At 48.3% G+C, this 71,730-nt stretch overlaps 1 protein-coding gene across 1 annotated transcript; it reads left to right on the top strand.

Moving 5' to 3' along the window:
• Positions 1-35,716: 35,716 nt before the first annotated feature.
• On the top strand, positions 35,717-71,247 carry LOC121273990 (urokinase plasminogen activator surface receptor-like; the record flags this gene model as incomplete). The annotated part of the gene is made up of 5 exons (XM_041181120.1): positions 35,717-35,934; positions 42,311-42,427; positions 48,672-48,800; positions 64,243-64,362; positions 71,107-71,247. Coding segments are annotated over exons 1-5 (556 nt in total), but the record flags the coding sequence as incomplete, so codon positions are not given.
• Positions 71,248-71,730: the final 483 nt, after the last annotated feature.

The raw sequence follows: 71,730 nt of genomic DNA, 5'->3' as shown, positions 1-71,730 counted from the left end.
AGACACAGCAGTCTCTGTAGCTTGTGTACCAGTGAGACACAGCAGTCTCTGTAGCTTGTGTACCAGTGAGACACAGCAGTCTCTGTAGCTTGTGTACCAGTGAGACACAGCAGTCTCTGTAGCTTGTGTACCAGTGAGACACAGCAGTCTCTGTAGCTTGTGTACCAGTGAGACACAGCAGTCTCTGTAGCTTGTGTACCAGTGAGACACAGCAGTCTCTCTAGCTTGTGTACCAGTGAGACACAGCAGTCTCTGTAGCTTGTGTACCAGTGAGACACAGCAGTCTCTGTAGCTTGTGTACCAGTGAGACACAGCAGTCTCTGTAGCTTGTGTACCAGTGAGACACAGCAGTCTCTGTAGCTTGTGTACCAGTGAGACACAGCAGTCTCTGTAGCTTGTGTACCAGTGAGACACAGCAGTCTCTGTAGCTTGTGTACCAGTGAGACACAGCAGTCTCTGTAGCTTGTGTACCAGTGAGACACAGCAGTCTCTGTAGCTTGTGTACCAGTGAGACACAGCAGTCTCTGTCGCTTGTGTACCAGTGAGACACAGCATTTTCTGTAGCTTGTGTACCAGTGAGACGCAACAGTCTCTGTAGCTTGTGTACCAGTGAGACACAGCAGTCTCTGTAGCTTGTGTACCAGTGAGACACAGCAGTCTCTGTAGCTTGTGTACCAGTGAGACACAGCAGTCTCTGTAGCTTGTGTACCAGTGAGACACAGCAGTCTCTGTAGCTTGTGTACCAGTGAGACACAGCAGTCTCTGTAGCTTGTGTACCAGTGAGACACAGCAGTCTCTGTAGCTTGTGTACCAGTGAGACACAGCAGTCTCTGTAGCTTGTGTACCAGTGAGACACAGCAGTCTCTGTAGCTTGTGTACCAGTGAGACACAGCAGTCTCTGTAGCTTGTGTACCAGTGAGACACAGCAGTCTCTGTAGCTTGTGTACCAGTGAGACACAGCAGTCTCTGTAGCTTGTGTACCAGTGAGACACAGCAGTCTCTGTAGCTTGTGTACCAGTGAGACACAGCAGTCTCTGTCGCTTGTGTACCAGTGAGACACAGCAGTCTCTGTCGCTTGTGTACCAGTGAGACACAGCAGTCTCTGTAGCTTGTGTACCAGTGAGACACAGCAGTCTCTGTAGCTTGTGTACCAGTGAGACACAGCAGTCTCTGTAGCTTGTGTACCAGTGAGACACAGCAGTCTCTGTCGCTTGTGTACCAGTGAGACACAGCAGTCTCTGTATCTTGGGTACCAGTGAGACACAGCAGTCTCTGTAGATGGTGTACGAGTGTGACTTGCAGTCTCTATAGCTTGTGTACCAGTGAGACACAGCAGTCTCTGTAGCTTGTGTACCAGTGAGACACAGCAGTCTCTGTAGCTTGTGTACCAGTGAGACACAGCAGTCTCTGTAGCTTGTCTAACAGTGAGACACAGCATTCGCTGTAGCTTGTGTGCCAGAAAAGCACAGCAGTCTCTGTAGCTTGTGTACCAGCAAGAGACTGCAGTCTCTGTAGCTTGGGTAAAAGAGAGACACGGCAGTCTCTGTAGGTTGTGTTCCAGTGAGACACAGCAGTCTCTGTAGCTTGTGTACCAGTGAGACACAGCAGTCTCTGTAGCTTGTGTACCAGTGAGACACAGCAGTCTCTGTAGCTTGTGTACCAGTGAGACACAGCAGTCTCTGTAGCTTGTGTACCAGTGAGACACAGCAGTCTCTGTAGCTTGTGTACCAGTGAGACACAGCAGTCTCTGTAGCTTGTGTACCAGTGAGACACAGCAGTCTCTGTAGCTTGTGTACCAGTGAGACACAGCAGTCTCTGTAGCTTGTGTACCAGTGAGACACAGCAGTCTCTGTAGCTTGTCAACCAGTGAGGCACAGCAGTCTCTGTAGCTTGTGTACCAGTGAGACACAGCAGTCTCTGTCGCTTGTGTACCAGTGAGACACAGCAGTCTCTGTAGCTTGTGTACCAGTGAGACACAGCAGTCTCTGTAGCTTGTGTACCAGTGAGACACAGCAGTCTCTGTAGCTTGTGTACCAGTGAGACACAGCAGTCTCTGTAGCTTGTGTACCAGTGAGACACAGCAGTCTCTGTAGCTTGTGTACCAGTGAGACACAGCAGTCTCTGTAGCTTGTGCACCAGTGAGACGCAACAGTCTCTGTAGCTTGTGTACCAGTGAGACACAGCAGTCTCGGTAGCTTGTGTACCAGCGAAACTCAGCAGTCTCTGTAGCTTGTGTACCAGTGTGACACAGCAGTCTCTGTATCTTGTGTACCAGTGAGACACAGCAGTCTCTGTAGCTTGTGTACCAGTGAGACACAGCAGTCTCTGTAGCTTGTGTACCAGTGAGACACAGCAGTCTCTGTAGCTTGTGTACCAGTGAGACACAGCAGTCTCTGTAGCTTGTGTACCAGTGAGACACAGCAGTCTCTGTAGCTTGTGTACCAGTGAGACACAGCAGTCTCTGTAGCTTGTGTACCAGTGAGACACAGCAGTCTCTGTAGCTTGTGTACCAGTGAGACACAGCAGTCTCTGTAGCTTGTGTACCAGTGAGACACAGCAGTCTCTGTAGCTTGTGTACCAGTGAGACACAGCAGTCTCTGTAGCTTGTGTACCAGTGAGACACAGCAGTCTCTGTAGCTTGTGTACCAGTGAGACACAGCAGTCTCTGTAGCTTGTGTACCAGTGAGACACAGCAGTCTCTGTAGCTTGTGTACCAGTGAGACACAGCAGTCTCTGTAGCTTGTGTACCAGTGAGACACAGCAGTCTCTGTAGCTTGTGTACCAGTGAGACACAGCAGTCTCTGTAGCTTGTGTACCAGTGAGACACAGCAGTCTCTGTAGCTTGTGTACCAGTGAGACACAGCAGTCTCTGTAGCTTGTGTACCAGTGAGACACAGCAGTCTCTGTAGCTTGTGTACCAGTGAGACACAGCAGTCTCTGTAGCTTGTGTACCAGTGAGACACAGCAGTCTCTGTAGCTTGTGTACCAGTGAGACACAGCAGTCTCTGTAGCTTGTGTACCAGTGAGACACAGCAGTCTCTGTAGCTTGTGTACCAGTGAGACACAGCAGTCTCTGTAGCTTGTGTACCAGTGAGACACAGCAGTCTCTGTAGCTTGTGTACCAGTGAGACACAGCAGTCTCTGTAGCTTGTGTACCAGTGAGACACAGCAGTCTCTGTAGCTTGTGTACCAGTGAGACACAGCAGACTCTGTAGCTTGTGTACCAGTGAGACACAGCAGTCCCTGTAGCTTGTGTACCAGTGAGACACAGCAGTCTCTGTAGCTTGTGTACCAGTGAGACACAGCAGTCTCTGTAGCTTGTGTACCAGCGAGACACAGCAGTCTCTGTAGCTTGTGTACCAGTGAGACACAGCAGTCTCTGTAGCTTGTGTACCAGTGAGACACAGCAGTCTCTGTAGCTTGTGTACCAGTGAGACACAGCAGTCTCTGTAGCTTGTGTACCAGTGAGACACAGCAGTCTCTGTCGCTTGTGTACCAGTGAGACACAGCAGTCTCTGTAGCTTGTGTACCAGTGAGACACAGCAGTCTCTGTAGCTTGTGTACCAGTGAGACACAGCAGTCTCTGTAGCTTGTGTACCAGTGAGACACAGCAGTCTCTGTAGCTTGTGTACCAGTGAGACACAGCAGTCTCTGTCGCTTGTTTACCAGTGAGACACAGCAGTCTCTGTAGCTTGTGTACCAGTGAGACACAGCAGTCTCTGTAGCTTGTGTACCAGTGAGACACAGCAGTCTCTGTAGCTTGTGTACCAGTGAGACACAGCAGTCTCTGTAGCTTGTGTACCAGTGAGACACAGCAGTCTCTGTCGCTTGTGTACCAGTGAGACACAGCAGTCTCTGTAGCTTGTGTACCAGTGAGACACAGCAGTCTCTGTAGCTTGTGTACCAGTGAGACACAGCAGTCTCTGTAGCTTGTGTACCAGTGAGACACAGCAGTCTCTGTAGCTTGTGTACCAGTGAGACACAGCAGTCTCTGTCTCTTGTGTACCAGTGAGACACAGCAGTCTCTGTAGCTTGTGTACCAGTGAGACACAGCAGTCTCTGTAGCTTGTGTACCAGTGAGACACAGCAGTCTCTGTAGCTTGTGTACCAGTGAGACACAGCAGTCTCTGTAGCTTGTGTACCAGTGAGACACAGCAGTCTCTGTAGCTTGTGTACCAGTGAGACACAGCAGTCTCTGTAGCTTGTGTACCAGTGAGACACAGCAGTCTCTGTAGCTTGTGTACCAGTGAGACACAGCAGTCTCTGTAGCTTGTGTACCAGTGAGACACAGCAGTCTCTGTAGCTTGTGTACCAGTGAGACACAGCAGTCTCTGTAGCTTGTGTACCAGTGAGACACAGCAGTCTCTGTAGCTTGTGTACCAGTGAGACACAGCAGTCTCTGTAGCTTGTGTACCAGTGAGACACAGCAGTCTCTGTAGCTTGTGTACCAGTGAGACACAGCAGTCTCTGTAGCTTGTGTACCAGTGAGACACAGCAGTCTCTGTAGCTTGTGTACCAGTGAGACACAGCAGTCTCTGTAGCTTGTGTACCAGTGAGACACAGCAGTCTCTGTAGCTTGTGTACCAGTGAGACACAGCAGTCTCTGTCGCTTGTGTACCAGTGAGACACAGCAGTCTCTGTAGCTTGTGTACCAGTGAGACACAGCAGTCTCTGTCGCTTGTGTACCAGTGAGACACAGCAGTCTCTGTAGCTTGTGTACCAGTGAGACACAGCAGTCTCTGTAGCTTGTGTACCAGTGAGACACAGCAGTCTCTGTATCTTGGGTACCAGTGAGACACAGCAGTCTCTGTAGCTTGTGTACCAGTGAGACACAGCAGTCTCTGTAGCTTGTGTACCAGTGAGACACAGCAGTCTCTGTAGCTTGTGTACCAGTGAGACACAGCAGTCTCTGTAGCTTGTGTACCAGTGAGACACAGCAGTCTCTGTAGCTTGTGTACCAGTGAGACACAGCAGTCTCTGTAGCTTGTGTACCAGTGAGACACAGCAGTCTCTGTAGCTTGTGTACCAGTGAGACACAGCAGTCTCTGTAGCTTGTGTACCAGTGAGACACAGCAGTCTCTGTAGCTTGTGTACCAGTGAGACACAGCAGTCTCTGTAGCTTGTGTACCAGTGAGACACAGCAGTCTCTGTAGCTTGTGTACCAGTGAGACACAGCAGTCTCTGTAGCTTGTGTACCAGTGAGACACAGCAGTCTCTGTAGCTTGTGTACCAGTGAGACACAGCAGTCTCTGTAGCTTGTGTACCAGTGAGACACAGCAGTCTCTGTAGCTTGTGTACCAGTGAGACACAGCAGTCTCTGTAGCTTGTGTACCAGTGAGACACAGCAGTCTCTGTAGCTTGTGTACCAGTGAGACACAGCAGTCTCTGTAGCTTGTGTACCAGTGAGACACAGCAGTCTCTGTAGCTTGTGTACCAGTGAGACACAGCAGTCTCTGTAGCTTGTGTACCAGTGAGACACAGCAGTCTCTGTAGCTTGTGTACCAGTGAGACACAGCAGTCTCTGTAGCTTGTGTACCAGTGAGACACAGCAGTCTCTGTAGCTTGTGTACCAGTGAGACACAGCAGTCTCTGTAGCTTGTGTACCAGTGAGACACAGCAGTCTCTGTAGCTTGTGTACCAGTGAGACACAGCAGTCTCTGTAGCTTGTGTACCAGTGAGACACAGCAGTCTCTGTAGCTTGTGTACCAGTGAGACACAGCAGTCTCTGTAGCTTGTGTACCAGTGAGACACAGCAGTCTCTGTCGCTTGTGTACCAGTGAGACACAGCAGTCTCTGTAGCTTGTGTACCAGTGAGACACAGCAGTCCCTGTAGCTTGTGTACCAGTGAGACACAGCAGTCTCTGTAGCTTGTGTACCAGTGAGACACAGCAGTCTCTGTAGCTTGTGTACCAGTGAGACACAGCAGTCTCTGTCGCTTGTGTACCAGTGAGACACAGCAGTCTCTGTAGCTTGTGTACCAGTGAGACACAGCAGTCTCTGTAGCTTGTGTACCAGTGAGACACAGCAGTCTCTGTCGCTTGTGTACCAGTGAGACACAGCAGTCTCTGTAGCTTGTGTACCAGTGAGACACAGCAGTCTCTGTAGCTTGTGTACCAGTGAGACACAGCAGTCTCTGTAGCTTGTGTACCAGTGAGACACAGCAGTCTCTGTAGCTTGTGTACCAGTGAGACACAGCAGTCTCTGTAGCTTGTGTACCAGTGAGACACAGCAGTCTCTGTAGCTTGTGTACCAGTGAGACACAGCAGTCTCTGTAGCTTGTGTACCAGTGAGACACAGCAGTCTCTGTAGCTTGTGTACCAGTGAGACACAGCAGTCTCTGTAGCTTGTGTACCAGTGAGACACAGCAGTCTCTGTAGCTTGTGTACCAGTGAGACACAGCAGTCTCTGTAGCTTGTGTACCAGTGAGACACAGCAGTCTCTGTAGCTTGTGTACCAGTGAGACACAGCAGTCTCTGTAGCTTGTGTACCAGTGAGACACAGCAGTCTCTGTAGCTTGTGTACCAGTGAGACACAGCAGTCTCTGTAGCTTGTGTACCAGTGAGACACAGCAGTCTCTGTAGCTTGTGTACCAGTGAGACACAGCAGTCTCTGTAGCTTGTGTACCAGTGAGACACAGCAGTCTCTGTAGCTTGTGTACCAGTGAGACACAGCAGTCTCTGTAGCTTGTGTACCAGTGAGACACAGCAGTCTCTGTAGCTTGTGTACCAGTGAGACACAGCAGTCTCTGTAGCTTGTGTACCAGTGAGACACAGCAGTCTCTGTAGCTTGTGTACCAGTGAGACACAGCAGTCTCTGTAGCTTGTGTACCAGTGAGACACAGCAGTCTCTGTAGCTTGTGTACCAGTGAGACACAGCAGTCTCTGTAGCTTGTGTACCAGTGAGACACAGCAGTCTCTGTAGCTTGTGTACCAGTGAGACACAGCAGTCTCTGTAGCTTGTGTACCAGTGAGACACAGCAGTCTCTGTAGCTTGTGTACCAGTGAGACACAGCAGTCTCTGTAGCTTGTGTACCAGTGAGACACAGCAGTCTCTGTAGCTTGTGTACCAGTGAGACACAGCAGTCTCTGTAGCTTGTGTACCAGTGAGACACAGCAGTCTCTGTAGCTTGTGTACCAGTGAGACACAGCAGTCTCTGTAGCTTGTGTACCAGTGAGACACAGCAGTCTCTGTAGCTTGTGTACCAGTGAGACACAGCAGTCTCTGTAGCTTGTGTACCAGTGAGACACAGCAGTCTCTGTAGCTTGTGTACCAGTGAGACACAGCAGTCTCTGTAGCTTGTGTACCAGTGAGACACAGCAGTCTCTGTAGCTTGTGTACCAGTGAGACACAGCAGTCTCTGTAGCTTGTGTACCAGTGAGACACAGCAGTCTCTGTAGCTTGTGTACCAGTGAGACACAGCAGTCTCTGTAGCTTGTGTACCAGTGAGACACAGCAGTCTCTGTAGCTTGTGTACCAGTGAGACACAGCAGTCTCTGTAGCTTGTGTACCAGTGAGACACAGCAGTCTCTGTAGCTTGTGTACCAGTGAGACACAGCAGTCTCTGTAGCTTGTGTACCAGTGAGACACAGCAGTCTCTGTAGCTTGTGTACCAGTGAGACACAGCAGTCTCTGTAGCTTGTGTACCAGTGAGACACAGCAGTCTCTGTAGCTTGTGTACCAGTGAGACACAGCAGTCTCTGTAGCTTGTGTACCAGTGAGACACAGCAGTCTCTGTAGCTTGTGTACCAGTGAGACACAGCAGTCTCTGTAGCTTGTGTACCAGTGAGACACAGCAGTCTCTGTTCCTTGTGTACCAGTGAGACAGAGCAGTCTCTGTCGCTTGTTTATCAGTGAGACACAGCAGTCTCTGTAGCTTGTGTACCAGTGAGACACAGCTGTCTCTGTAGCTTGTGTACCAGTGAGACACAGCAGTCTCTGTAGCTTGTGTACCAGTGAGACACAGCAGTCTCTGTAGCTTGTGTACCAGTGAGACACAGCAGTCTCTGTAGCTTGTGTACCAGTGAGACACAGCAGTCTCTGTAGCTTGTGTACCAGTGAGACACAGCAGTCCCTGTAGCTTGTGTACCAGTGAGTCACAGCAGTCTCTGTAGCTTGTGTACCAGTGAGACACAGCAGTCTCTGTAGCTTGTGTACCAGTGAGACACAGCAGTCTCTGTCGCTTGTGTACCAGTGAGACACAGCAGTCTCTGTAGCTTGTGTACCAGTGAGACACAGCAGTCTCTGTCGCTTGTGTACCAGTGAGACACAGCAGTCTCTGTAGCTTGTGTACCAGTGAGACACAGCAGTCTCTGTAGCTTGTGTACCAGTGAGACACAGCAGTCTCTGTAGCTTGTGTACCAGTGAGACACAGCAGTCTCTGTAGCTTGTGTACCAGTGAGACACAGCAGTCTCTGTAGCTTGTGTACCAGTGAGACACAGCAGTCTCTGTAGCTTGTGTACCAGTGAGACACAGCAGTCTCTGTAGCTTGTGTACCAGTGAGACACAGCAGTCTCTGTAGCTTGTGTACCAGTGAGACACAGCAGTCTCTGTAGCTTGTGTACCAGTGAGACACAGCAGTCTCTGTAGCTTGTGTACCAGTGAGACACAGCAGTCTCTGTAGCTTGTGTACCAGTGAGACACAGCAGTCTCTGTAGCTTGTGTACCAGTGAGACACAGCAGTCTCTGTCGCTTGTTTACCAGTGAGACACAGCAGTCTCTGTAGCTTGTGTACAAGTGAGACACAGCAGTTTCTTTATCTTGTGTACCATTGAGGCACAGCACTCTCTGTAGCTTATGAACCAGTGAGAAACAGCAGTCTCTGTCACTTGTGTACCAGTGAGACACAGCAGTCTCTGTAGCTTGTGTACCAGTGAGACACAGCAGTCTCTGTAGCTTGTGTACCAGTGAGACACAGCAGTCTCTGTAGCTTGTGTACCAGTGAGACACAGCAGTCTCTGTAGCTTGTGTACCAGTGAGACACAGCAGTCTCTGTAGCTTGTGTACCAGTGAGACACAGCAGTCTCTGTAGCTTGTGTACCAGTGAGACACAGCAGTCTCTGTAGCTTGTGTACCAGTGAGACACAGCAGTCTCTGTAGCTTGTGTACCAGTGAGACACAGCAGTCTCTGTAGCTTGTGTACCAGTGAGACACAGCAGTCTCTGTAGCTTGTGTACCAGTGAGACACAGCAGTCTCTGTAGCTTGTGTACCAGTGAGACACAGCAGTCTCTGTAGCTTGTGTACCAGTGAGACACAGCAGTCTCTGTAGCTTGTGTACCAGTGAGACACAGCAGTCTCTGTATCTTGTGTACCAGTGAGACACAGCAGTCTCTGTAGCTTGTGTACCAGTGAGACACAGCAGTCTCTGTAGCTTGTGTACCAGTGAGACACAGCAGTCTCTGTAGCTTGTGTACCAGTGAGACACAGCAGTCTCTGTAGCTTGTGTACCAGTGAGACACAGCAGTCTCTGTAGCTTGTGTACCAGTGAGACACAGCAGTCTCTGTAGCTTGTGTACCAGTGAGACACAGCAGTCTCTGTAGCTTGTGTACCAGTGAGACACAGCAGTCTCTGTAGCTTGTGTACCAGTGAGACACAGCAGTCTCTGTAGCTTGTGTACCAGTGAGACACAGCAGTCTCTGTAGCTTGTGTACCAGTGAGACACAGCAGTCTCTGTAGCTTGTGTACCAGTGAGACACAGCAGTCTCTGTAGCTTGTGTACCAGTGAGACACAGCAGTCTCTGTAGCTTGTGTACCAGTGAGACACAGCAGTCTCTGTAGCTTGTGTACCAGTGAGACACAGCAGTCTCTGTAGCTTGTGTACCAGTGAGACACAGCAGTCTCTGTAGCTTGTGTACCAGTGAGACACAGCAGTCTCTGTAGCTTGTGTACCAGTGAGACACAGCAGTCTCTGTAGCTTGTGTACCAGTGAGACACAGCAGTCTCTGTAGCTTGTGTACCAGTGAGACACAGCAGTCTCTGTAGCTTGTGTACCAGTGAGACACAGCAGTCTCTGTAGCTTGTGTACCAGTGAGACACAGCAGTCTCTGTAGCTTGTGTACCAGTGAGACACAGCAGTCTCTGTAGCTTGTGTACCAGTGAGACACAGCAGTCTCTGTAGCTTGTGTACCAGTGAGACACAGCAGTCTCTGTAGCTTGTGTACCAGTGAGACACAGCAGTCTCTGTAGCTTGTGTACCAGTGAGACACAGCAGTCTCTGTAGCTTGTGTACCAGTGAGACACAGCAGTCTCTGTAGCTTGTGTACCAGTGAGACACAGCAGTCTCTGTAGCTTGTGTACCAGTGAGACACAGCAGTCTCTGTAGCTTGTGTACCAGTGAGACACAGCAGTCTCTGTAGCTTGTGTACCAGTGAGACACAGCAGTCTCTGTAGCTTGTGTACCAGTGAGACACAGCAGTCTCTGTAGCTTGTGTACCAGTGAGACACAGCAGTCTCTGTCGCTTGTGTACCAGTGAGACACAGCAGTCTCTGTAGCTTGTGTACCAGTGAGACACAGCAGTCTCTGTAGCTTGTGTACCAGTGAGACACAGCAGTCTCTGTAGCTTGTGTACCAGTGAGACACAGCAGTCTCTGTAGCTTGTGTACCAGTGAGACACAGCAGTCTCTGTAGCTTGTGTACCAGTGAGACACAGCAGTCTCTGTAGCTTGTGTACCAGTGAGACACAGCAGTCTCTGTAGCTTGTGTACCAGTGAGACACAGCAGTCTCTGTAGCTTGTGTACCAGTGAGACACAGCAGTCTCTGTAGCTTGTGTACCAGTGAGACACAGCAGTCTCTGTAGCTTGTGTACCAGTGAGACACAGCAGTCTCTGTAGCTTGTGTACCAGTGAGACACAGCAGTCTCTGTAGCTTGTGTACCAGTGAGACACAGCAGTCTCTGTAGCTTGTGTACCAGTGAGACACAGCAGTCTCTGTAGCTTGTGTACCAGTGAGACACAGCAGTCTCTGTAGCTTGTGTACCAGTGAGACACAGCAGTCTCTGTAGCTTGTGTACCAGTGAGACACAGCAGTCTCTGTAGCTTGTGTACCAGTGAGACACAGCAGTCTCTGTAGCTTGTGTACCAGTGAGACACAGCAGTCTCTGTAGCTTGTGTACCAGTGAGACACAGCAGTCTCTGTAGCTTGTGTACCAGTGAGACACAGCAGTCTCTGTAGCTTGTGTACCAGTGAGACACAGCAGTCTCTGTAGCTTGTGTACCAGTGAGACACAGCAGTCTCTGTAGCTTGTGTACCAGTGAGACACAGCAGTCTCTGTAGCTTGTGTACCAGTGAGACACAGCAGTCTCTGTAGCTTGTGTACCAGTGAGACACAGCAGTCTCTGTCGCTTGTGTACCAGTGAGACACAGCAGTCTCTGTATCTTGTGTACCAGTGAGACACAGCAGTCTCTGTCGCTTGTGTACCAGTGAGACACAGCAGTCTCTGTAGCTTGTGTACCAGTGAGACACAGCAGTCTCTGTAGCTTGTGTACCAGTGAGACACAGCAGTCTCTGTAGCTTGTGTACCAGTGAGACACAGCAGTCTCTGTAGCTTGTGTACCAGTGAGACACAGCAGTCTCTGTAGCTTGTGTACCAGTGAGACACAGCAGTCTCTGTAGCTTGTGTACCAGTGAGACACAGCAGTCTCTGTAGCTTGTGTACCAGTGAGACACAGCAGTCTCTGTAGCTTGTGTACCAGTGAGACACAGCAGTCTCTGTAGCTTGTGTACCAGTGAGACACAGCAGTCTCTGTAGCTTGTGTACCAGTGAGACACAGCAGTCTCTGTAGCTTGTGTACCAGTGAGACACAGCAGTCTCTGTAGCTTGTGTACCAGTGAGACACAGCAGTCTCTGTAGCTTGTGTACCAGTGAGACACAGCAGTCTCTGTAGCTTGTGTACCAGTGAGACACAGCAGTCTCTGTAGCTTGTGTACCAGTGAGACACAGCAGTCTCTGTAGCTTGTGTACCAGTGAGACACAGCAGTCTCTGTAGCTTGTGTACCAGTGAGACACAGCAGTCTCTGTAGCTTGTGTACCAGTGAGACACAGCAGTCTCTGTAGCTTGTGTACCAGTGAGACACAGCAGTCTCTGTCGCTTGTGTACCAGTGAGACACAGCAGTCTCTGTAGCTTGTGTACCAGTGAGACACAGCAGTCTCTGTAGCTTGTGTACCAGTGAGACACAGCAGTCTCTGTCGCTTGTGTACCAGTGAGACACAGCAGTCTCTGTAGCTTGTGTACCAGTGAGACACAGCAGTCTCTGTCGCTTGTGTACCAGTGAGACACAGCAGTCTCTGTAGCTTGTGTACCAGTGAGACACAGCAGTCTCTGTAGCTTGTGTACCAGTGAGACACAGCAGTCTCTGTAGCTTGTGTACCAGCGAGACACAGCAGTCTCTGTAGCTTGTGTACCAGTGAGACACAGCAGTCTCTGTAGCTTGTGTACCAGTGAGACACAGCAGTCTCTGTAGCTTGTGTACCAGTGAGACACAGCAGTCTCTGTCGCTTGTGTACCAGTGAGACACAGCAGTCTCTGTAGCTTGTGTACCAGTGAGACACAGCAGTCTCTGTAGCTTGTGTACCAGTGAGACACAGCAGTCTCTGTAGCTTGTGTACCAGTGAGACACAGCAGTCTCTGTAGCTTGTGTACCAGTGAGACACAGCAGTCTCTGTAGCTTGTGTACCAGTGAGACACAGCAGTCTCTGTAGCTTGTGTACCAGTGAGACACAGCAGTCTCTGTAGCTTGTGTACCAGTGAGACACAGCAGTCTCTGTAGCTTGTGTACCAGTGAGACACAGCAGTCTCTGTAGCTTGTGTACCAGTGAGACACAGCAGTCTCTGTAGCTTGTGTACCAGTGAGACACAGCAGTCTCTGTAGCTTGTGTACCAGTGAGACACAGCAGTCTCTGTAGCTTGTGTACCAGTGAGACACAGCAGTCTCTGTAGCTTGTGTACCAGTGAGACACAGCAGTCTCTGTAGCTTGTGTACCAGTGAGACACAGCAGTCTCTGTAGCTTGTGTACCAGTGAGACACAGCAGTCTCTGTAGCTTGTGTACCAGTGAGACACAGCAGTCTCTGTAGCTTGTGTACCAGTGAGACACAGCAGTCTCTGTAGCTTGTGTACCAGTGAGACACAGCAGTCTCTGTCGCTTGTGTACCAGTGAGACACAGCAGTCTCTGTAGCTTGTGTACCAGTGAGACACAGCAGTCTCTGTAGCTTGTGTACCAGTGAGACACAGCAGTCTCTGTAGCTTGTGTACCAGTGAGACACAGCAGTCTCTGTAGCTTGTGTACCAGTGAGACACAGCAGTCTCTGTAGCTTGTGTACCAGTGAGACACAGCAGTCTCTGTAGCTTGTGTACCAGTGAGACACAGCAGTCTCTGTAGCTTGTGTACCAGTGAGACACAGCAGTCTCTGTAGCTTGTGTACCAGTGAGACACAGCAGTCTCTGTAGCTTGTGTACCAGTGAGACACAGCAGTCTCTGTAGCTTGTGTACCAGTGAGACACAGCAGTCTCTGTAGCTTGTGTACCAGTGAGACACAGCAGTCTCTGTAGCTTGTGTACCAGTGAGACACAGCAGTCTCTGTAGCTTGTGTACCAGTGAGACACAGCAGTCTCTGTAGCTTGTGTACCAGTGAGACACAGCAGTCTCTGTAGCTTGTGTACCAGTGAGACACAGCAGTCTCTGTAGCTTGTGTACCAGTGAGACACAGCAGTCTCTGTAGCTTGTGTACCAGTGAGACACAGCAGTCTCTGTAGCTTGTGTACCAGTGAGACACAGCAGTCTCTGTAGCTTGTGTACCAGTGAGACACAGCAGTCTCTGTAGCTTGTGTACCAGTGAGACACAGCAGTCTCTGTAGCTTGTGTACCAGTGAGACACAGCAGTCTCTGTAGCTTGTGTACCAGTGAGACACAGCAGTCTCTGTAGCTTGTGTACCAGTGAGACACAGCAGTCTCTGTAGCTTGTGTACCAGTGAGACACAGCAGTCTCTGTAGCTTGTGTACCAGTGAGACACAGCAGTCTCTGTCGCTTGTGTACCAGTGAGACACAGCAGTCTCTGTCGCTTGTGTACCAGTGAGACACAGCAGTCTCTGTAGCTTGTGTACCAGTGAGACACAGCAGTCTCTGTAGCTTGTGTACCAGTGAGACACAGCAGTCTCTGTAGCTTGTGTACCAGTGAGACACAGCAGTCTCTTTATCTTGTGTACCAGTGAGGCACAGCACTCTCTGTAGCTTGTGTACCAGTGAGACACAGCAGTCTCTGTCGTTTGTGTACCAGTGAGACACAGCAGTCTCTGTAGCTTGTGTACCAGTGAGACACAGCAGTCTCTGTAGCTTGTGTACCAGTGAGACACAGCAGTCTCTGTAGCTTGTGTACCAGTGAGACACAGCAGTCTCTGTAGCTTGTGTACCAGTGAGACACAGCAGTCTCTGTAGCTTGTGTACCAGTGAGACACAGCAGTCTCTGTAGCTTGTGTACCAGTGAGACACAGCAGTCTCTGTAGCTTGTGTACCAGTGAGACACAGCAGTCTCTGTAGCTTGTGTACCAGTGAGACACAGCAGTCTCTGTAGCTTGTGTACCAGTGAGACACAGCAGTCTCTGTAGCTTGTGTACCAGTGAGACACAGCAGTCTCTGTAGCTTGTGTACCAGTGAGACACAGCAGTCTCTGTAGCTTGTGTACCAGTGAGACACAGCAGTCTCTGTAGCTTGTGTACCAGTGAGACACAGCAGTCTCTGTAGCTTGTGTACCAGTGAGACACAGCAGTCTCTGTAGCTTGTGTACCAGTGAGACACAGCAGTCTCTGTAGCTTGTGTACCAGTGAGACACAGCAGTCTCTGTAGCTTGTGTACCAGTGAGACACAGCAGTCTCTGTCGCTTGTGTACCAGTGAGACACAGCAGTCTCTGTAGCTTGTGTACCAGTGAGACACAGCAGTCTCTGTAGCTTGTGTACCAGTGAGACACAGCAGTCTCTGTAGCTTGTGTACCAGTGAGACACAGCAGTCTCTGTAGCTTGTGTACCAGTGAGACACAGCAGTCTCTGTCGCTTGTGTACCAGTGAGACACAGCAGTCTCTGTAGCTTGTGTACCAGTGAGACACAGCAGTCTCTGTAGCTTGTGTACCAGTGAGACACAGCAGTCTCTGTAGCTTGTGTACCAGTGAGACACAGCAGTCTCTGTAGCTTGTGTACCAGTGAGACACAGCAGTCTCTGTAGCTTGTGTACCAGTGAGACACAGCAGTCTCTGTAGCTTGTGTACCAGTGAGACACAGCAGTCTCTGTAGCTTGTGTACCAGTGAGACACAGCAGTCTCTGTAGCTTGTGTACCAGTGAGACACAGCAGTCTCTGTAGCTTGTGTACCAGTGAGACACAGCAGTCTCTGTAGCTTGTGTACCAGTGAGACACAGCAGTCTCTGTAGCTTGTGTACCAGTGAGACACAGCAGTCTCTGTAGCTTGTGTACCAGTGAGACACAGCAGTCTCTGTAGCTTGTGTACCAGTGAGACACAGCAGTCTCTGTAGCTTGTGTACCAGTGAGACACAGCAGTCTCTGTAGCTTGTGTACCAGTGAGACACAGCAGTCTCTGTAGCTTGTGTACCAGTGAGACACAGCAGTCTCTGTAGCTTGTGTACCAGTGAGACACAGCAGTCTCTGTAGCTTGTGTACCAGTGAGACACAGCAGTCTCTGTAGCTTGTGTACCAGTGAGACACAGCAGTCTCTGTCGCTTGTGTACCAGTGAGACACAGCAGTCTCTGTAGCTTGTGTACCAGTGAGACACAGCAGTCTCTGTAGCTTGTGTACCAGTGAGACACAGCAGTCTCTGTAGCTTGTGTACCAGTGAGACACAGCAGTCTCTGTAGCTTGTGTACCAGTGAGACACAGCAGTCTCTGTAGCTTGTGTACCAGTGAGACACAGCAGTCTCTGTAGCTTGTGTACCAGTGAGACACAGCAGTCTCTGTAGCTTGTGTACCAGTGAGACACAGCAGTCTCTGTAGCTTGTGTACCAGTGAGACACAGCAGTCTCTGTCGCTTGTGTACCAGTGAGACACAGCAGTCTCTGTAGCTTGTGTACCAGTGAGACACAGCAGTCTCTGTAGCTTGTGTACCAGTGAGACACAGCAGTCTCTGTAGCTTGTATACCAGTGAGACACAGCAGTCTCTGTAGCTTGTGTACCAGTGAGACACAGCAGTCTCTGTAGCTTGTGTACCAGTGAGACACAGCAGTCTCTGTAGCTTGTGTACCAGTGAGACACAGCAGTCTCTGTAGCTTGTGTACCAGTGAGACACAGCAGTCTCTGTAGCTTGTGTACCAGTGAGACACAGCAGTCTCTGTATCTTGTGTACCAGTGAGACACAGCAGTCTCTGTCGCTTGTGTACCAGTGAGACACAGCAGTCTCTGTAGCTTGTGTACCAGTGAGACACAGCAGTCTCTGTAGCTTGTGTACCAATGAGACACAGCAGTCTCTGTAGCTTGTGTACCAGTGAGACACAGCAGTCTCTGTAGCTTGTGTACCAGTGAGACACAGCAGTCTCTGTAGCTTGTGTACCAGTGAGACACAGCAGTCTCTGTAGCTTGTGTACCAGTGAGACACAGCAGTCTCTGTAGCTTGTGTACCAGTGAGACACAGCAGTCTCTGTAGCTTGTGTACCAGTGAGACACAGCAGTCTCTGTAGCTTGTGTACCAGTGAGACACAGCAGTCTCTGTAGCTTGTGTACCAGTGAGACACAGCAGTCTCTGTAGCTTGTGTACCAGTGAGACACAGCAGTCTCTGTAGCTTGTGTACCAGTGAGACACAGCAGTCTCTGTAGCTTGTGTACCAGTGAGACACAGCAGTCTCTGTAGCTTGTGTACCAGTGAGACACAGCAGTCTCTGTAGCTTGTGTACCAGTGAGACACAGCAGTCTCTGTAGCTTGTGTACCAGTGAGACACAGCAGTCTCTGTAGCTTGTGTACCAGTGAGACACAGCAGTCTCTGTAGCTTGTGTACCAGTGAGACACAGCAGTCTCTGTAGCTTGTGTACCAGTGAGACACAGCAGTCTCTGTAGCTTGTGTACCAGTGAGACACAGCAGTCTCTGTCGCTTGTGTACCAGTGAGACACAGCAGTCTCTGTAGCTTGTGTACCAGTGAGACACAGCAGTCTCTGTAGCTTGTGTACCAGTGAGACACAGCAGTCTCTGTAGCTTGTGTACCAGTGAGACACAGCAGTCTCTGTAGCTTGTGTACCAGTGAGACACAGCAGTCTCTGTAGCTTGTGTACCAGTGAGACACAGCAGTCTCTGTCGCTTGTGTACCAGTGAGACACAGCAGTCTCTGTAGCTTGTGTACCAGTGAGACACAGCAGTCTCTGTAGCTTGTGTACCAGTGAGACACAGCAGTCTCTGTAGCTTGTGTACCAGTGAGACACAGCAGTCTCTGTAGCTTGTGTACCAGTGAGACACAGCAGTCTCTGTAGCTTGTGTACCAGTGAGACACAGCAGTCTCTGTAGCTTGTGTACCAGTGAGACACAGCAGTCTCTGTAGCTTGTGTACCAGTGAGACACAGCAGTCTCTGTAGCTTGTGTACCAGTGAGACACAGCAGTCTCTGTAGCTTGTGTACCAGTGTGAAACAGCAGTCTTTGTAGCTTGTGTACCAGTGAGACACAGCAGTCTCTCTAGCTTGGGTACCAGTGAGACACAGCAGTCTCTGTAGCTTGTGTACCAGTGAGACACAGCAGTCTCTGTAGCTTGTGTACCAGTGAGACACAGCAGTCTCTGTCGCTTGTGTACCAGTGAGACACAGCAGTCTCTGTAGCTTGTGTACCAGTGAGACACAGCAGTCTCTGTCGCTTGTGTACCAGTGAGACACAGCAGTCTCTGTAGCTTGTGTACCAGTGAGACACAGCAGTCTCTGTAGCTTGTGTACCAGTGAGACACAGCAGTCTCTGTAGCTTGTGTACCAGTGAGACACAGCAGTCTCTGTAGCTTGTGTACCAGTGAGACACAGCAGTCTCTGTAGCTTGTGTACCAGTGAGACACAGCAGTCTCTGTAGCTTGTGTACCAGTGAGACACAGCAGTCTCTGTAGCTTGTGTACCAGTGAGACACAGCAGTCTCTGAAGCTTGAGTAACAGTTAGACACAGCAGTCTCTTGAGCTTGTGTACCAGTTAGAAACAGCAGTCTCTGTCGCTTCTGTACCAGTGAGACACAGCAGTCTCTGTAGCTTGTGTACCAGTGAGACACAGCAGTCTCTGTAGCTTGTGTACCAGTGAGACACAGCAGTCTCTGTAGCTTGTGTACCAGTGAGACACAGCAGTCTCTGTAGCTTGTGTACCAGTGAGACACAGCAGTCTCTGTAGCTTGTGTACCAGTGAGACACAGCAGTCTCTGTAGCTTGTGTACCAGTGAGACACAGCAGTCTCTGTAGCTTGTGTACCAGTGAGACACAGCAGTCTCTGTAGCTTGTGTACCAGTGAGACACAGCAGTCTCTGTAGCTTGTGTACCAGTGAGACACAGCAGTCTCTGTAGCTTGTGTACCAGTGAGACACAGCAGTCTCTGTAGCTTGTGTACCAGTGAGACACAGCAGTCTCTGTAGCTTGTGTACCAGTGAGACACAGCAGTCTCTGTAGCTTGGGTACCAGTGAGACACAGCAGTCTCTGTAGCTTGTGTACCAGTGAGACACAGCAGTCTCTGTAGCTTGTGTACCAGTGAGACACAGCAGTCTCTGTAGCTTGTGTACCAGTGAGACACAGCAGTCTCTGTAGCTTGTGTACCAGTGAGACACAGCAGTCTCTGTAGCTTGTGTACCAGTGAGACACAGCAGTCTCTGTAGCTTGTGTACCAGTGAGACACAGCAGTCTCTGTAGCTTGTGTACCAGTGAGACACAGCAAACTCTGTCGCTTGTTTACCAGTGAGACACAGCAGTCTCTGTAGCTTGTGTACCAGTGAGACACAGCTGTCTCTGTAGCTTGTGTACCAGTGAGACACAGCAGTCTCTGTAGCTTGTGTACCAGTGAGACACAGCAGTCTCTGTCGCTTGTGTACCAGTGAGACACAGCAGTCTCTGTAGCTTGTGTACCAGTGAGACACAGCAGTCTCTGTAGCTTGTGTACCAGTGAGACACAGCAGTCTCTGTAGCTTGTGTACCAGTGAGACACAGCAGTCTCTGTAGCTTGTGTACCAGTGAGACACAGTTGTCTCTGTAGCTTGTGTACCAATGAGACACAGCAGTCTCTGTAGCTTGTGTACCAGTGAGACACAGCAGTCTCTGTAGCTTGTGTACCAGTGAGACACAGCAGTCTCTGTCGCTTGTGTACCAGTGAGACACAGCAGTCTCTGTAGCTTGTGTACCAGTGAGACACAGCAGTCTCTGTAGCTTGTGTACCAGTGAGACACAGCAGTCTCTGTAGCTTGTGTACCAGTGAGACACAGCAGTCTCTGTAGCTTGTGTACCAGTGAGACACAGCAGTCTCTGTAGCTTGTGTACCAGTGAGACACAGCAGTCTCTGTAGCTTGTGTACCAGTGAGACACAGCAGTCTCTGTAGCTTGTGTACCAGTGAGACACAGCAGTCTCTGTAGCTTGTGTACCAGTGAGACACAGCAGTCTCTGTAGCTTGTGTACCAGTGAGACACAGCAGTCTCTGTAGCTTGTGTACCAGTGAGACACAGCAGTCTCTGTAGCTTGTGTACCAGTGAGACACAGCAGTCTCTGTAGCTTGTGTACCAGTGAGACACAGCAGTCTCTGTAGCTTGTGTACCAGTGAGACACAGCAGTCTCTGTAGCTTGTGTACCAGTGAGACACAGCAGTCTCTGTAGCTTGTGTACCAGTGAGACACAGCAGTCTCTGTAGCTTGTGTACCAGTGAGGCACAGCAGTCTCTGTCGCTTGTGTTCCAGTGAGACACAGCAGTCTCTGTAGCTTGTGTACCAGTGAGACACAGCAGTCTCTGTAGCTTGTGTACCAGTGAGACACAGCAGTCTCTGTAGCTTGTGTACCAGTGAGACACAGCAGTCTCTGTAGCTTGTGTACCAGTGAGACACAGCAGTCTCTGTCCCTTGTGTACCAGTGAGACACAGCAGTCTCTGTAGCTTGTGTACCAGTGAGACACAGCAGTCTCTGTAGCTTGTGTACCAGTGAGACACAGCAGTCTCTGTAGCTTGTGTACCAGTGAGACACAGCAGTCTCTGTAGCTTGTGTACCAGTGAGACACAGCAGTCTCTGTAGCTTGTGTACCAGTGAGACACAGCAGTCTCTGTAGCTTGTGTACCAGTGAGACACAGCAGTCTCTGTCGCTTGTGTACCAGTGAGACACAGCAGTCTCTGTAGCTTGTGTACCAGTGAGACACAGCAGTCTCTGTAGCTTGTGTACCAGTGAGACACAGCAGTCTCTGTAGCTTGTGTACCAGTGAGACACAGCAGTCTCTGTAGCTTGTGTACCAGTGAGACACAGCAGTCTCTGTAGCTTGTGTACCAGTGAGACACAGCAGTCTCTGTCGCTTGTGTACCAGTGAGACACAGCAGTCTCTGTAGCTTGGGTACCAGTGAGACACAGCAGTCTCTGTAGCTTGTGTACCAGTGAGACACAGCAGTCTCTGTCGCTTGTGTACCAGTGAGACACAGCAGTCTCTGTCGCTTGTGTACCAGTGAGACACAGCAGTCTCTGTAGCTTGTGTACCAGTGAGACACAGCAGTCTCTGTAGCTTGTGTACCAGTGAGACACAGCAGTCTCTGTAGCTTGTGTACCAGTGAGACACAGCAGTCTCTGTAGCTTGTGTACCAGTGAGACACAGCAGTCTCTGTAGCTTGTGTACCAGTGAGACACAGCAGTCTCTGTAGCTTGTGTACCAGTGAGACACAGCAGTCTCTGTAGCTTGTGTACCAGCGAGACACAGCAGTCTCTGTAGCTTGTGTACCAGTGAGACACAGCAGTCTCTGTAGCTTGTGTACCAGTGAGACACAGCAGTCTCTGTAGCTTGTGTACCAGTGAGACACAGCAGTCTCTGTAGCTTGTGTACCAGTGAGACACAGCAGTCTCTGTAGCTTGTGTACCAGTGAGACACAGCAGTCTCTGTAGCTTGTGTACCAGTGAGACACAGCAGTCTCTGTAGCTTGTGTACCAGTGAGACACAGCAGTCTCTGTAGCTTGTGTACCAGTGAGACACAGCAGTCTCTGTAGCTTGTGTACCAGTGAGACACAGCAGTCTCTGTAGCTTGTGTACCAGTGAGACACAGCAGTCTCTGTAGCTTGTGTACCAGTGAGACACAGCAGTCTCTGTCGCTTGTGTACCAGTGAGACACAGCAGTCTCTGTAGCTTGTGTACCAGTGAGACACAGCAGTCTCTGTAGCTTGTGTACCAGTGAGACACAGCAGTCTCTGTAGCTTGTGTACCAGTGAGACACAGCAGTCTCTGTAGCTTGTGTACCAGTGAGACACAGCAGTCTCTGTCGCTTGTGTACCAGTGAGACACAGCAGTCTCTGTCGCTTGTGTACCAGTGAGACACAGCAGTCTCTGTAGCTTGTGTACCAGTGAGACACAGCAGTCTCTGTAGCTTGTGTACCAGTGAGACACAGCAGTCTCTGTAGCTTGTGTACCAGTGAGACACAGCAGTCTCTGTAGCTTGTGTACCAGTGAGACACAGCAGTCTCTGTAGCTTGTGTACCAGTGAGACACAGCAGTCACTGTCGCTTGTGTACCAGTGAGACACAGCAGTCTCTGTAGCTTGTGTACCAGTGAGACACAGCAGTCTCTGTAGCTTGTGTACCAGTGAGACACAGCAGTCTCTGTATCTTGTGTACCAGTGAGACACAGCAGTCTCTGTAGCTTGTGTACCAGTGAGACACAGCAGTCTCTGTAGCTTGTGTACCAGTGAGACACAGCAGTCTCTGTAGCTTGTGTACCAGTGAGACACAGCAGTCTCTGTAGCTTGTGTACCAGTGAGACACAGCAGTCTCTGTAGCTTGTGTACCAGTGAGACACAGCAGTCTCTGTAGCTTGTGTACCAGTGAGACACAGCAGTCTCTGTAGCTTGTGTACCAGCGAGACACAGCAGTCTCTGTAGCTTGTGTACCAGTGAGACACAGCAGTCTCTGTAGCTTGTGTACCAGTGAGACACAGCAGTCTCTGTCGCTTGTGTACCAGTGAGACACAGCAGTCTCTGTAGCTTGTGTACCAGTGAGACACAGCAGTCTCTGTAGCTTGTGTACCAGTGAGACACAGCAGTCTCTGTAGCTTGTGTACCAGTGAGACACAGCAGTCTCTGTCGCTTGTGTACCAGTGAGACACAGCAGTCTCTGTCGCTTGTGTACCAGTGAGACACAGCAGTCTCTGTAGCTTGTGTACCAGTGAGACACAGCAGTCTCTGTCGCTTGTGTACCAGTGAGACACAGCAGTCTCTGTAGCTTGTGTACCAGTGAGACACAGCAGTCTCTGTAGCTTGTGTACCAGTGAGACACAGCAGTCTCTGTAGCTTGTGTACCAGTGAGACACAGCAGTCTCTGTAGCTTGTGTACCAGTGAGACACAGCAGTCTCTGTAGCTTGTGTACCAGTGAGACACAGCAGTCTCTGTCGCTTGTGTACCAGTGAGACACAGCAGTCTCTGTAGCTTGTGTACCAGTGAGACACAGCAGTCTCTGTAGCTTGTGTACCAGTGAGACACAGCAGTCTCTGTATCTTGTGTACCAGTGAGACACAGCAGTCTCTGTAGCTTGTGTACCAGTGAGACACAGCAGTCTCTGTAGCTTGTGTACCAGTGAGACACAGCAGTCTCTGTAGCTTGTGTACCAGTGAGGCACAGCAGTCTCTGTCGCTTGTGTACCAGTGAGACACAGCAGTCTCTGTAGCTTGTGTACCAGTGAGACACAGCAGTCTCTGTAGCTTGTGTACCAGTCAGACACAGCAGTCTCTGTCGCTTGTGTACCAGTGAGACACAGCAGTCTCTGTAGCTTGTGTACCAGTGAGACACAGCAGTCTCTGTAGCTTGTGTACCAGTGAGACACAGCAGTCTCTGTAGCTTGTGTACCAGTGAGACACAGCAGTCTCTGTAGCTTGTGTACCAGTGAGACACAGCAGTCTCTGTAGCTTGTGTACCAGTGAGACACAGCAGTCTCTGTAGCTTGTGTACCAGTGAGACACAGCAGTCTCTGTAGCTTGTGTACCAGTGAGACACAGCAGTCTCTGTAGCTTGTGTACCAGTGAGACACAGCAGTCTCTGTAGCTTGTGTACCAGTGAGACACAGCAGTCTCTGTAGCTTGTGTACCAGTGAGACACAGCAGTCTCTGTAGCTTGTGTACCAGTGAGACACAGCAGTCTCTGTAGCTTGTGTACCAGTGAGACACAGCAGTCTCTGTAGCTTGTGTACCAGTGAGACACAGCAGTCTCTGTAGCTTGTGTACCAGTGAGACACAGCAGTCTCTGTAGCTTGTGTACCAGTGAGACACAGCAGTCTCTGTAGCTTGTGTACCAGTGAGACACAGCAGTCTCTGTAGCTTGTGTACCAGTGAGACACAGCAGTCTCTGTAGCTTGTGTACGAGTGAGACACAGCATTCTCTGTAGCTTGTGTACCAGCGAGACAGAGCAGTCTCTGTAGCTTGTGTACCAGCGTGACACAGCAGTCTCTGTAGCTTGTGTACCAGTGAGACACAGCAGTCTCTGTCGCTTGTGTACCAGTGAGACACAGCAGTCTCTGTAGCTTGTGTACCAGCGAGACACAGCAGTCTCTGTAGCTTGTGTACCAGTGAGACACAGCAGTCTCTGTAGCTTGTGTACCAGTCAGACACAGCAGTCTCTGTCGCTTGTGTACCAGTGAGACACAGCAGTCTCTGTAGCTTGTGTACCAGTGAGACACAGCAGTCTCTGTATCTTGTGTACCAGCGAGACACAGCAGTCTCTGTAGCTTGTGTACCAGCGAGACGCAGCAGTCTCTGTCGCTTGTGTACCAGTGAGACACAGCAGTCTCTGTCGCTTGTGTACAAGTGAGACTCAGCAGTCTCTGTAGCTTGGGTACCAGTGAGACACAGCAGTCTCTGTAGCTTGTGTACCAGTGAGACACAGCAGTCTCTGTAGCTTGTGTACCAGTGAGACACAGCAGTCTCTGCAGCTTGTGTACCAGTGAGACACAGCAGTCTCTGTAGCTTGTGTACCAGTGAGACACAGCAGTCTCTGTCGCTTGTGTACCAGTGAGACACAGCAGTCTCTGTCGCTTGTGTACCAGTGAGACACAGCAGTCTCTGTAGCTTGTGTACCAGTGAGACACAGCAGTCTCTGTAGCTTGTGTACCAGTGAGACACAGCAGTCTCTGTAGCTTGTGTACCAGCGAGACACAGCAGTCTCTGTAGCTTGTGTACCAGTGAGACACAGCAGTCTCTGTAGCTTGTGTACCTCGAGACACAGCAGTCTCTGTAGCTTGTGTACCAGTGAGACACAGCAGTCTCTGTAGCTTGTGTACAGTGAGACTCAGCAGTCTCTGTAGCTTGTGTACCAGTGAGACACAGCAGTCTCTGTCGCTTGTGTACCAGCGTGACACAGCAGTCTCTGTAGCTTGTGTACCAGTGAGACACAGCAGTCTCTGTCGCTTGTGTACCAGCGAGACTAAGCATTCTCTAGAGCTTGTGTAACAGTGAGACACAGCTGTCTCTGTCGCTTGTGTACCAGTGAGACACAGCAGTCTCTGTCGCTTGTGTACCAGCGAAACTCAGCAGTATCTATAGCTTGTGTACCAGTGAGACACAGCAGTCTCTGTCGCTTGTGTACCAGTGAGACACAGCAGTCTCTGTAGCTTGTGTACCAGCGAGACTCAGCAGTCTCTATAGCTTGTGTATCAGTGAGACCCAGCAGTCTCTGTCGTTTGTGTACCAGCGAGACACAGCAGTCTCTGTAGCTTGTTTACCAGCGAGACACATCAGTCTCTGTAGCTTGTGTACCAGTGAGACTCAGCAGTATCTGTAGCTTGTGTACCAGTGAAAAACAGCAGTCTCTGTAGCTTGTGTAACAGTGAGACACAGCAGTCTCTGTCACTTGTGTACCAGTGAGACACAGCAGTCTCTGTAGCTTGTGTACCAGTGAGACACAGCAGTCTCTGTAGCTTGTGTACCAGTGAGACACAGCAGTCTCTGTAGCTTGTGTACCAGTGAGACACAGCAGTCTCTGTAGCTTGTGTACCAGTGAGACACAGCAGTCTCTGTCGCTTGTGTACCAGTGAGACACAGCAGTCTCTGTAGCTTGTGTACCAGTGAGACACAGCAGTCTCTGTAGCTTGTGTACCAGTGAGACACAGCAGTCTCTGTCGCTTGTGTACCAGTGAGACACAGCAGTCTCTGTAGCTTGTGTACCAGTGAGACACAGCAGTCTCTGTATCTTGGGTACCAGTGAGACACAGCAGTCTCTGTAGCTTGTGTACCAGTGAGACACAGCAGTCTCTGTCGCTTGTGTACCAGTGAGACACAGCAGTCTCTGTAGCTTGTGTACCAGTGAGACACAGCAGTCTCTGTATCTTGGGTACCAGTGAGACACAGCCGTCTCTGTAGCTTGTGTACCAGCGAGACGCAGCAGTCTCTGTCGCTTGTGTACCAGTGAGACACAGCAGTCTCTGTCGCTTGTGTACAAGTGAGACTCAGCAGTCTCTCTATCTTGGGTACCAGTGATACACAGCACTCTCTGTAGCTTGTGTACCAGTGAGACACAGCAGTCTCTGTCGCTTGTGTACCAGTGAGACACAGCAGTCTCTGTCGGTTGTGTACCAGTGGGACACAGCAGTCTCTGTCGGTTGTGTACCTGTGGGACACAGCAGTCTCTGTAGCTTGTGTACCAGTTAGACACAGCAGTCTCTGTAGCTTCTGTACCAGTGAGACACAGCAGTCTCTGTAGCTTGGATACCATTGAGACTCAGCAGTCTATGTAGCTTGTGTAGCAGCGAGACTCAGCAGTCTCTGTAGCTTGTGTACCAGCGAGACACAGCTGTGTCTGTAGCTTGTGTACCATTGAAACACAGCAGTCTCTGTAGCTTGTGTACCTGTCAGACACAGCTGTCTCTTTAGCTTGTGTAACAGTGAGACACAGCAGTCTCTGTAGCTTGTGTACGAGTGAGACTCAGCAGTTTCTATAGCTTGTGTACCAGCGAGACAGAGCAGTCTCTGTCGCTTGTGTAACAGTGAGACACAGCTGTCTCTGTCGCTTGTGTACCAGTGAGACACAGCAGTCTCTGTCGCTTGTGTACCAGCGAAACTCAGCAGTCTCTATAGCTTGTGTACCAGTGAGACACAGCAGTCTCTGTTGCTTGTGAACCAGTGAGACACAGCAGTCTCTGTCACTTGTGTACCAGCGAGACTCAGCAGTCTCTATAGCTTGTGTATCAGTGAGACCCAGCAGTCTCTGTCGTTTGTGTACCAGCGAGACACAGCAGTCTCTGTCGCTTGTGTACCAGTGAGACACAGCAGTCTCTGTAGCTTGTTTACCAGCGAGACACATCAGTCTCTGTAGCTTGTGTACCAGTGAGACTCAGCAGTCTCTGTAGCTTCTGTACCAGTGAGACACAGCAGTCTCTGTAGCTTGGATACCATTGAGACTCAGCAGTCTATGTAGCTTGTGTAGCAGCGAGACTCAGCATTCTCTGTAGCTTGTGTACCAGCGAGACACAGCTGTGTCTGTAGCTTGTGTACCATTGAGACACAGCAGTCTCTGTAGCTTGTGTACCTGTCAGACACAGCTGTCTCTGTAGCTTGTGTACCAGCGAGACACAGCTGTGTCTGTAGCTTGTGTACCATTGAGACACAGCAGTCTCTGTAGCTTGTGTACCTGTCAGACACAGCAGTCTCTGTCGCTTGTGTACGAGTGAGAAACAGCAGTCACTGTAGTTTGTGTACCAGTGAGACACAGCAGTCTCTGTATCTTGTGTACCAGCGAGACACAGCCTTCTCTGTAGCTTGTGTACCAGCGAGACGCAGCAGTCTCTGTCGCTTGTGTACCAGTGAGACACAGCAGTCTCTGTCGCTTGTGTACAAGTGAGACTCAGCAGTCTCTCTATCTTGGGTACCAGTGATACACAGCAGTCTCTGCAGCTTGTGTACCAGTGAGACACAGCAGTCTCTGTCGCTTGTGTACCAGTGAGACACAGCAGTCTCTGTCAGTTGTGTACCAGTGGGACACAGCAGTCTCTGTAGCTTGTGTACCAGTGAGACACAGCAGTCTCTGTCGCTTGTGTACCAGTGAGACACAGCAGTCTCTGTCGGTTGTGTACCAGTGGGACACAGCAGTCTCTGTAGCTTGTGTACCAGTTAGACACAGCAGTCTCTGTAGCTTCTGTACCAGCGAGACTCAGCAGTCTCTGTAGCTTGTGTACCAGCGAGACACAGCTGTGTCTGTAGCTTGTGTACCATTGAGACACAGCAGTCTCTGTAGCTTGTGTACCTGTCAGACACAGCTGTCTCTTTAGCTTGTGTAACAGTGAGACACAGCAGTCTCTGTAGCTTGTGTACGAGTGAGACTCAGCAGTTTCTATAGCTTGTGTACCAGCGAGACAGAGCAGTCTCTGTCGCTTGTGTACCAGCGTGACACAGCAATCTCTGTAGCTTGTGTACCAGTGAGACACAGCAGTCTCTGTCGCTTGTGTACCAGCGAGACTAAGCATTCTCTAGAGCTTGTGTAACAGTGAGACACAGCTGTCTCTGTCGCTTGTGTACCGCTGAGACACAGCAGTCTCTGTCGCTTGTGTACCAGCGAAACTCAGCAGTGTCTATAGCTTGTGTACCAGTGATACACAGCAGTCTCTGTCGCTTGTGTACCAGTGAGACACAGCAGTCTCTGTAGCTTGTGTACCAGCGAGACTCAGCAGTCTCTATAGCTTGTGTATCAGTGAGACCCAGCAGTCTCTGTCGTTTGTGTACCAGCGAGACACAGCAGTCTCTGTCACTTGTGTACCAGTGAGACACAGCAGTCTCTGTAGCTTGTTTACCAGCGAGACACATCAGTCTCTGTAGCTTGTGTACCAGTGAGACTCAGCAGTATCTGTAGCTTGTGTACCAGTGAAAAACAGCAGTCTCTGTAGCTTGTGTAAAAGTGAGACACAGCAGTCTCTGTCACTTGTGTACCATTGAGACACAGCAGTCTCTGTCGCTTGTGTACCATTGAGACACAGCAGTCTCTGTAGCTTGTGTACCAGTGAGACTCAGCAGTCTCTCTAGCTTGTGTACCAGTGAGACACAGCAGTCTCTGTCGCTTGTGTACCAGTGAGAAACAGCGTGCACTGTAGCTTGTGTACCATTGAGGCACAGCAGTCTCTGTATCTTGGGTACCAGTAATACACAGCAGTCTCTGTAGCTTCAGTACCAGTGAGACACAGCAGTCTCTGTCGCTTGTGTACCAGTGAGATACAGCAGTCACTGTAGCTTGTGTACCAGTGAGACACAGCAGTCTCTGTATCTTGGGTACCAGTGAGACACAGCCGTCTCTGTAGCTTGTGTACCAGCGAGACGCAGCAGTCTCTGTCGCTTGTGTACCAGTGAGACACAGCAGTCTCTGTCGCTTGTGTACCAGTGAGACTCAGCAGTCTCTGTAGCTTGTGTACCAGTGAGACACAGCAGTCTCTGTAGCTTGTGTACCAGTGAGACACAGCAGTCTCTGTCGCTTGTGTACCAGTGAGACACAGCAGTCTCTGTCGCTTGTGTACCAGTGAGACACAGCAGTCTCTGTAGCTTGTGTACCAGTGAGACACAGCAGTCTCTGTCGCTTGTGTACCAGTGAGACACAGCAGTCTCTGTAGCTTGTGTACCAGTGAGACACAGCAGTCTCTGTAGCTTGTGTACCAGTGAGACACAGCAGTCTCTGTAGCTTGTGTACCAGTGAGACACAGCAGTCTCTGTAGCTTGTGTACCAGTGAGACACAGCAGTCTCTGTAGCTTGTGTACCAGCGAGACACAGCAGTCTCTGTAGCTTGTGTACCAGCGAGACACAGCAGTCTCTGTAGCTTGTGTACCAGTGAGACACAGCAGTCTCTGTAGCTTGTGTACCTGTCAGACACAGCCGTCTCTGTCGCTTGTGTTCCAGTTAGACACAGCAGTCTCTGTCGCTTGTGTACCAGTGAGACACAGCATTTTCTGTAGCTTGTGTACCAGTGAGACACAGCAGTCTCTGTAGCTTGTGTACCAGTGAGACACAGCAGTCTCTGTCGCTTGTTTACCAGTGAGACACAGCAGTCTCTGTATCTTGGGTACCAGTAATACACAGCAGTCTCTGTAGCTTCAGTACCAGTGAGACACAGCAGTCTCTGTCGCTTGTGTACCAGTGAGACACAGCAGTCTCTGTCGCTTGTGTACCAGTGAGAAACAGCAGTCACTGTAGCTTGTGTACCAGTGAGACACAGCAGTCTCTGTATCTTGTGTACCAGCGAGACACAGCCGTCTCTGTAGCTTGTGTACCAGCGAGACGCAGCAGTCTCTGTCGCTTGTGTACCAGTGAGACACAGCAGTCTCTGTCGCTTGTGTACAAGTGAGACTCAGCAGTCTCTGTATCTTGTGTACCAGTGAGACACAGCAGTCTCTGTAGCTTGTGTACCAGTGAGACACAGCAGTCTCTGTCGCTTGTGTACCAGTGAGACACAGCAGTCTCTGTAGCTTGTGTACCAGTGAGACACAGCAGTCTCTGTAGCTTGTGTACCAGTGAGACACAGCAGTCTCTGTAGCTTGTGTACCAGTGAGACACAGCAGTCTCTGTCGCTTGTGTACCAGTGAGACACAGCAGTCTCTGTCGCTTGTGTACCAGTGAGACACAGCAGTCTCTGTAGCTTGTGTACCAGTGAGACACAGCAGTCTCTGTAGCTTGTGTACCAGTGAGACACAGCAGTCTCTGTAGCTTGTGTACCAGTGAGACACAGCAGTCTCTGTAGCTTGTGTACCAGTGAGACACAGCAGTCTCTGTAGCTTGTGTACCAGTGAGACACAGCAGTCTCTGTAGCTTGTGTACCAGTGAGACACAGCAGTCTCTGTAGCTTGTGTACCAGTCAGACACAGCTGTCTCTGTAGCTTGTGTAACAGTGAGACACAGCAGTCTCTGTAGCTTGTGTACGAGTGAGACTCAGCAGTTTCTATAGCTTGTGTACCAGCGAGACAGAGCAGTCTCTGTCGCTTGTGTACCAGCGTGACACAGCAGTCTCGGTAGCTTGTGTACCAGTGAGACACAGCAGTCTCTGTCGCTTGTGTACCAGCGAGACTCAGCATTCTCTAGAGCTTGTGTAACAGTGAGACACAGCTGTCTCTGTCGCTTGTGTACCAGTGAGACACAGCAGTCTCTGTCGCTTGTGTACCAGCGAAACTCAGCAGTCTCTATAGCTTGTGTACCAGTGAGACACAGCAGTCTCTGTCGCTTGTGTACCAGTGAGACACAGCAGTCTCTGTCGCTTGTGTACCAGTGAGGCACAGCAGTCTCTGTAGCTTGTGTAAAAGTGAGACACAGCAGTCTCTGTCACTTGTGTACCAGTGAGACACAGCAGTCTCTGTCGCTTGTGTACCAGTGAGACACAGCAGTCTCTGTAGCTTGTGTACCAGTGAGACACAGCAGTCTCTGTAGCTTGTGTACCAGTGAGACACAGCAGTCTCTGTAGCTTGTGTACCAGTGAGACACAGCAGTCTCTGTAGCTTGTGTACCAGTGAGACACAGCAGTCTCTGTCGCTTGTGTACCAGTGAGACACAGCAGTCTCTGTCGCTTGTGTACCAGTGAGACACAGCAGTCTCTGTAGCTTGTGTACCAGTGAGACACAGCAGTCTCTGTAGCTTGTGTACCAGTGAGACACAGCAGTCTCTGTCGCTTGTGTACCAGTGAGACACAGCAGTCTCTGTAGCTTGTGTACCAGTGAGACACAGCAGTCTCTGTAGCTTGTGTACCAGCGAGACACAGCAGTCTCTGTCGCTTGTGTACCAGTGAGACACAGCAGTCTCTGTAGCTTGTGTACCAGTGAGACACAGCAGTCTCTGTCGCTTGTGTACCAGCGAGACACAGCAGTCTCTAGAGCTTGTGTAACAGTGAGACACAGCTGTCTCTGTCGCTTGTGTACCAGTGAGACACAGCAGTCTCTGTCGCTTGTGTACCAGCGAAACTCAGCAGTCTCTATAGCTTGTGTACCAGTGAGACACAGCAGTCTCTGTCGCTTGTGTACCAGCGAGACTCAGCAGTCTCTATAGCTTGTGTATCAGTGAGACCCAGCAGTCTCTGTCGTTTGTGTACCAGCGAGACACAGCAGTCTCTGTCGCTTGTGTACCAGTGAGACACAGCAGTCTCTGTAGCTTGTTTACCAGCGAGACACAGCAGTCTCTGTAGCTTGTGTACCAGTGAGACTCAGCAGTCTCTGTAGCTTGTGTACCAGTGAGGCACAGCAGTCTCTGTAGCTTGTGTAAAAGTGAGACACAGCAGTCTCTGTCACTTGTGTACCAGTGAGACACAGCAGTCTCTGTCGCTTGTGTACCATTGAGACACATCAGTCTCTGTAGCTTGTGTACCAGTGAGACACAGCAGTCTCTGTAGCTTGTGTACCAGTGAGGCACAGCAGTCTCTGTAGCTTGTATACCAGTGAGACACAGCAGTCTCTGTCGCTTGTGTTCCAGTGAGACACAGCAGTCTCTGTCGCTTGTGTACCAGTGAGACACAGCATTTTCTGTAGCTTGTGTACCAGTGAGACACAGCAGTCTCTGTCGCTTGTGTACCAGTGAGACACAGCAATCTCTGCATCTTTGGTACCAGTGAGGCACAGCAGTCTCTGTCGCTTGTGTACCAGTGATACACAGCTGTCTCTGTAGCTTGTGTACCAGCGAGACACAGCAGTCTCTCTAGCTTGTGTACCAGTGAGACACAGCAGTCTCTGTATCTTGGGTACCAGTGAGACACAGCAGTCTCTGTAGCTTGTGTACCAGCGAGACACAGCAGTCTCTGTAGCTTGTGTACCAGTGAGACACAGCAGTCTCTTTAGCTTGTGTACCATGAGAAACAGCAGTCTCTGTCGCTTGTGTACCAGTGAGACACAGCAGTCTCTGTATCTTGGGTACCAGTGAGACACAGCAGTCTCTGTATCTTGGGTTCCAGTGAGGCTCAGCAGTCTCTGTATCTTGTGTACCAGTGAGACACAGCAGTCTCTGTCGCTTGTGTACCAATGAGACTCAGCAGTCTCTGTCGCTTGTGTACCAGCGAAACTCAGCAGTCTCTATAGCTTGTGTACCAGTGAGACACAGCAGTCTCTGTCACTTGTGTACCAGTGAGACACAGCAGTCTCTGTCGCTTGTGTACCAGTGAGACTCAGCAGTCTCTATAGCTTGTGTACCAGTGAGACACAGCAGTCTCTGTTGCTTGTGTACCAGTGAGACACAGCAGTCTCTGTAGCTTTTTTACCAGTGAGACACAGCTGTCTCTGTAGCTTGTGTACCAGTGAGACACAGCAGTCTCTGTCGCTTGTGTACCAGTGAGACACAGCAATCTCTGTCGCTTGTGTACCAGTGAGACACAGCAGTCTCTGTAGCTTGTGTACCAGTGAGACACAGCAGTCTCTGTCGCTTGTGTACCAGTGAGGCACAGCAGGCTCTTTAACTTGTGTACCAGCGAGACACAGCAGTCTCTGTAGCTTGTGTACCAGTGAGACACTGCAGTCTCTGTCGCTTGTGTACCAGTGAGACACAGCAGTCTCTGTCGCTTGTGTACCAGTGAGACACAGCAATCTCTGTATCTTGGGTTCCAGTAATACACAGCAGTCTCTGTAGCTTCCGTACCAGTGAGACACAGCCGTCTCTGTCGCTTGTGTACCAGTGAGACACAGCAGTCTCTGTCGCTTGTGTACCAGTGAGACATAGCAGTCTCTCTAGCTTGTGTACCAGTGAGACACAGCAGTCTCTGTATCTTGGGTACCAGTGAGACACAGCAGTCTCTGTAACTTGGGTACCAGTGAGACACAGCAGTCTCTGTAACTTGGGTACTAGTGAAACACATCAGTCTCCATATCTTGGGTTCCTGTGAGACACAGCATTCCCTGTAGTTTGGGCTCCAGCGCAACACAGCAGTCTCTGTAGCTTGTGTGCCAGCGATACACAGCCGTCTCTGTAGCTTGTGTACCAGCGAGACACAGCCGTCTCTGTAGCTTGTGTACCAGCGAGAGACAGCAGTCTCTGTAGCTTGTGTACCAGCGAGAGACAGCAGTCTCTGTAGCTTGTGTACCAGTGAGACACAGCAGTCTCTGTAGCTTGGGTCCCAGTGAGACACAGCATTCTCTGTATCTTGCGTTCCAGCGAGACACAGCAGTCTCTGTAACTTGGGTACTAGTGAAACACAGCAGTCTCTGTATCTTGTGTACCAGTGAGACACAGCCGTCTCTGTAGCTTGGGTCCCAGTGAGACACAGCATTCTCTGTATCTTGGGTACCAGCGAGACACAGCAGTCTCTGTAACTTGGGTACTAGTGAAACACAGCAGTCTCCATGTCTTGGGTTCCTGTGAGACACAGCATTCCCTGTAGTTTGGTCTCCAGCGCAGCACAGCAGTCTCTGTATCTTGTGTACCAGTGAGACACAGCAGTCTCTGTAGCTTGTTTGTACCAGTGAGACACAGCAGTCTCTGTAGCTTGTGTACCAGCCATTCACTTTTATATGAGTTGTTGTCGATTTCCTTCTATTGATAAATCTGGATCCGCAGACTTTTCTTCATTAGAAACTTTAAGCTGATTTACAAGCTACTCTGCATCGCTACATGTTTGCTTTAAACGCAACTCTATCTCTATACATCCCCACATACTGACTACTAACCACTGACTTCGCCTGTGCTAATCTCTTATTGGTTACTAAAGATCATGTGATCTTGCTTTAGAAGCATTATTCTTATGGCATGTTACACACTAAATAATTACCTCATCTCTCCCCCTTTTCTCAAATATACATTTTATATTTACATGTCCGAATTTCTCATGACAACAGCAAATTTACATTGAATTAGGAATTTACATTTCAGTCTTTCAGGGGGTTTTCTTATGCGTGTGGAGTGTCTCAGCTCCTTTTTCAGGAACTTCCTTGTCCAGAGTTGTTTGTACATCAGGTGTTTCTGCAGTTCTGTATCCTCAACTCTTTCAGGAACATCCGGTGTGTCTGTCTTGGGCTGATTAATCTCAACAGGAAATGTTTACCCGGTTGTGATCACCGGTGGATTCAATTCTTAGTGATCTGTTTCTCTCTTCCTTAAATGGTCCACTTGTCTCTGTATGACTTGGCATTCCACCTCCAGGTGGCCATTTAGAGGTCCAGCCACCACTTATTTCACCTGGCAGCTGCATCGGTCCTTCTGCAAAGTTTTTCCTGTATACCTTCTCTCTCACAGTAAATTTCCTCTCGCGACTATGCCTTCCCTGACCCCTTTCCACCTACCCCTCGAAACTTGGCATTATTTAGCTCAATCTCATCCTGAGACAGTGTTTCAACAGTAACTCGGTGGGTGTGACACCTGTTGTTTTGTGAAGGGCGGTCCTGTAATGAAAAAGAAAGCCTGCTGGTTTGGTTGCTGAGAACTCGCCAGTTAACCTCTTCATGCCTGCCTTGAATGTTTGAACAGCCCTTTGGGCCAGCCCATTTGAGGAAGGGTGATACGGTGAGCTTTTTACATGAGTGATACTGTTGAGGCTGAAACACAGTTGAAACTCAGCACTCATAAATGCCATGCTGTTATTAGAAATGACTACCTCTGGTAGCCTGTTAATGGCAAAACTTTGGCGTAGTTTCTCAATTGTAGCAGTGGACATTAGTGACTTCACCCCATATATGCCCATCCATTTTGAGTGAGCATCAATGAGTAGAAACATTCTTCCCATGTAAGGTCCCAGATAGTCTGAAACTCTAAACTCTTTTAAGAGGTACCTGGGTCTGCACCTAAAGTGCTGTAAGCTGCAGGGCTATGGGCTGGGTGCAGGAAGGTGGGATTAGCAAGGGCATCTGGGTGTCCTTGGGCTGGCATGGACAAGATGAGCCAAATGGCCTCCTTCTGTGCTGTAACTTTTCTATGGTTCTGTGGTTCTATAGTCAATGTGTAACCGAACCCAGGGTCTTCCTGGCCACTCCCAAGGGTGTAACTGAGCTGTCGATGATAACTTTTGCAGTTGCTGATGTTGCACCCAATTCTTTACTCAGCTCTCTATTTTACCATCCATCCCAGGCCACCATAGGTAGCTGCGAGCTATCATCTTCATTCAGGATATTCCTGGATGTGCACTAGGTCGTTCAATTAACAGTGGCTCCCTTCCCTTTGGAGGTACTATCACTCGGGCTCCCCACAATAAGGAGGTGAGATAGAAGAACTGGGAGAATTACTGGAACCCTTACAGAAAGCAGGGGACTCAGGAAGTGAGGTCAGGCAGCTGTGGGAGTCAGTGGGATTATAATAGGTCATAGCTTCATCTTGCCTTTCTCTTGTTTTTGCTTTCTCGTGGTAGCTGATCTTTATTGTGACTTACACGCCTCCTCTACTTGTCCCATTATCACTCCCTTTGCCTCTGCCCCACCCAGTCATCTCATGTCTCCTGCTGTACCCCCTCCTCTCTCACAGACCTTGCTTTGTTTTTACTGTTTCTACTTCTCCTATTTGACCAATCGAAAACAGTTTTGAACTCTTGGCAGTCATCGTCCTTGGTCATTTCTCTCAGTCCCTCTTTCCAACTCTTATTGCCAGGACAGAACCTCTCAGAATGATTTTTTTTTACTGTTACTTGTTCGTACAGGAAGAAGGCGGGTCACCACAAGAAAGTGAGTGACAGTAGAGTTTGATTTGTACATAGGGTGAGGCAGTTTTCCAAGAGCCAAGAGAGTTTCCTGATCTGTACACCTATCTAGAGCAGTTTTGTAGGGACGTTGCTGTTTAGTGCCAGGGCTGCATCACATTAAAGCTGCACAATGAAGCTGTTTCTCGGTATTGCCATCGTCTGCACTTGTTTTGTTAAAGGTAAGATTTTTCTTTTAAATTGGTTCCTGGGAAGTTATGTGGCGCAGTCATTGGTGAATTCATTGTGCTGCAGGCATGAAAGGACCTGTCGTGTAGCTCACAGAGAGATTGAGGGCAGTTTGCCTTCTCCCAATCAGTTCATTATCCTGTTGGGGTTTAATTACCGTTCAATAACTTTCTTGTTGAATATTCCTCCAGATCACCAATAGGGGCAGGGGTTTCAATCCCACTTTTCATTTTGTTCCATTGCCTCAAGGTTTTCAGCACTTTAAGTGCACATCTGAAGGCTTTTTAAATGTGACGAACGTTTCTGACTCGATCAGCCTCTTCAGACAGTGAATTCCAGACACTTACCACTCTCTGGGTGAAGGAATTTCTCCTCAACTCCTTTCTTATCCTACTGCCAATTCTCTGTGCCCTGGTCCCTGGCCTCCCCGCAAATGGAAATGAGTCCTTCCTGTTCTCTCGGCCTGTACCCCTCATAATTTTATACAGCACGATTAATTCCCCCCTCAGCCTCTTGAGTTCCGAAGCAATGAGGCCAGCCTGTGGGATCCAGTCCGGTGATATCTTCCTGCAATCTGCAGGTTCCTTCCTCACTAACAACCATATGGCCAACTTTCATCTTATCTGCAAACTTCTCGCCTACCCCTACCTTTAAGACTCTATCTGTGGTTTATATGACAAAGACCTCGGGACAGAGCACTAAGAGTTGCAGAATCCCACTGTAAACAGCCTTCCAGTCATAAAAACATCTGTCAGTCATTACCCTTTGCTTCCTGTGACTGAGACAATTGTAGATTAATGTGAGACTTTCTCTGGCCTTCCAGGAGCTTTTAATTTTCTGATCAGCCTCCCATGTCGAACTTTGTCAAAAACCTTTCTAAAAGCCATTTACACCACATCAGACATATCACCCTCATCAATCTGCTTGTTATCTTATTCCGAAAAAAATTCAGTCAGGTCACTCAGACACAATCTTCCCTTAACAGATCCCGGTTGACTGTTCATGAATAATCCACGCCTTTCTGCGTGATGATTTCTACTGTCTCTCAGAAGTGCTTCCAATCATTTTTCCAACGCTGAGGTCAGGCTGACTGGCCTAGAGTTCATCAGGCAATCCTTTTGTTTCTTTTCAAACAGCAGTACAATTATAGCATTTCTCCAGTCCTCCTGAACCATGCCTGGAACTTGAGGAGTTTGCGAAACATATAGCAGAGATGCTGAAATTTTTTTGTATATTCATTCACAGGATGTGGGCTTCACTGGCTGGGCCCAGCATTTATTGCCCATCCCTAATTGCCCCTTGAGAAGGTGGTGGGTGAGCTGCCTTCTTGAACCGCTGCAGTCCCTGTGGTGTAGGTACACCCGCAGTGCTGTTAGTGAGGGAGTTCCAGGATTTTGTCCCTGTTGTGTAGGTACACCCACAGTGCTGTTAGGGAGGGAGTTTCAGGATTTTGTCCCTGTGGTGTAGGTACACCCACAGCGCTCTTAGGAAGGGAGATCCAGGATTTTGTCCATGTGGTGTAGGTACATCCACGGTGCTGTTAGGGAGGGAGTTCCAGGATTTTGTCCCTGTGACAGTGAAGGAACAGCCAATATATTTCCAAGTCGGGGGGGTGAGAGGCTTGGAAGAGAACTTTCAGGTGATGGTGTTCCCATGTGTCTGCTGCCCTTGTCCTTCTAGATAGTAGTGGTCGTGGGTTTGGAAGGTGCTGTCTAAGGAGCCTTGGTGAATTCCTGCAGTGCATCTTGTAGATGGTACACACACTGCTGCTACTGTGCATCGGTGGTGGAGAGAGTGAATGTTTGTGGGTGGGGAGCCAATCAAGCGGGTCTGCTTTGTCCTGGATGGTGTCGAGCTTCTTGAGTGCTGTGGGAGCTGCACTCATCCAGGCAAGTGGGGAGTATTCCATCACACTCCTGACTTGTGCCTTGTAGATGGTGGACAGGCTTTGGGGAGTCAGGAGGTGAGTTACTCTCCGCAGGATTCCCAGCCTCTGACCTGCTCTTGTAGCCACAGTATTTATATGGCTGGTCCAGTTAAGAATCCAGTGAATGTAACCCTTGGATATTGTTTTCCTCCCTTGCTTCCTTTAGGGGTCTGGGAATGTATTTGCTTCCAAAGATTCCAAGTCACTTAACTGCTCCTTCCTCACTGTGTTATATTAATGAGTTCTCCTTCTAAAGTACAATGCTTGAACCAACCCTCTCTTTTCTGAAGACAGATGCAGGGTATTCCTTAACAACTAAACCCATATGATGGCTCCTACTCTTTCCATAGTTACTCCATTGCTTTACAAGCATTTAGCAAGCATCGTTTGTCAAGGAGCATACAGGAGAGGATACAACCACAAAAGGAAGTTTGCAATCCTGGGATTCTGCTGAGCGTCCTCCCGGCAGCAGCCTGGCCTTGCTGAGTTCAAGGGCTGTTGGGCCATAGGAGCTGACAGGAAAGGGTAAGGTCAAAAAGGGAAGCTTTTACTTGTCAATATTCTCTCATATTCTCATTTTGCTTCCCCAATCTAATTTAAAAAAAATTCACTCCTATACTTTCAGCATTGCTATAGCCTTCTGCAATGAAGACACATTGGTACTTGATATAAAGCTTCCCTTTTTGACCTTACCCTTTCCTGTCAGCTCCTATGGCCCAACAGCCCTTGAACTCAGTAAGGCCAGGCTGCTGCCGGGAGGACACTCACCAGAATCCCAGGATTGCAAACTTCCCTTTGTGCTTTTATCCTCTCCTGTATGCTCCTTGGCATCCAAGGGGACTCTTGATTTGAGAATCCTACCCTTTTCCTTTGTGAGAACATATTTGTTCTGAGTCCTCACTAACTCTCACTGCTCCGACACTGATTTGGTTTCCATGCCCAATCCACTTCTGCTAAATCCAATCACATCTTAGTAAAATTGGTCTTTCCCCACTTGAGAACGCTTGCTCCTGTTCTATCTCTGTTCTTTTTAAATCGCCTGTAGATCACAGCCACCAGTATGGGCCAGGGAGGGTGAGTTACCTGTCCTGCTGTAGATCACAGCCACCAGTATGGGCCAGGGAGGGTGAGTTACCTGTCCTGCTGTAGATCACAGCCACCAGTATGGGCCAGGGAGGGTGAGTTACCTGTCCTGCTGTAGATCACAGCCACCAGTATGGGCCAGGGAGGGTGAGTTACCTGTCCTGCTGTAGATCACAGCCACCAGTATGGGCCAGGGAGGGTGAGTTACCTGTCCTGCTGTAGATCACAGCCACCAGTATGGGCCAGGGAGGGTGAGTTACCTGTCCTGCTGTAGATCACACCACCAGTATGGGCCAGGGAGGGTGAGTTATCTGTCCCTGCTGCCACACATGCTTTGCAGTTATATGCATTGTGCCTCTCCTGTCTTCGGCTTGTTCACTTGCTGTTCAGCATTTAACTCCTTAAAGTAAATCCACTCCACTAGAATGTAATCTTTAGGCATTTTGAAGTCGAGATGGGATTCAATCAACAGCTAAAACAATATTGTACAAAACAATCTACTGTTACATCAGGCACACTATCAAACTCCCCTCAATAATTGCATTAATGAAGGACATAGCGAAGTTGTTGTCAACTGCTATGTGTCTTTTCAAGGAAGTGACAAAGATGATCGACAATGGAAGGGCAGTGGATGTTATCTACATGGATTTTAGTAAGGCCTTTGACAAGGTCCCTCATGGCAGACTGGTACAGAAGGTAAAGTTGCACGGGATCAGAGGTGAGCTGGCAGGATAGATACAGAATTGGCTTGGTCATAGAGGACAGAGGGTAGCAGTGGAAGGGTGCTTTTCTGAATGGAGAGCTGTGACTAATGGAGTTCCACAGGGATCAGTGCTGGGACCTTTGCTGTTTGTAGTATACATAAACGATTTGGAGGAAAATGTAACTGGGCTAATTAGTAAGTTTGCAGACGACACTAAGGTTGGAGGAGTTGCAGAAAGTGAAGAGGATTGTCAAAGGATACAACGGGATAGAGATCGGTTGGAGACTTGGGCGGAGAAATGGCAGATGGAGTTTAATCCGGACAAATGTGAGGTAATGCATTTTGGAAGGTCTAATACAGGCAGGAATTATACAGTAAGTGGCAGAACCCTTAAGTGCATCGATGGGCAGAGGGATCTGGGTGTACAGGTCCACAGGTCACTGAAAGTGGCAATGCAGGTGGATAAGGTAGTCAGGAAGGCATATGGCGTGCTTGCCTTCATTGGCAGGGGTATTGAGTATAAAAGCTGGGAAGTCATGCTGCAGCTGTATAGAACCTTGGTTAGGCCACACTTGGAATATTGCGTGCAATTCTGGTCACCACATTACCAGAAGGATAGGGAGGCATTGGAGAGGGTGCAGAGGAGGTTTACCAGGATGCTGCCTGGTCTGGAGGTTATTAGCTATGAGGAGAGCTTGGAGAAACTCAGATTGTTCTCACTAGAGCGACGGAGATTGAGGGGCGACTTGATAGAAGTTTACAAAATTATGAGTGGCCTGGGCAGTGTAGATAGTCAGAAGCTTTTTCCCAGGGTGGAAGAGTCAATTACTAGGGGACATAGATTTAAGGTGAGAGGAGAAAACTATAGAGGAGATGTGCGGGGCAAGTTTTTTACGCAGAGGGTAGTGAGTGTCTGGAATTCGCTGCCAGAGGAGGTGGTGGAAGCAGGTACGATAGTGGTGTTTAAGAGGCAGCTTGACAAATACATGAATAGGATGGGAATAGAGGGATACGGACCCCGGAAGTACAAAATGTTTTAGTTGACGGGCAATATGATCGGCGCAGGCTTGGAGGGCCGAAGGGCCTGTTCCTGCCTCCTTTGTTCTTTGTCTATAATATATAAGTTCAAGACATTATGATAAAAAAGATAGAACTGACCCAAAAGCACATTTGGGGTCAAATCACTAAAGAAGCAAGGGCCTTAAACTGAAACTCAGGAAGTGGCTGAATGTAAAACAAAAATAAAAATGCCTGGAAAAACTCAGCAGGTCTGGCAGCCTCTGCGGAGAGGGACACAGTTAACATTTCGAGTCCGTATGACTCTTCATCAGAACTAAGAAAAAATAGAAAAGGGGTGAAATATAAATTGGTTTAAGAGAGAGTGGGACAGGTAGAGCTGGATAGAGGGCCAGTGATAGGTGGAGATAACCAAAAGATGTCACAGACAAAAGGACAAAGAGGTGTTGAAGGTGGTGATATTATGTAAGGAATGTGCTAATTAAGGGTAGAAAGCAGGATGAGCAAGGTACAGATAGACCTAGTGGGGTTGGGGTGGGGGGAAGGTACAGATAGCCCTAGTGGGGGTGGGGTGGGGTGAAGGTACAGATAGCCCTAGTGGGGTTGGGGTGGGGTGAAGGTACAGATAGCCCTAGTGGGGGTGGGGTGGGGGGAAGGTACAGATAGCCCTAGTGGGGGTGGGGTGGGGGGAAGGTACAGATAGCCCTAGTGGGGTTGGGGTGGGGTGAAGGTACAGATAGCCCTAGTGGGGGTGGGGTGGGGGGAAGGTACAGATAGCCCTAGTGGGGGTGGGGTGGGGTGAAGGTACAGATAGCCCTAGTGGGGGTGGGGTGGGGGGGAGGTACAGATAGCCCTAGTGGGGGTGGGGTGGGGGGAAGGTACAGATAGCCCTAGTGGGGGTGGGGTGGGGGGAAGGTACAGATAGCCCTAGTGGGGGTGGGGTGGGGGGGAGGTACAGATATTCCTAGTGGGGGTGGGGTGGGGGGAAGGTACAGAGAGTCCTAGTGGGGGTGGGGTGGGGGGAAGGTACAGATAGCCCTAGTGGGGGTGGGGTGGGGGGAAGGTACAGATAGTCCTGGTGGGGGTGGGGTGGGGGGAAGGTACAGAGAGCCCTAGTGGGGGTGGGGTGGGGGGAAGGTACAGAGAGCCCTAGTGGGGGTGGGGTGGGGTGAAGGTACAGATAGCCCTAGTGGGGTTGGGGGTGGGGGGAAGGTACAGAGAGTCCTAGTGGGGGTGGGGTGGGGGGAAGGTACAGATAGTCCTGGTTGGGGTGGGGTGGGGGGAAGGGATGGAAAAAGGTAGAGATAAAACAATGGATGGAAATACATTTAAAAATAATGGAAATAGGTGGGAAAAGAAAAATCCAGATAAATTATTGGAAAAAAGGTGGGGGGGGGTGTGGTATCAGAAAGGGGGTGGGAATAGAGGAGAGAGTTCATGATCTAAAGTTGTTGAATTCAATATTCAGTCCGGAAGGCTGTAAAGTGCCTTGTCGGAAGATGAGGTGCTGTTCCTCCAGTTTGTGTTGGGCTTCCTGCTGAGTTTTTCCAGGTATTTTTATTTTTGTTTTGGATTTCCAGCATCTGCAGTTTTTTGCTTTTGTATAAGTGGCTGAACGTGTTTATCTCTTTTTTTGCAGTACAATCTCGGAGCTGTAACGCCTGTACAGGAATTAATAGTCCATGTCAGCCAAAGCATGTCACTTGTCAAGATGGGATTAACAGCTGTGTGACGGTTTTAACCACAGTCAATGCTGGTAACGAAATGAAAATTGTTGCCTTTATTTTTGTTATTGTATTGGTTGAATCCAGATAAGTCTTCATTCTTTCTTGGGCAATGATTGTAGATACAAAGAGTGGAATGTGTCCAGCTGTGTGCATGCAGGCTTTGGTATGTGGCCAGTGGGAAGGCTTCAGGAACTGGCATCGTGTCAGGAATGCTGGCATCATGCGACCCTCTTCACTTATCTCAGGAGCAGGAGCCCAGTCCAGCAGGGAACACCCATAGGCTTGGCAGGAAAGCAACTGAGGTGATTAAAAAGGCAATTGAGATCCTTTTTTATATGTGGAACCATCCTTTTCTGACACCCATGGGATCCAAGCTGTGCCTGCAACTCACCAGCTCAGAGAAGGTAAGTGCAGAGCTCACCGGCGAGTGAAACTGAACAGACAGCAACCTGTCATTAGCCACAGTGGAAGTCCAGTGTAGACAGGAACAGTTCTTTCAGTCTAATGCTACTGAGTTCACTGGGAACAACAACTTTATGGAACTTCAAACAAGTGTCTTGAATTCCACAGAGGGCAGCCTGGTGTGATCAGCTGTGAGACTGCCCTGTAACATGGAGTCAACAGAATGCCTTGTATGTCACAGATCTGAGGAGGAGGTGCAGTGTCCTTCAGCCCAGTAGCCGCAGTGACAGGAGCAGAAACTCCCATCAGTCACTGCCTCCTGTTAGTCACGTGCAGCTGCATGGAACAGGGGGAAGGAGTCAAGGCTGCACCTGAAAGGATGCAATATCCCCAGCACAGGATCTATAAGCCAAGGGTCAGCTCCCTCATTCCCTGTGAACAATGGTGCCTCTGAAATCTCAGGCCCCAGCGAAAGGTCATTGCTGACATGTGTCGGCTCATGCAAGAAGACCCTTCCCTCCAGAGGAGCCATGACTGTCAGGGTAATCAGTAGCTCACATTTCTTTGTATCATGGAGTGATCTGCTGGTCACTTCAGTCCGAGCATCCAGTCTGCATCCCAAAGCTGTCAGCCAGGTCTTCGATGTCTTGTTTGTGACTCTCTCCAACTACATTGGCTTTCAGGTGGATGAGGTAATCAAACCCTGAGGCCAGTTGTCTATGTTCCCCTCGCAGGATTTCCACAGGTTCAGGTCATTGAATGTGCTCAGGTCAACATGAAGAAACCTTCAAATCAGTCAAATGTCTTTGTACATTGTAAGCACCTCCACTCCTTTAATGTGTAGCTGGTAAGTGACCACTACAATGAATGAAGATAATGATCCAAGCCTCCAGGCAGCTGTCATAACTCGTTCAAGCTTTGGCAGTCTCCAGTTTTGTAGGTCTTTTCTCTGTCAGACAGCCTCAGTGGTTGCCTTCGGGGGTCAAAGGACACCTACTGAAGGCCTGGCTGACGATGCCAGTAAGGATCCTTACAGTGGAGCCACCGGGGAAGGTCAACAGGAGTCATGTCACCACTGGGGTGACAATAGAGCAATCCATTGACTTGTTCAAACTGAAGCTCCGCAGCGTTGAAAGTTCTTCAATATGTCTCAGTCAGGGTCTCCTGAATGGCCCTGCTCTGTTGTGCCTGCCTCAACATGGTGTTAAAGTGATGACTGGTGCTGGCTCCAGAGAAAGCTGGAGAAGTCTGGGCCTCCACCTTGGAGGAGGATCTTTCTGAAGTGTCCATGGTGACTGTAGCCGTGGGCTTGCCTACCATCGAAACTCATTCGGGCCTCGTGCAGGCATGCTTCACTTGAGATGTATGTCTGCAGCATTGCAAGCTTATCATTAAGACCTCAGCACGTACCCATGCTTCCCCCATCTCCGCCACCACCTTATTTCACCCCTTTCTTGGACTCACTCAAGTTCTGTTGAAGGGTCATGAGGACTCGAAACGTGAACTCTTTTCTTCTCCGCCGATGCTGCCAGACCTGCTGAGTTTTTCCAGGTAATTCTGTTTTTGTACCGCCACCACCTTACCTGCTCTCTAGTGACCCGGAGCCAGGGAACTGCAGAAATGGCAGATGGAATTTAATCCGGACAAATGTGAGGTAATGCATTTTGGAAGGTCTAATACAGGCAGGAATTATACAGTAAATGGCAGAACCCTTAAGTGCATCGATGGGCAGAGGGATCTGGGTGTACAGATCCACAGGTCACTGAAAGTGGCAACGCAGGTGGATAAGGCAGTCAGGAAGGCATATGACATGCTTGCCTTCATCGGCAGGGGTATTGAGTATAAAAGCTGGGAAGTCATGCTGCAGCTGTATAGAACCTTGGTTAGGCCACACTTGGAATATTGCGTGCAATTCTGGTCACCACATTACCAGAAGGATATGGAGGCATTGGAGAGGGTGCAGAGGAGGTTTACCAGGATGCTGCCTGGTCTGGAGGTTATTAGCTATGAGGAGAGGTTGGAGAAACTCGGATTGTTCTCACTAGAGCGACAGAGATTGAGGGGCGACTTGATAGAAGTTTACAAAATTATGAGTGGCCTGGGCAGTGTAGATAGTCAGAAGCTTTTTCCCAGGGTGGAAGAGTCAATTACTAGGGGACATAGATTTAAGGTGAGAGGAGAAAACTATAGAGGAGATGTGCAGGGCAAGTTTTTTACGCAGAGGGTAGTGAGTGTCTGGAATTCGCTGCCAGAGGAGGTGGCACCAATGAAGGCAAGCATGTCATATGCCTTCCTGACTACCTTATCCACCTGCATTGCCACTTTCAGTGACCTGTGGAACTGTACACCCAGATCCCTCTGCCCATCAATGCACTTAAGGGTTCTGCCATTTATTGTGTAATTCCTGCCTGTATTAGACCTTCCAAAATGCATTACCTTGCATTTGTCTGGATTAAACTCCATCTGCCATTTCTCCGCCCAAGTCTCCAACCGATCTCTATCTCGTTGTATCCTTTGACAATCCTCTTCACTGCAACTCTTCCAACATTAGTGTCATCTGCAAACTTACTAATTAGCCCAGTTACATTTTCCTCCAAATCGTTTATGTATACTACAAACAGCAAAGGTCCCAGCACTGATCCCTGTGGAACTCCATTAGTCACAGCTCTCCATTCAGAAAAGCACCCTTCCACTGCTACCCTCTGTCCTCTATGACCAAGCCAATTCTGTATCTATCCTGCCAGCTCACCTCTGATCCCGTGCGACTTTACCTTCTGTACCAGTCTGCCATGAGGGACCTTGTCAAAGGCCTTACTGAAATCCATGTAGATAACATCCACTGCCCTTCCATTGTCGATCATCTTTGTCACTTCCTTGAAAAAATCAATCAAGTTGGTGAGACACGACCTCCCCTTCACAAAACCATGCTGCCTCTCACTAATATGCCCATTTGCTTCCAAATGGTAGTAAATCCTGTCACGAAGAATCTTCTCCAATAATTTCCCTACCAATGACGTAAGGCTCACCGGCCTGTAATTTCCTGGATTATCCCTGCTACCCTTCTTAAACAATGGAACAGCATTGGCCATTCTCCAGTCCTCTGGGACCTCACCCGTAGCCAGTGAGGATACAAAGATTTCTGTCAAGGCCCCAGCAATCTTCTCCCTTGCATCCCTCGGTACTCTGGGGTAGATCCCATCTGGTCCTGGGACTTATCCACCTTAATATTCTTCAAGATGCCTAATACCTCTTTTTTGATCTCAACATGATCCAGGCTATCTACACACTCTTCCCTAGACAAATCGACCGCTAAGTCCTTCTCTTTGGTGAACACTGATGAGAAGTATTCACTTAGCCAAGTTCACCACCAAATTAGCTTTTTGTAATTGAGTACATAACTCTTCCAGATATTGTAAATGCTCCTCCCACATCTGGATGAAAAGTATCAAGTCTTCAATATAAACAGCACAATTGCTCAGTCCTGCAATTACTTTGGTTGTCAGTCTTTGAAATGTTACAGGTGCATGTTTCATACCAAATGGCATAACTTTAAACTGAAATAGTTCATCTGGCATCACAAAAGACGATATCTCATTTGCTCTCTCCAATAATGGTGCTGATTGTCCCACTTTGTCAATGCAATCATCCAATTGTGGTACAGGATGGGAATCTGTTTTTAACCGCATTCACCTTTCTATAGTCCACACAAAATCTTTGCGTTCCATCCGGTTTTGGTACCAGCACAACAGGAGAACTCCAGTAACTGCAACTAGGCTCAATGATACCATTTTGAATCATGAATTTAATTTCTTTCTGTACTTTTAAAAAATTCATTCATGGGATGTGGGCTTCGCTGGCTGGGCCCAGCCTTTATTGCCCATCCCTAATTGCCCCTTGAGAGGGTGGTGGTGAGCTGCCTTCTTGAACCGCTGCAGTCCCTGTGGTGTAGGTACACCCACAGCGCTGTTAGGGAGGGAGTTCCAGGATTTTGTCCCTGTGGTGTAGGTACTCCCACAGTGCTGTTAGGGAGGGAGTTCCAGGATTATGTCCGTGTGGTTTAGGTACACCCACAGTGCTATTAGGGAGGGAGTTCAGGGATTTTGTCTGTGTGGTGTAGGTACACCCACAGTGCTGTTAGGGAGGGAGTTCCAGGATTTTGTCCGTGTGGTGTAGGTACACCCACCGTGCTGTTAGGGAGGGAGTTCCAGGATTTTGTCCCTGTGGTGTAGGTACACCCACAGTGCTGTTAGGGAGGGAGTTCCAGGATTTTGTCCGTGTGGTGTAGGTACACCCACAGTGCTGTTAGGGAGGTATTTCCAGGATTTTGTCCCTGTGGTGTAGGTACACCCACAGTGCTGTTAGGGAGGGAGTTCCAGGATTTTGTCCGTGTGGTGTAGGTACACCCACCGTGCTGTTAGGGAGGTATTTCCAGGATTTTGACCATATGGTGTAGGTACACCCACAGTGCTGTTAGGGAGGGAGTTCCAGGATTTTGTCCGTGTGGTGTAGGTAATTCCACAGTGCTGTTAGGGAGGGAGTTCCAGGATTTTGTCCCTGTGGTGTGGGTACACCCACCGTGCTGTTAGGGAGGGAGTTCCAGGATTTTGTCCCTGTGGTGTAGATACACCCACTGTGCTGTTAGGGAGGGAGTTCCAGGATTTTGACCCAGCGACAGTGAAGGAACGGCCGATATATTTCCAAGTCAGGATGGTGAGTGGCTGGGAGGGGAACTTCCAGTTGGTGGTGTTCCCATGTGCCTGCTGCCCTTATCTTTCCAGGTGATAGTGGTTGTGGGTTTGGAAGGTGCTGTCTAAGGAGCCTTGGTGAGTTCCTGCAGTGCATCTTGTAGATGGTACACACACTGTTGCTACTGTGGTGGAGGGAGTGAATGTTTGTGGATGTGGTGCGAATCAAGCGGGGCTGCTTTGTCCTGGACAGTTCCAAGCTTCTTGAGTGTTGTGGGAGCTGCACTCATCCAGGCAAGTGGGGAGTGTTCCATCACACTCCTGACTTGTGCCTTGTAGATGGTGGACAGACTTTGGGGAGTCAGGAGGTGAGTTACTCACCACAGGATTCCCAGCCTCTGACCTGCTCTTGTAGCCACAGTATTTATATGGCTGGTCCAGTTCAATTTCTGGTCAATGATAACCCCCAGGATGTTGATAGTGGGGGATTCAGTGATGGTAATGCCATTGGTGATGGTTGGATTCTCTCTTGTTGGATATGATTGTTTTGGATGGAATGTGAATGTCTGGTTTCAGCTCCTGTGCTGGAGATGTGCTCTCGGCTGAGATAACAGCTTGTACTCTCTTGAGTTTGTCAACCCAGTGAGCTTTCTTCATAAGAGAAAGAGTGAGAGAGAGAGAGGAGAGAGAGAGAGAGATAGCTATTTCTATAATGTTAATAGACTGTTAGATTACATGAGGTGTTTTTATGAAGTGTTTTAATAACAGGTTCTTACAGGATGGATGAATAAATTGTTGAATGAATAACTTCATGGATAGTTGGATAAATCAATAGATGGATGAATAATTAAATAAATAGATGGAAAGATGGATCATTAAATGGACGGAGAATTAAATAAATTGTAAATGTATCAATAACTATGTATGGATCTGGAAATAAATGGATGGATAGATACATCAGTACATAGGTTGCCACATACATATAGAAATTATGGATGGAAGCATAAATATATAATTTGGAGAAATAATTTGATGAATTGTGGAGTAAATGAGTGAATACATAGATACGTAAACAATGGATGGATAAGTGGATGGAGAGCAGGATGACTGAACACATGGTTGATATCTTAGTGTATAATGTGTAAAATGTGCTGACATTATTGAAATACATTCTCTTTGTTTCCAGCTGGAACTACAAAAGGCTTTGTTCTGGACTGCGGAATTTGCAATGAAAACACCTCCATCAACTACGGTTCTACTTCTGTTGAAGTGAAATGTTGCAGTTCCGATCTCTGTAACAACCAGAATTTTGAGGGTAAGATGAGGCACACAGTCCACCAATTGAAGCTCTTAAGTGTTTCGCAGCAATTTTCTTTGTGGTATTTCCTGTAGATTACAAAATCACACAGTGCAGAAGAGGCCCTTCGGCCCATCGAGTCTGCACCCACACGTGAGAAACACCTGACCTACCTACCTAATCCCATTTACCAACACTTGGCCCATAGCCTTGAATGTTCTGATGTGCCAAGTGCTCATCCAGGTACTTTTTAAAGGATGTGAGGCAACCCGCCTCCACCACCCTCCCAGGCAGCGCATTCCAGACCATCACCACCCTCTGGGTAAAAAAGCTTTTCCTCACATCCCCCCTAAACCTCCTGCCCCTCACCTTGAACTTATGCCCCCTTGTGATTGACCCTTCAACCAAGGGGAACAGCTGCTCCCTATCCACCCTGTCCTTGCCCCTCATAATCTTGTACACCTCGATCAGGTCGCCCCTCAGTCTTCTCTGCTCCAACGAAAACAACCCAAGTCTATCCAACCTCTCTTCATAACTTCAATGTTTCATCCCAGGCAACATCCTGGTGAATCTCCTCTGCACCCCCTCCAGTGCAATCACATCCTATAATGTGGTGACCAGAACTGCACACAGTACTCCAGCTGTGGCCTCACCAAGGCTCTATACAACTCCAACATGACCTCCCTACTTTTGTAATCTATGCCTCGATTGATAAAGGCAAGTGTACCAAATGCCTTTTTCACCACCCCACTAAAATGCCCCTCCGCCTTCAGAGATCTATGGACACACACACCAAGGTCCCTTTGTTCCTCAGAACTTCCTAGTGTCATGCCGTTCATTGAATACTTCCTTGTCAAATTACTCCTTCCAAAGTGTATCAGCTCACTCTTTTCAGCGTTAAATTCCATCAGCCACTTTTCTTCCCATTTGACCATCCCGTCTATATCTTACTGTAGCCCAAGACACTCAACCTCCCTGTTAACCACCCGGCCAATCTTTGTGTCATCTGTAGTAAATATTTGAAATATTGCTAGAACCCCATTCTACTTTTCATTCTCTCTCAAAATTCGATGATGTTGTAGCACGCGTACCTTCGGTAATATGGGTGCTATTGTGCTACCATATGGCCTTCGTGCTGTGCAAGTATACTTGCAGCATCTTACACTGGCTGGATACCATTCGGGTGAGACTGTTGACAAGGTTTTATTCAAGCATATGCAAGAGAGCTGCAATCATTCTAAAGAATGAAGACGCAGCTCCCCAACTGATTATATTTCATTACTTTTGTATATTTTCTTATCATAACAGATTTGAGTACATTTGAATTCATCCAATTGGCAACTGACACACCGGTCCCATGCTAACTCTATTCTATTGAGTACATAACCATGTGATTTTGCTAGCCACTTATTCTAAAGGGTGTATACATAATTATATTACCCAATCAAAATTAAAACACATTTGCAAAGACCTTGGTTCTCACAACTCCAGACTGTGTGTGTTTCATCAAAGCCTGCTCTTTGTCAATTGTACGCCCTCCCATGTCTAAGCTAAAACCATCTGCCCCTTCCCTATGTGAGAGGGGAGCACATGTGATCTAATTCACATTCTGCTTGTGTCCCCAGTCAGGCTCTCAAGGTTATGCAATGTTCATCTGATAATCTTCAACTCTTAATATGTTTAGCAGCCTTGTTTGCCTGGAGATTTTAGGGGTTTTCAGTAAATTCTTACAGTATTCTCTTTTCGCATTTTTAATTTCCCCCTAACTGCTTAATTCTTCACTTGTGAACTGAGGGCCATTGTCACTCAGCACAATGTCTGGAAAGCCATAATGACTGAAGTGGGCTTTCAGGCATTCCACCATTTCTCCTGTTGTCATTGAAGTCAGCTAGTCTAACTCCCAGTAGTCAGAGTGTAGTCTATACAGTGTCAAGATAATCAGTTCCTGTCACAGTGAAAAGGTCTAGTCTCAGCTTCATCAATTGTCTGCCTGGGATGTCATGTGTAATCAATGGCTCTCTAGCTTGTTTAGCTTTTACTACTCGCCGCATGCACCACACTCGCCAATGTGGTCTTTAATTTCCGGGCTCATGTTTGGCCAGTACAGCACTTCTCTTGCCTTTCTCAGAGTTGATTCAATTCCTTGATGGCTTGCATGGATATGCTTCCAATTTCTCCTCTTACCTCCTTTGGGATGATAAGTCTATTTCCTTTGTACAAGATGCCATCTTAGGCTACCAGTTCATCTTGGTATGTCCAATAGACTCTTGTGACCACCTGTATGTCCTTGATGCTCTCAGGCTATCCTTTCACCACAACTCCTTGTAGAACTTGGAGAGCTGCATCCTGTTGGATAGTTTGCTTGATCTGAGCAAGGCGCTTGTCTGTCAGATTCAATGTCTTTGCTGGGTTGATGACTTCCAGATCACATCTTACTGCTGCTTCACATTGAATCTGGAAGATGTGGCAGTCTATTATCATCTCATCAACGTTCTACATGGGAAACGCTGCTCACAACAGCATGTCTGTGATGTCTGCCTGTTTCCCTTGCTTGTATGTCACCTCCAAATGATATCTTTGCAAACAAAGTAACATTCTTTGCAGACACTTTGGAGCAGATGTAGCAGTTTGCAAAAAATGCTTTGAAGGGGCTTATGGTTGGAGCGCACTCTCCCAAACAGGAACTGATGAAACTGTTGACAAGCAAAAACAATAATGAAGCTCTTTTTCTCACTCTGTGTGTGTACCTGTCGTTCAGTTTGAGTTAGTGTCCTGGATGTGAACTCGACTGCTTGTCCTTCCCAGACCCATCTCGCTGGCATCACAATACAAGGTGACTCCCTCATTGGCATCATGGAACTTCAGAACTTCAGCTTGTACCCGAACAGGGGAGAGAGCTCATCCTGAGCGAGACACAGCCAGAGTGACTGTGGCTATTGGCAATTGGGTGCACAGTGGGAATTCAGTAGAGAGGGGAAGAGGCACTCTTTGTATTGTTTCTTTGCTATCCAACTTCTTAAATCTTCAGAGAGTGGTCCTGCCTGGCTGCAGCAGTGGAGGCTACAAGGGAGAGGAGTGACTGTTAAGTAGTGGGTAAGGTCGGGTGAGTATTTACTACTTTCATTGCTTTTTGTAGTTTACAGTTCGTATATTCTTTAGTAACGAGGATCAGTGGCTGATGGAATTTAACCCTGAAAAGAGTGAGGTGATACACTTTGGAAGCAGTAATTTGACAAGGAAGTATTCAATGAACGGCATGACACTAGGAAGTTCTGAGGAACAAAGGGACCTTGGCGTATGTGTCCATAGATCTCTGAAGGCGGAGGGGCATGTTAGTGGGGTGGTGAAAAAGGCATATAGGACACTTGCCTTTATCAATCGAGGCATAGATTACAAAAGTAGGGAGGTCATGTTGGAGTTGTATAGAGCCTTGGTGAGGCCACAGCTGGAGTACTGTGTGCAGTTCTGGTCACCACATTATAGGAAGGATGTGATTGCACTGGAGGGGGTGCAGAGGAGATTCACCAGGACGTTGCCTGGGATGAAACATTGAAGTTATGAAGAGAGGTTGGATAGACTTGGGTTGTTTTCGTTGGAGCAGAGAAGACTGAGGGGCGACCTGATCGAGGTGTACAAGATTATGAGGGGCATGGACAGGGTGGATAGGGAGCAGCTGTTCCCCTTGGTTGAAGGGTCAGTCACGAGGGGAGATAAGTTCAAGGTGAGGGGCAGGAGGTTTAGGGGGGATGTGAGGAAAAGCTTTTTTTACCCAGAGGGTGGTGATGGTCTGGAATGCGCTGCCTGGGAGGGTGGTGGAGGCGAGTTTCCTCACATCCTTTAAAAAGTACCTGGATGAGCACTTGGCACATCAGAACATTCAAGTCTATGGTCCAAGTGTTGGTAAATGGGATTAGGTAGGTAGGTCAGGTGTTTCTCACGTGTGGGTGCAGACTCGATGGGCCGAAGGGCCTCTTCTGCTCTGTGTGATTCTGTGATTCCGCATTGGCATTATCAGCGGGTGTTTGATTTTTGTGAACACTGCTTCTTGTTCTGTTCCCCATTACTACTGCTCCTCTTTGGCAGTGAGCTTGCATAATGGTTCACACTCCGCTGACAAATTGGGCAAAAAGTTTGCTGAATAGTCCACAAATCGTTGCATTGCTTTCACATCTGTTGGTCGCTGCAACAGCTCTTATCTTGTCAGGATCTAGGTAAAGACAGGTAAATGCTGTCAGCATTTATTGCCCCTCCCTGATTTCCTGTGAGAAATGCATGGCTTGCTAAGCCATTTGAGAGTCAACCATGTTGCTTTTGTTCTGTAGGTCACACCGGGGTTTTTTTATGACAATCAACACTGGTTTCATGGTCATCATTGGACTTTTCATTCCAGATTGTTTTTGTTGAATTGAAATTTCACCATCTGCCAAGGTGGGATTCAAACTTGGGTCCCCAAAGCATCACCTTGAGCCCCTGGAATACTCCAATGAGAATATCACTATTGCCACAGTCTCCCCTAATCTCCCATCACCGATGCATGTGACTTCAGGCATCTTCAGTTGCAATTTTTTCTTGTTCATCTGGTGAGATCTCCCGAGCAGTCATATTAAATTCTCCTCATGGTCTGCCATGCCTTCTCCACATCCATAGACTAGTAGATCATCTAGCATGGCTTCCTCTCCAGGAAGGTCACTGACTATCTCGTGCTGCTTGTGCTGGTGCTCTCCTGGAGCTGTGGAAATGCCAAACGGCATGCACAACTATCTGTATCTCCCAAATGGTGTCCAGTAACTTGCCAGTAACCATCCTTCACATCCAGGGTAGTGAAGATCTTTACCTTGGCAAGCTGCGGCAAAATTCCTTCGATGGTTGGCATGGAGTAGGGAGATCTCTTTATTGAGATCCTTTGGCTCTATGCATACTGACTGCTTTCCAGGTTGTTTCACTGATACAATGCTGCTAATCCAGTCGGTAGGAGCTGCCACTTTCCAGGTTGTTTCACTGATACAATGCTGCTAATCCAGTCGGTAGGAGCTGCCACTTTCCAGATTGTTTCACTGATACAATGCTGCTAATCCAGTCAGTAGGAGCTGCCACTTTCCAGGTTGTTTCACTGATACAATGCTGCTAATCCAGTCGGTAGGAGCTGCCACTTTCCAGATTGTTTCACTGATACAATGCTGCTAATCCAGTCGGTAGGAGCTGCCACTTTCCAGATTGTTTCACTGATACAATGCTGCTAATCCAGTCGGTAGGAGCTGCCACTTTCCAGGTTGTTTCACTGATACAATGCTGCTAATCCAGTCGGTAGGAGCTGCCACTTTCCAGGTTGTTTCACTGATACAATGCTGCTAATCCAGTCGGTAGGAGCTGCCACTTTCCAGATTGTTTCACTGATACAATGCTGCTAATCCAGTCGGTAGGAGCTGCCACTTTCCAGGTTGTTTCACTGATACAATGCTGCTAATCCAGTCGGTAGGAGCTGCCACTTTCCAGATTGTTTCACTGATACAATGCTGCTAATCCAGTCGGTAGGAGCTGCCACTTTCCAGGTTGTTTCACTGATACAATGCTGCTAATCCAGTCGGTAGGAGCTGCCACTTTCCAGATTGTTTCACTGATACAATGCTGCTAATCCAGTCGGTAGGAACTGCCACTTTTCGGATTACTCCCTTCTCCTCCAGCTCTTCTATTCTGTTTTTTAGGCTTGACTTGAGGGCTGCTGGAAGCCTTCTCAGCAGATGCTGAATTAGTCTTCCACTCTCATCTACTTCTACTCTCCTGGTAGACATCCCAACCCTGTAAACACACCGTTGTTCCCCTCTAGGACCTGTTCAACAGTCAATAGTTTTGTGTGCTATGACACATTGTGAATCTCCGCCGGCTTTAACACTTTAGATTTGCTTCAACTGAGATGAGTGGCTGAATATTGAGTTCAACAACTTTAGATCTTGAACTCCCTCCTCCATCCCCACTCCCTTTCTGTTTCTTCCCCCTCCCTTTTGTTTTTTCCAATAATTTATATAGATTTTTCTTTTCCCACCTATTTCCATTTTTTTAAATGTATTCCACTCATGGTTTATTCCACCCCACCCCCACTAGAGCCGTACCTTGCTTGTCCTGCTCTCCAATCTTAATTAGCACATTCTTTTAGATAATATCACCACCTTCAACACCTCTTTGTTCTTTTGTCTGTGACATCTTTTTGTTATCTCCTCCTATCACTGCTTGCATGTCCCAACAACACCCCCCCTTCCCCACCCCCCCAAACCAGCTTATATTTCACCCCTTTCTTATTTCTACTTAGTTCTGTTGAAGGTTCATGAGGACTCGAAAAGTCAACTTTGCTCTTCTCCACCAATGCTGCCAGACCTGCTGAGTTTTTCCAGGTAATTCTGTTTTTGTTTTGGATTTCCAGCATCCGCAGTTTTTTGTTTTTATCTTATTTATGAGATGAGTGGCTGTTGTGTCCCATCTATGATCTGGAACTCTAGTTCTTCCTTCTTGCCATTGAGTTGGACTCTCAGATTAATTTATCCTCTCAGTATGAGTATCATGCCATCATATAGCCTTGACCTTACTTTGGAGGGTTTGATTTCCGGATCGCGATGTTGAGCTGCTTCACAAAAGTCCCTGAAGGTCATTATGTTGCATGGCGCACCAGTGTCTGACATTTGATACTCTCCTGCAGGCATCACTGTAACAGTTGCAAACCATTTATCACCTGCAGACTTGACGGAACCATTCTGATGCATCATGTATAGTTCTTCATCAGACTCAACTGCTGATATCTCTCCACTGGCCATCTGTAGAGGCTTGTTTTGCTTTTATCCTCGCCAAACACTTGTGTGCAAAATGAGTCTGCTCCTAGCGGTTGAAACACTGCTTCCCCCATGCTGGGTAATCCTTCTTTTCCCGTGTATGCTGTGCTCCGCAGTATTTGCATCCTGCCCTTTGTCTGCTATTGCTCAGCTCCTTAGACTCAGCAGAGTGTCTCTCTCCTGGTCTACTCTATGCCCAAGATGGCGTTTCACAACTTCCATATTTTGACACACATCTATTACTTTCTTTAGTGTCTCATCTTTCAGTAGGACTTGCTCTCACTCAGGGGTTTCTCATGCCTAAGACCAATCTGACCTTAATCAAGTCATCTTTTAGCTGTCAAAATTCACATGACTCTGCAAGCTACGTTACTACTGTCATGTATTGTTCAATGGTTTCTCGTGCTCTATTGTTGAAGTTATCGCATTTTATATGTAACATTCTCTTCGGGTTCAAAGCGTTAGTTCAAGGCTTTCAAAATCTCTGCCATCTGCTTTCTTTGTTCATCGGTGGTATACACTTTGTAGCAGGTCCCGCTCCAGCTGTATTTGCTTTACATTTCAAAACCCAGAAGTTTGTTTGAGGATTGAAACATTTCCTTGTGCCGGGGTTCTCAATGTCTTCTCTGTAGCATTCACAGGATTCACCAATCTGTTTTATCACCACATTCTGACACCATGTTTCACGTTTAAGGACAGCAGTGAGAGGGTCAGTGAGAGGCTTTGCTGAGCTGATCAGAAATAGCAGCCCACAGTCAACTTGCCGCAGGGCAGAGTCACACCATGATGGTGAGTCAGATGTGACATCTGACTAAAACAGAATTACCTGGAAAAACTCAGCAGGTCTGGCAGCATCGGTGGAGAAGAAAAGAGTTGACGTTTCGAGTCCTCATGACCCTTCAACAGAACTAAGTGAAATTAGGAGAGGGGTGAAATATAAGCTGGTTTAAGGTGGGGTGGGGGGGTTGGTTGTAGGGACAAACAAGCAGTGTTAGGAGCAGATCATCAAAAGATGTCACAGACGACAGAACAAAAGAACACAGAGTTGTTGAAGGTGGTGATATTATCTAAACGAATGTGCTAATTAAGAATGGATGGCAGGGCACTCAAGGTACAGCTCTAGTGGGGGTGGGGTGGAAAGGCTAGCAGGGCATAAAATATTTAAAAATAATGGAAATAGGTGGGAAAAGAAAAATCTATATGAATTATTGGAAGAAACAAAAGGAAGGGGGAAGAAACAGAAAGGGGGTGGGGATGGAGGAGGGGGTTCAAGATCTAAAGTTGTTGAATTCAATATTCAGTCTGGAAGGCTGTAAAGTGCCAAGTCGGAAATGAGGTGCTGTTCCTCCAGTTTGCGTTGAGCTTCACTGGAACAATGCAGCAAGCCAAGGACAGACATGTGGGCAAGAGAGCAGGGTGGAGTGTTAAAATGGCAAGCGACAGGGAGGTTTGGGTCATTCTTGTGGACAGACCGCAGGCGTTCTGCAAAGCGGTCGCCCAGTTTACGTTTGGTCTCTCCAATGTAGAGGAGACCACATTGGGAGCAACGAATGCAGTAGACTAAGTTGGGGGAAATGCAAGTGAAATGCTGCTTCACTTGAAAGGAGTGTTTGGGTCCTTGGACGGTGAGGAGAGAGGAAGTGAAGGGGCAGGTGTTGCATCTTTTGCGTGGGCATGGGGAGGTGCCATAGGTGGAGATTGAGGAGTAGGGGGTGATGGAGGACCAGGGTGTCCCAGAGGGAACGATCCCTACGGAATGCCAATAGTGGGTGAAGGGAAGATGTGTTTCGTGGTGACATCATGCTGGAGTTGGCAGAAATGGCGGGGGATGATCCTTTGAATGCGGAGGCTGGTGGGGTGATAAGTGAGGACAAGGGGGACCCTATCATGTTTCTGGGAGGGAGGAGAAGGCGTGAGGGCGGATGCGCGGGAGATGGGCCGGACATGGTTGAGGGCACTGTCAACGACAGTGGGTGGAAAACCTCGGTTAAGGAAGAAGGAGGACATGTCAGAGGAACTGTTTTTGAAGGTAGCATCATCGGAACAGATGCGACGGAAGCGAAGGAATTGAGAGAATGGGATGGAGTCTTTACAGGAAGCGGGGTGTGAGGAGCTGTAGTCGAGATAGCTGTGGGAGTCGGTGGGTTTGTAATGGATATTGGTGGACAGTCTATCACCAGAGATTGAGACAGAGAGGTCAAGGAAGGGAAGGGAAGTGTCAGAGATGGACCACGTGAAAATGATGGAGGGGTGGAGATTGGAAGCAAAATTAATAAATTTTTCTAAGTCCCGACGAGAGCATGAAGCAGCACCGAAGTAATCATCGATGTACCGGAGAAAGAGTTGTGGAAGGGGGCCGGAGTAGGACTGCAACAAGGAATGTTCCACATACCCCATAAAGAGACAGGCATAGCTGGGGCCCATGCGGGTACCCATAGCCACACTTTTTATTTGGAGGAAGTGAGAGGAGTTAAAGGAGAAATTGTTCAGAGTGAGAACAAGTTCAGTCAGATGGAGGAGAGTAGTGGTGGATGGGGATTGTTCGGGCCTCTGTTCGAGGAAGAAGCTAAGGGCCCTCAGACCATCCTGGTGGGGGATGGACGTGTAGAGGGGTTGGACGTCCATGGTGAAGAGGAAGCGGTTGGGGCCAGGGAACTGGAAATTGTTGATGTGACGTAAGGTGTCAGAGGAATCATGGATGTAGGTGGGAAGGGACTGGACAAGGGGAGAGAGAAGGGAGTCAAGATAACGGGAAATGAGTTCCATGGGGCAAGAGCAAGCTGACACGATCGGTCTATCGGGACAGTTCTGTTTGTGGATTTTGGGTAGGAGGTAGAAGCGGGCTGTCCAAGGTTGGGCGACTATCAGGTTGGAAGCTGTGGGAGGAAGATCCCCAGAGGAGATGAGGTCAGTGACAGTCCTGGAAACAATGGCTTGATGTTCAGTGGTGGGGTCATGGTCCAGGGAGAGGTAGGAGGAAGTGTCTGCGAGTTGACGCTCAGCCTCCGCGAGGTAGAGGTCAGTGCGCCAGACAACAACAGCACCACCCTTGTCAGCGGGTTTGATGACAATGTTGGGGTTGGACCTGAGAGAACGGAGTGCAGTAAGTTCAGAGAAAGACAGGTTGGAATGGGTGAGAGGAGCAGAGAAATTGAGACGACTAATGTCGCGCCGACAGTTCTCAATGAAAAGATCAAGAGAAGGTAAGAATCCAGAGGGAGGGGTCCAGGTGGAGGGAGAATATTGGAGGTGGGTGAAAGGATCCGTTGAACGGGGAGAGGACTCCTGCCCAAAGAAGTGAGCCCGGAGACGAAGACAGCGGAAGAAGAGTTCAGCATCGTGCCGAGCCCGAAATTCATTGAGGTGAGGGCGTAAGGGTATGAAACTAAGTCCTTTGCTGAGCACTGAACGTTCAGCATCGGAGAGGGGAAGGTCAGGGGGTATAGTGAATACATGGCTGGGGCTGGGATTGGAAGATGGGGTGGGGACGGAGGGACAGGTAGGGGTGGAGGGTCCTAGATGAGTGTTGGTGTCGATGAGTTGTTGTAGCTTGCGTTCCTTAGCACTTGAGAGAAAGAGAAAAAGTTTCTTGTTGAGGCGTCAGATGAGACGAAGAATAAAATGAAACTGGGGGCACGCGCAGCTTTGAAAAAGGGTACAGCAGTGCTGCTGGAGGGAGAGGTCGAGTGTGTTCATATGGCAGCACATGGCACTGAGTGTGGATCTCAGAATGTGACGGGAACAGCAGTCCGAGAAACGTTTTATGTCCCGGAGATACCTGTAATCCTGGGTGGGTTCGAAACCAGAGGGATGGAATTTCAGTTGAAATCCACGTGGGGTAAGTCGGAGACGGAGACAGTCACTGAGAAAGGAGATATGGCTGTGATAGCGGGTTTTAGTAAACACCTTGTCAAACACCAGGAGAGAAATGGAAAGCAATGAAGGTGAACAAGGCAAAAGAGAGATAGGGAAATCTTGTCGCAGAGACGAACAGAACTTGTTCAAGGAGGTAGGCATTTCTTGAAGAGCAGTGGCAGTCAATTAAACACAGAGATAAGAACAAAAAACTGCGGATGCTGGAAATCCTAAACAAAATTTTTACCCAGATGGTGGTGACAGTCTGAAATGCACTGCCTGGGACATCTGATGAGTTACATTTCACCATCCAAACACCATCCATTGTTGTGTAAGATGAGTTGAGGAAGCGGTGGGGTGTGGTGAAGTAGAACTTTGACCGGAAAGAAGCAGGGCAGGATGTGCATAGAACTTTGCCAGGATTGCAGGTTTGTTATGAGTTTCAGTATAAATCATTGACTATATTGAAGGCTGAGATCAGCAGATTTCTGGATCTCTCGGGGAATCAAGGGATATGGGAAATGGCAGAGGAAGTGGAGTTGAAACAGTTGATTAGCCACGGTCGTATTCAATGACAGAGGAGACTCGAAGGGCTGTGCAGTTTATCCAGGTTCCTATTTCATAGGTGCTTATGGTGCAGGATGCCAGCAACTGTTCAAGGTGAGGGGCAGGAGCTTTAGGGGGGATGTGAGGAAAAACTTTTTTACCCAGAGGGTGGTGATGGTCTGGAATGCGCTGCCTGGGAGGGTGGTGGAGGCGGGTTTCCTCACATCCTTTAAAAAGTACCTGGATGAGCACTTGGCACATCAGAACATTCAAGGCTATGGGCCAAGTGCTGGTCAATGGGGTTAGGTAGGTAGGTCAGGTGTTTCTCACGTGTGGGTGCAGACTCGATGGGCCGAAGGGCCTCTTCTGCACTGTGTGATTCTGTGATTCTGTGAATAGAGTTGGGGCTGTTGTATTTAAATGCTGAGATGTAGCACAACCACTCGCTGAATGTACAGCTGGTGTGCAATCATGTTCAGCAGTCTGGGCAGACCAGCCAGCAGCTAACACACAGGGCATTGCCGGACTGGCATTAACACAATATTATTGCCATCACCCTGAGACAGGAGAGTAGGTTCATGCTCCACACATCCGCTACCACGCCCCTCATACAGCAGCGATGCCATCTTGATGCCAAGGCAACATGTGTGGCACTGAAGAACATGCAGTGGGGAGAGAAATTTTCCAGTCTCGACTTCATAGCAAACTCAGTGCCCGATTTCTCTTAAACACATCAGCTCCTTTGGAGCATCTTTCTGACAGTCAGTTTATTGTCGTTTAGTGAGAACTTTCGAGGCCGATTTCTGTTCTGGAGTGTGACAGATATCTTTCCCTTAGAGGTGTGCTGTCTCCACATCAGGATAGCATCCTGCTCCAATTGTTACGGACAGGAGGGGATTTAATTTTAAACGGTCCTGATCCCCTCCCCTCACCAGCTGTCTGTAAACAGAAAGGTGTCCTTTGATTTCCCTCTTTATTTGATTTCCCCCAAACCCTCAGTCTTGGAGTGATCCAATCACCAATTAATAACAATAATAGCAAACTCCAGACAGGGTAAAAGCAGGGGGTTAGTTTATTATGCATGAAAATGAATACATGGGGAGGGGGTGTTACTGCGTTGTCCCAGTACATTCACACAATACAAGGGGCATAAGGGACAAAAATGCTCCAGGCTAAAGAGTACAGACAGAATAAGAATGATTGTTTCAGGTGACGCCAGGGTCTACAATCAAAAATCCAATGGCGTTTTCCTTCAGAGAGCTCAGCCTGCTGGACCTGATGCTGCACAATTCACTTCTTACTGGAGTAGTGCTGACATCCACAATGGAAGCAGCACCTCGAGATGAATCTGTCTTTCAATAGACACGAGTACAGAAGTTCTGACGTTCTCACAGGAATAGTGTAGATGAGGGCCAGGCAATGTAAACCTGCACAGAGCTCTGTTTCTGCTGCTGTTGTGTTGATGGAAAATGGCAGACTGACTTTGTTCAGTGCACAATGCATTATTACACCGGTTCTAGCAACTTGTAGGTATGTGTAGGCTGGGGGCATGGGGGCTGGGGTAATTTGACTTAGCTCCCACTTCTTTTCAGAGGATGTATGTTCCGGGTCTGGATTCTTGAGACGGTTAATGTTTCATTTGTTAATAAGGTTAACAGAGGTTTCAGGGTCCTTTGTCCTCCCAGAAAGGTCATCTCCATTAGCCAGAGGATGCCTTAGAAATGTAAAGTGCCTATGTACAATTCCTTTGGAATTTGCTCTCTGCAAGCACCTCTTCAGGGATAACGAGATGCTCTGAATGCCAGGAAGTTCCTAGTGTGTGAGCCACAGTCAGCAAAGGCTTCGGTCATTGTAAGGCCTTTGTCCAGTTTCAAAGGTTTAATAAATTAGCCATGCTGATACATATATGTGATGCATGGTACATAAAAATATAGCGTGAGGTCTTAGTTCCAAGACACAATCAAGATACTGGAGCTGGTTCCTAATCCATTGTTTTGCATGAACTGCAGTGCATTAATTGGCCTTCAAGACATGTTTCTCATGGATTAGCATCAATTGCTACCAATCCCAATGTGAGTAATATTCAGATCACACAAGTGCCAGGCAATGACTACCTCCTCTTAACATTAAATAGCACTACAATCACTGAATCCTCCACCATCAGCATGCTGGGAGTTACTGTTGACCAGAAATTGGACTAGCCATTTTATATTGTGGCTACAAGAGCAGGTCAGAGGCTGGGAATCCTGTGGTGAGTAACTCACCTCCTGACTCCCCAAAGTCTGTCCACCATCTACAAGGCACAAGTCAGGAGTGTGATGGAATACTCCCCACTTGCCTGGATGAGTGCAGCTCCCACAGCACTCAAGAAGCTCGACACCATCCAGGACAAAGCAGCCCCGCTTGATTGGCTCCCCACACACAAACATTCACTCCCTCCACCACCGATGCACAGTAGCAGCAGTGTGTGTACCATCTACAAGATGCACTGCAGGAACTCACCAAGGCTCCTTCGACAGCACCTTCCAAACCCATGACCTGTATCACCTGAAAGGACAAGGGCAGCAGATGCATGGGAACACCAGCACCCTCCGAGCCATACACCAACCTGACCTGGAATATGTCACTGTCCCTTCACTGTCACTGTATCAAAATCCTGGAACTCCCTCCCTAACAGCACTGTGGGTGTACCTACACCACACCGACAAAATCCTGGAACTCCCTCCCTAACAGCACTGTGGGTGTACCTACACCACACGGACATAATCCTGGAACTCCCTCCCTAACAGCACTGGGGGTGTACCTACATCACAGGGACAAAATCCTGGAACTCCCTCCCTAACAGCACTGTGGGTGTACCTACACCACACGGACATAATCCTGGAACTCCCTCCCTAACAGCACTGTGGATGTACCTACACCACACCGACAAAATCCTGGAACTCCCTCCCTAACAGCACTGTGGGTGTACCTACACCACACGGACATAATCCTGGAACTCCCTCCCTAACAGCACTGTGGGTGCACCTACACCACAGCGACAAAATCCTCGAACTCCCTCCCTAACAGCACTGTGGGTGCACCTACACCGCACCAACAAAATCCTGGAACTCCCTCCCTAACAGCACTGTGGGTGTACCTACACCACACGGACATAATCCTGGAACTCCCTCCCTAACAGCACTGTGTGTGTACCTACACCACACGGACAAAATCCTGGAACTCCCTCCCTAACAGCACTGTGGGTGCACCTACACCACACGGACAAAATCCTGGAACTCCCTCCCTAACAGCACTGTGGGTGCACCTACACCACACGGACAAAATCCTGGAACTCCCTCCCTAACAGCACTGTGGGTGTACCTACACCACACGGACAAAATCCTGGAACTCCCTCCCTAACAGCACTGTGGATGTTCCTACACCACACGGACAAAATCCTGGAACTCCCTCCCTAACAGCACTGTGGATGTACCTACACCACATGGACAAAATCCTGGAACTCCCTCCCTAATAGCGCTGTGGATGTACCTACACCACACGGACATAATCCTGGAACTCCCTCCCTAACAGCACTGTGGGTGTACCTACACCACAGGGGCTGCAGCGGCTCAAGAAAGCAGCTCGCCACCACCTTCTCAAGGGCAATTAGGGCTGGGCAATAAATGCTGGCCTTCCCAGTGATGTCCACATCCCGTGAATAAATAAATAAAAAGTAATGGAACCTAAACTGAAAAAACTGGAAAGACAGGAGAAAATCAGTTTGTTCAGCTTGGAGCAGAGAAGGGTGAGGGTGTTGAAATTGAGCTGTTCTGATTGAATGGACAGGAAACAACTCCTTACACTGGCAGGAGGGCTGATAACCAAATGAAACAGGTTTTAGATAATCCAGGAAAGAACCAGAGAGGAGATGATGAGAATTATTTTCACAGTTTGTTTTCATGATCTCCATACACTGGGTGAAAGATTCCCTCATACATTTCTCAATCAAAGTGGTTAAGCATGGAAAAGAACAAAAACATCAGATTATGGAGGTAGAACAGGCAGAGCGCAATTAATCGGATAACTCTTTCAGAGTGTTTCAATGGACCGAAAAGACTTCCTGTGCTGTGTGATTCAATGCAGATACGCATTCATTGATTCAATATTGTTATTAGAATTCAAAAATTCATGGATCTGGAATTTTTTGAACTCTGAATCAATACTTTTATGAAAGTCAATATCCTGTGCTCACCTTTCAGCTCCCACTCCGAATGGTCTCGAATGCTATACCTTGTCAGCTGGAACTGGTACCAGCAATCCAGGAATTGTGAAATGTTTCGGGATTCAGGATCGCTGCTTGAAAACTACCGTTAAATTTGGTAACTATACATTTAACTGATAAAGTGTCATGGTAACAGCCTGAATTGCTTGGTTGATGTTAGGGAAAATACCATATTTGATGATAGAGATATGGTGAACCAAATGCAAATCAGATTCCAGTAATTTGGAAGGTGATTTCCATGACAGTTATTTCAGGTAGAGCTGTGAGGATGGAGAGAATGGTGAACCCATAAACTATTGTAGGACAGTTCAACAGAGGGTGTCAAGTGAATTCTGATCCTTTGAATTCAATTTAATTGAAGTGGCTGCATTCAATGTCTCATAATCAAAGCAGTCACAGCATGGGCAGAGTACACTACTGAAGTGAATTAACACCCATTTCTCTTTTAAGATGGTTCTTAAAATCTATCTGTATTTACTGCAAAGAGCTTTGGGATGTCCTGAGACTGAGAAAGCTGTGATGTAAATGTAAGCCTTCGTTCCATTCTACCTCCCTCCCTCCCTCCTCTCTCCCATGCTGACAAACTGAAACTAATATTACCTTATTAACTAATTCATTAAAGCAGGGTGAATAATTGATAGAAATGAAGCATAACTAATCATTCTGAAACAAGTTCAGCATCGAGAATCTTGGATAACTTCAGTGGGGGCTTGGTGCTGAATAAAGTCGACTCTAGTAATATCCCCGATTGGAAAGCACCATTGATCAAGTCGTTATGATGCGGCAGATGATATGTGCCAAGTGGACCAAATTCAGGAGGGAATCTCAGTCGCCCTATCACATTCTGCCATTTGTATTTATTATGAGATGTGTGCACTGAATTCAGAAGTAATAAGTCTACCAAGACCTTTAGAGATTCTAAATATTAAATCCAAATATTTATTAAAAAAATATAAAAGATTTCAAGCAGATACATAAGTCTACAAGTTATTTCCTACTATAGTAACTCCTAAAATTCCTAATTAACCTGACTCTCTTTAAGGCAACAGTCCAAAATAAATTTTAGATCTAAAACGAACTTAGCGAGTTAACACGATACCCTGCTCAGTGGCTTTTCTCCAGCGTCAGTTTCTGTACACAGCAGACTCATGCACTTTTTCAGACACTCCTGTTAGATATTACATGGCCTTCTCTCACAGCCTTTCATTCTCCTTCTTATATGTTTCTCTCCTTTTAATATGTAATTTCTATTATTCCACATGTCTTTGAAACTGTATCTTCCTCATAATATAAAAGCTTTCATGTTGCCAATACATAGGCGAGTATGTTCCTGTCGGTGATATGGGGGTGGGGCCCACTCACTGATGGGAAAATGACGCGGGATGACTTCGGAAGGAACACCCGATGACATCCCGGTCCATTTAAATTTTTAGGATGGCGGGCGGACTGCAAATTCAGCTGTTTACCCACCAACCTGTCAATGGCCAATTGGGTGAGGGTCTGGAATGCGCTGCCTGGGAGGGTGGTGGAGGCGGGTTGCCTCACATCCTTTAAAAAGTACCTGGATGAGCACTTGGCACTTGGATGAGGACTTGAGCACATTCAAGGCTATGGGCCAAGTGCTGGTAAATGGGATTAGGTAGGTAGGTCAGGTGTTTCTCATGAGTCAGTGCAGACTCGATGGACCGAAAGGCCTCTTCTGCACTGTGATTCTGTCTCACTCATTATCCCCCATTCTCACTCAATATTCCCATACTCACTCATTATTCCCATACTCACTCAATATCCCCATTCTCATTCAATATCCTCCATTCTCACTCATTATTCCCCATACTCACTCAATATCACCATTCTCACACAATATCCTCCATTCTCACTCAATATCCCCATTCTCACTCATTATTCCCAATACTCACTCAATATCCCCATTCTCACTCATTATTCCCCATACTCACTCAATATCACCATTCTCACTCAATATCCTCCATTCTCACTCAATATCCCCATTCTCACTCATTATTCCCAATACTCACTCAATATCCCCATTCTCACTCAATATCCTCCATTCTCACTCATTATTCCCCATTGTCACTCAATATCACTACTCTCACTCATTATCCCCCATTGTCACTCAATGTCCTCCATACTCACTCAATATTTCCATTCTCACTCAATATCCTCCATTCTCACTCATTATTCCCATTCTCACTCATTATTCCCATTCTCACTCAATATCCCCATTCTCACTCATTATTCCCCATACTCAGTCATTATTCCCCATTGTTACTCATTATCCCCCATTGTCACTCAATATCCTCCATTCTCACTCATTATTCCCCATTGTCACTCATTATCCCCATTGGCACTCATTATTCCCCATTGTCACTCAATATCCTCCATTCTCACTCATTATCCCCCATTCTCACTCAATATCCTCCATTCTCACTCATTATCCCCCATTGCCACTCAATATCCTCCATTGTCACTCATTATCCCCCACTGTCAATCAATATCCTCCATTCTCAGTCATTATTCCCCATTGTCACTCATTATCCCCCATTGTCACTCAATATCCTCCATTCTCACTCATTATCCCCCACTGTCACTCAATATCCTCCATTCTCACTCATTATCCCCCATTGTCACTCAATATCCTCCATTCTCACTCATTATCCCCCACTGTCACTCAATATCCTCCATTCTCACTCATTATTCCCCATTGTCACTCATTATCCCCCATTGTCACTCAATATCCTCCATAAACACTCATTAGTCGCCACTGTCAAACAATATCCTCCATTCTCAGTCATTTTCCCCATTGTCACTCAATATCCTCCATTCTCACTCATTATTCCCCATTGTCACTCATTAACCCCATTCTCAATCATTATCCCCCATTGTCACTCAATATCCCCAATTCTCACTCATTATTCCCCATTGTCACTCAATATCCTCCATTCTCACTCATTATTCCCCATTGTCACTCATTAACCCCTATTATCTCTCAATATCCTCCATTCTCACTCATTATTCCCATTCTCACTCATAATCCCCCCTGGTCACTCAATATCCTCCATTCTCACTCATTATCCCCCATTCTGGCTCATTATTCCCATTCTCGCTTATTATCTCCCTTTTGCACACGTTACCTCCCATTTTCACTCATTATCCCCACTCTGACTCATTATCCCCCAGTCTCACTCATCCTCCCCACTCTCACTGATTATCCCCCAGTCTCACTCATCATCCCCACTCTCACTCATTATTCCCCATTCTCACTCATTATTCCCCAGTCTCACTCATTATTCCCCACTCTCACTCATTATTCCCCAGTCTCACTCATTATCCCTACTCTCACTCATCATCCCCACTCTCACTCATTAACCCACTCTCACTAATCATCCCCCAGTCTCACTCATCCACCCCACTCTCAGTCATTATCCCCCACTCTCACTCATCCACTCCACTCTCACTAATCATCCCCCAGTCTCACTCATCCACCCCACTCTCACTCATTATCCCCCACTCTCACTCATCCACTCCACTCTCACTCATTATCCCCCAGTCTCACTCATCCTCCCCACTCTCAGTCATTATCCCCCAGTCTCACTCATCATCCCCAATCTCACTCATTATCCCCCAGTCTCACTCATCAGCACCACTCTCACTCATTATCCCCCACTCTCACTCATTATCCCCTAGTCTCACTCATTATCCCCCAGTCTCACTCATTATCACCCACTCTCACTCATTATCCCCACTCTCACTCATCCTTCCCACTCTCAGTCATTATCCCCCAGTCTCACTCATTATCACCCACTCTCACTCATCATCCCCACTCTCACTCATCATCCCCCAGTCTCACTCATCATCCCCACTCTCACTCATTATCCTCCAGTCTCACTCATCATCCCCAGTCTCACTCATCATCCCCCAGTCTCACTCATCCTCCCCACTCTCACTCATTATCCCCCAGTCTCACTCATTAACCCCACTCTCACTCATTATCCCCCAGTCTCACTCATCCTCCCCACTCTCACTCATTATCCCCCAGTCTCACTCATCATCCCCACTCTCACTCATTATCCTCCAGTCTCACTCATCATCCCCCACTCTCAGTCATCATCCCCCAGTCTCACTCATCATCCCCAGTTTCACTCATCCTCCCCACTCTCAGTCATCATCCCCCAGTCTCACTCATCATCCCCCAGTCTCACACATCCTCCCCACTCTCACTCATTATCCCCCAGTCTCACTCATCCTCCCCACTCTCACTCATTATCCCCCACTCTCAATCATCATCCCCACTCTCACTCATCATCCCCACTCTCAGTCATCATCCCCCAGTCTCACTCATCATCCCCCAGTCTCACACATCCTCCCCACTCTCACTCATTATCCCCCAGTCTCACTCATCCTCCCCACTCTCACTCATTATCCCCCACTCTCAATCATCATCCCCACTCTCACTCATCATCCCCACTCTCAGTCATCATCCCCCAGTCTCACTCATCATCCCCAGTCTCACTCATCCTCCCCACTCTCAGTCATCATCACCCAGGCTCACTCATCATCCCCCAGTCTCACTCATCCTCCCCACTCTCACTCATTATCCCCTTTTCTCCAGAAAGAGGGACCCACCAAGACATAGAAAATGAAAAAGCAGTTTCTGTTCAGTTGAAGCCAGAATCCCAGAGAAGTTAGACCCCTGAGGGACCAGTCCGAAACTAAAGGTGAAGCCTGCTGCTAGGAGAAGCTGGAAACAGGAGTAGAAACTAAAAAAGAGAGTCTCCAAATCCAGGGGAGTGGAACAGGAAAGGTCCCAAGGTGACGGTCTCGTTAAAGGATAAGGACAGGTATCTGGGAAAGGTCTGTTCTGTGGAAGTGAAAGTAAGGAGCAGAGGGAAAGGCTCTGAGCTCGAAGGTTAAAGTGTAGAAAGCTGCAGCACACAGATTTAAAGCGATATAGCTGGGGGATCCATGGCGACAGCAGAAGGTCTGTACTCTTTACTATGGGCATGTGAAGCAGCGGTGTTCTGTTGGCATGGCGGAGTCAGTAACGGTGCATGGAAGGAAGTTTGAATGCAGGGGAGAGGAACATAAGGAGAGTTTGAAATCCTGGATGCGGCCTCTTGTGGAAGGTGCCTGAAAGAAACCACAGGTTTGAGAGAAGATTCCAAAGTGAGTCCTTTGAGTGTAGAGATTGGAAAATTTTGTGTGAAAGCTGGATTTCAGTGAGACCGGTTGGCTAACAATGTGACAAGCATCTGGGGATTGAGGAGAGCATTGAGGAGAGATCCATAGTATCTGACTGAGGTGATAGCTGTGACTTGGTTTCAGGGTGTGGGCTGTGTCCTTTCTGGGAACTTTACAGTATAAGATAGCTTTTGTAATGTGTGTTATCCTTTCACATCTGTATATCTGTAAAAGGTAAAGGTTGTGAATGAAGAAGTATTGTTATATAGTTCATCTTGTTTAATAAATGTCTTATTCTTCTGTTAAAAGTTCAACAGCAGACTCCTGTGACTCTGTTCAGTAGCCACTCTCAATGACTCTAAACAAAAAATAAAAACTAGGGTCTATAAAGCCAGGTTCCACCCTAGGATCTGGCTTGCCTGGTAGTAACATCAACTGGGATCATAATACAACAGCCTGACATAGTCATCCTCACGGAATCATACCTTAAAGACAATGTCCCAGACACCCACCATCACCATCCCTGGGTATGTCCTGTCCCACCAGCAGGACAGACCCAGCAGAGGTGGTGACACAGTGATATACAGTCAGGAGGGAGTTACCCTGGGAGTCCTCAACATGAAATCTGGACTCCATGAAGTCTCATGTCATCAGGTCAAACATGGGCAAGGAAGCATCCAGCTGATTTCCCCATACCCACATCTCCTCAGCTGATGAATCAGTACTCCTCCATGTTGAACATTGCCGAGCAGATGATCCATCTCAGCCTCCTCCGGAAGTTCCCAACATCACAGATGCCAGTCTTCAGCCAATTCGATTCACTCCACATGATAGCAAGAAACGGCTGAAGGCACTGGACACTGCAAAGGTTATGGGCCCTGACAATATTCCAGCAATAGTACTGAAGGGTTGTGCTCCAGAACTTGCCGTGCCCCTAGCGACTCCTTCACCCCATCCCACCCCCTCCCTCACCCCAACCCCTCCTGATACCCTTCCTCTCCCCAACCCCTCCCCAACTCTTCCCCTCCTACTCCCCTCCCCACCCGAAGCCCTCCCTATCCCCAACTCCTCCCTCCCCCCAAAGCCTCCCTTTTCCCATTGCCTCCCCTCTCCACCCTCTCCCCATCCCTCCCCATTCCTCCCTATCCATTCACCTCCCATCTCCAGTCTCTCCCAGTCCCCTCCTCCACCTCCCCATTCCCTCCTTCTCCTCATTCCATCCCCTCCTCACCCTCTTCTCTCTCTCCACACTCGGTCCCTCTCCCCATCCTCTCAAACCTCTCCAATCTAGTTTAGTGTCTTTCTGTGTGCAGAGAGAGGGAAAGTGGTGATTCCACTCACTCAGGAAGTCAGTCAGTATCCAGCTGAACGTTTATTTGAAATGTGACCAATTTCATTTCAGCAATTCTGTTGAGAAATAGTGAGGGATGTGTAATGCTGGATTTGTGAGTCCGATCTGAACTCCAATCCCAGTCTTTGGAATTTGTTTTAATTATATTGAAATTTCAGCTTTGTGTTTTTCATACTGTGCAGTTGCTGTTATCTTGCAGTGACGGTGAGATGAATTTAAATCTTTAGATTATTCAATTTGTGAATTAATACATCAGACTTGCTATAAATTACTCTGTGTTTGTGTTCTCAACAGAAGGGTCATTCATACAAATCAAAGGTTGTGCAACCCAGAGCGTTTGCAAAGTCAACGACATTCCACAACTCGGAATGCAAGTCAGTGCTACTGTCAACTGTTGTGATGGCAACCTGTGTAATACAGGCACAGCCCTTCCAGGTAATAACAACAGGCATCATTTCAAGGCCTGTATTGACCCCATAACTTTTTATTTAAAACAAATCTTTATAGTGTGGGTAAATTAGTCCATCATTCAGCGGGGAGCTAGTTGTAATACATCAGGGCCAGAATGTTACCCTTGACTGGTGGGCACGCGCCCAACATGCTGGAATGTAAAACGACACGCGATGATGTCAGGTGTGTGTCCCGACATCACCGCGCACCATGACGATATTTGGCTGGGATCACGAGATGAAAATGGAGGCCATTAATTAACGGGCCAGTTAAGGCCCTTTAAGACACCAACTGTCTGTGATTTTCAGAGCATCACATGGGCGCAACAGGCAGGTGGGTAGGTCACATTTTCAAAGTTTCATTTTAAAAAGAGTGTGGAGAGTGGGGAGGGTTCATTTCAAAAAAAGCACGGAGAGTGAGGGGACTTCATTTTAAAAAGAGTGCAGAGAACAGGCAGACTTCATTTGA

The sequence above is a fragment of the Carcharodon carcharias genome, assembly GCF_017639515.1.
Source record: "Carcharodon carcharias isolate sCarCar2 chromosome 29 unlocalized genomic scaffold, sCarCar2.pri SUPER_29_unloc_1, whole genome shotgun sequence".
In the NCBI taxonomy this organism is placed as follows: domain Eukaryota; kingdom Metazoa; phylum Chordata; class Chondrichthyes; order Lamniformes; family Lamnidae; genus Carcharodon; species Carcharodon carcharias.
The sequence above is the reverse complement of the archived record's forward strand: the minus strand, read 5'-3'. Positions and strand labels throughout refer to the sequence as shown.